Source organism: Netta rufina, assembly GCF_964035555.1.
Source record: "Netta rufina genome assembly, chromosome: 18".
Lineage (NCBI taxonomy): Eukaryota > Metazoa > Chordata > Aves > Anseriformes > Anatidae > Netta > Netta rufina.
The window spans coordinates 9,928,662-9,998,912 of NC_140142.1; the positions used below are offsets into that span (position 1 = coordinate 9,928,662).

The 70,251-nt window shown below is 52.5% G+C and overlaps 5 protein-coding genes across 5 annotated transcripts; 1 reads left to right on the plus strand and 4 right to left on the minus strand.

Annotated features, from left to right (window-relative positions):
- Nucleotides 1-2,173: 2,173 nt before the first annotated feature.
- Nucleotides 2,174-3,121, plus strand: LOC311216441 (olfactory receptor 14A16-like; the record flags this gene model as incomplete). The annotated part of the gene is made up of 1 exon (XM_084297976.1): nt 2,174-3,121. The coding sequence occupies one exon, from the start codon at nt 2,174-2,176 to the stop codon at nt 3,119-3,121; it is 948 nt and encodes a 315-aa protein (XP_084154102.1).
- An 892-nt stretch (nt 3,122-4,013) lies between these two features.
- LOC311216442 (antigen WC1.1-like) lies at nt 4,014-38,966 on the minus strand (the record flags this gene model as incomplete). Its single annotated transcript, XM_084297977.1, has 11 exons — nt 4,014-4,132; nt 21,173-21,325; nt 22,030-22,125; nt 22,796-22,936; nt 23,603-23,911; nt 24,528-24,842; nt 24,968-25,282; nt 25,363-25,680; nt 25,789-26,103; nt 27,883-28,197; nt 38,942-38,966. The coding sequence occupies 11 exons, from the start codon at nt 38,964-38,966 to the stop codon at nt 4,014-4,016; spliced, it is 2,421 nt and encodes an 806-aa protein (XP_084154103.1).
- A 920-nt stretch (nt 38,967-39,886) lies between these two features.
- Nucleotides 39,887-40,819, minus strand: LOC311216581 (olfactory receptor 14C36-like; the record flags this gene model as incomplete). The annotated part of the gene is made up of 1 exon (XM_084298114.1): nt 39,887-40,819. The coding sequence occupies one exon, from the start codon at nt 40,817-40,819 to the stop codon at nt 39,887-39,889; it is 933 nt and encodes a 310-aa protein (XP_084154240.1).
- Nucleotides 40,820-49,584: 8,765 nt separating this feature from the next.
- Nucleotides 49,585-50,520, minus strand: LOC311216443 (olfactory receptor 14C36-like; the record flags this gene model as incomplete). Its single annotated transcript, XM_084297978.1, has 1 exon — nt 49,585-50,520. One exon carries the CDS (start codon nt 50,518-50,520, stop codon nt 49,585-49,587), a length of 936 nt encoding a protein of 311 aa, XP_084154104.1.
- A 12,306-nt stretch (nt 50,521-62,826) lies between these two features.
- Nucleotides 62,827-68,076, minus strand: LOC311216444 (scavenger receptor cysteine-rich type 1 protein M130-like; the record flags this gene model as incomplete). The annotated part of the gene is made up of 9 exons (XM_084297979.1): nt 62,827-62,892; nt 63,512-63,705; nt 64,366-64,461; nt 65,117-65,257; nt 65,700-66,014; nt 66,341-66,655; nt 66,736-67,056; nt 67,171-67,485; nt 67,887-68,076. The coding sequence occupies 9 exons, from the start codon at nt 68,074-68,076 to the stop codon at nt 62,827-62,829; spliced, it is 1,953 nt and encodes a 650-aa protein (XP_084154105.1).
- Between the last annotated feature and the right edge of the window lie 2,175 nt (nt 68,077-70,251).

Here is a 70,251-nt window from a genome sequence, read left to right on the forward strand (position 1 = left end):
CACGGGGCATCAGCCAGGTCTCTAAGGAGCCTGTTCCACATTTAACCACCCTCACAGTACAAAATTTTTTCCTGATGTCCCATCTGAACGTCCTCTTGTGTAGCTTTGTGCCATTCCCATACCTTCTGTGGTCAGTTACCAAGGAGAAAAGATCATCACCTCCCTCACCACTTCCCCCACTCAGGAAGATGTTGAGGACAATGAGGTCACCCCTCAGCCTTCTTTTCTCCAGACTAGACAACCCAAGTGTCTTCAGCCTCTTCTCATACCCTTTAACCAGCATTCCCCCTTTTCTATTGGTTTCCAGACCAACAAGTCCCTGATCAGATAATCTCACAAGAATAAATATTTTCTCTCTCTCCCGTGCTATCTTCAGTCAGTGTGATTGACCATGTCTGGTTCCCTCACTGCCTCCTTTATCAATTGTCAGTCAGGTTTATGTCCTCAGATGTTTTGTGGTTTATCCACAGCTGTTAGCGAAGCACAACGCAGCCACTGTCTTCCTGACTCTCCTTAACAGAACCGGGGGAGAAAAATAGGAGAAAGATAGGGATAGAATCTTTATCAGGGATTGTAGCTCTAGGAAAGGGGCAATCCCTTTAAACTACAAGACAGTACATTTACATTAAATCTAAAGAAGAAAATCTTCACTGGGAGGTTGGTGAGGGACTGGAACAGGTTGCCGAGAGAAGTGTTGGATGCCCCCTCCCTGATAGTGTCCAGGGCCAGGATGGATGGGACCTTGAGCAACACTAGTAGGATTTGTTCCTGCCCATGGCAGGGGGGACTGGAACTTGATGGTCTTTGGGGTCCCTTTAACCCAAAGCATTGTATGTTTCTATGACTCTGTGGGCTGACAAGTGGTTTTGTAGCATATGTAGACAGAGAGATTTGAGTTTCTGTGGAAAAGTCGTGTCATCTCTTCCCCCACACACACTCCACAGCATCCCAGCAATATCTGCAAGTGCTTGGAAGAGGTGGTATTCACCCTGCCTTTCACGTTGAGGGTGTCTGATCACATAATGAGACAAGAACAGATGATTCTCCTGCCAACATCTTCTATGGAATTAGGAGCAAAGACAGCACTGGAAATAAATCCCGATCAAAACTTCAGAGAAGTGATTGTATCCCAAAAGACTGCTTGAGTGTGATTCAAAGTTGATTTCCCTGGAGGCCCACGGACTTGTCAAGAGCTCCCTGTGCTGCTGAGCTGGGCCGGGCTCCTGGGCCCAAGGGGAGCTCATAGCAAGCGGGCAGCACTGCAGAGAGACAGCTCTGCCCAGGAGCAGCTCCTCTGCACAGCACAGCAGGGCTGGGGACACTGCCTGCAGGGGACAAGGGCAGTGAGAGAAGGGAGGGAGATGTTAAAGGCAGTGTGGAGGGGGGATGCTGAGAGCTCACTGTGGGAGAAATCCTCACAGCCCTGAACAGGGTAAGTCTCTGGCTACAGGGCAATGCAGCTGTTGTTCCTGGTGCCATCTCCAGATTTGCTGGCAAATCCCACAGGCTATGGAAGCTTTCAGGAGGACTCAGGACTCAGGAGGAGTTTTTTTGGATAAGAGGAAAATGACAAATTCCAGAGCAGGGATTACCTTCCAAAGGTGTCAGAGGGGTAAAACATGAGGTTTCCTTCTTGTGGGGCCAGCTGCAAGTTGTGCAGCCGGGCGTTTAGATGGGGTGTCCAGGGCTGTGGTGCAGAGCAGGGTCCCTGCTGTGCCCCAGGGGCTGTGTGCCGGGGCAGGGCCTCTGCTGCCTGCCAGGCTCAGCACTCAGCCTGCCTGGGGATCTGCCCAGGACACTGCGGGGAGAAGCTGTGGGAGGAAGGAGGCCACCCAGAAGAGTAGGGGGGAGTCTTTCTGCTTCCCAGAGCCTGCTGCCTGGGGCAGGTACCTGTCTCAGAGACCACCACCAGTCCCTGGTGGTCTTTATCATGTACCTACAGGGCAGTACTGACCCTTCCAGAGAGCAAAGTTGACTAACCTGATCTCTTAGGCATTCTTAGGCAACCAAATCAAAGGCTCCAGGCAGAAGCATGTATTCTTCCCTGGAAAAGGCAGTGTGTCTTGTTGAGGATGTTTCAATGAGATATGGCTTAGGTTTTGCTCAGAAAACACTATCTAACTTGCCTCTTTAAATTCCTCCATAAATAGGCTGCTATGCCCAGAAGCAGCAAATGTCCAACAGCAGCTTCTCCACAGAGTTCCTCCTCCTGCCATTTGCAGACACACACGAGCTGCAGCTCCTGCACTTTGGGCTCTTCCTGGGCATCTACCTGGCTGCCCTCCTGGGCAACGACCTCATCCTCACAGCCATAGCCTGCGACCACCACCTCCACACCCCCATGTACTTCTTCCTCCTCAACCTCGCCCTCATTGACCTGGGGTCCATCTCCACCACTGTTCCCAAAGCTATGGCCAATTCCCTGTGGGACACCAGGGCCATTTCCTTCTTCAGTTGTGCTACCCAGGTCTTTATGTTTGTCACATTTGTCACAGCAGAGTTTTCTCTTCTCACCATCATGGCTTATGACCGCTACATTGCCATCTGCAAACCCCTGCACTACAGGACAATAATGGACAGCAGAGCTTGTGTCAACATGGCAGCAGCTGCCTGGGGCAGTACTTTTCTCTATGCTGTGCTGCACACTGCCAATACCTTTTCCCTTCCCCTCTGCCAAGGCAATGCCCTGGACCAGTTCTTCTGTGAAATTCCCCAGATCCTCAAGCTCTCCTGCACTGATGCCTGTATCAAAGAGGCTAGGCTTATTGTGGTTAGTGCCTCTTTATTATTTGTGTGTTTTGTTTTCCTTTTGCTGTCCTATGTGCAGATCTTCAGGGTTGTGCTGAGGATCCCCTCACAGCAGGGCCGACATAAAGCTTTTTCCACATGCCTCCCTCACCTGGCCGTTGTCTCCCTTTTCACCAGCACTGCCATATTTGCCTACCTGAAGCCCCCCTCCATGTCCTCCTCCTCCCTGAATCTTTTGCTGGCAGTTCTGTATTCGGTGGTGAGTCCAACAGTGAACCCCCTCATCTACAGCATGAGGAACCAGGAGCTGAAAGATGCGGTGTGGAAAGTGATGAATGAGTGTTTTTCAGAAGCAATAAACTGCCTGTCTTAGAATCATAGAAACATAGAACTGCCTGGTTTAGAAGAGACCTCAAAGATCATCTAGTTCCAACCCCCCCACCCTGGGCAAGTATGCCACCCACTAGATCAAGTTTGCCAGGGCCCCATCCACCCAGGCCTTGTAGACCTCCAAGGATGGGGCATCCAGAAGTTCTGTGGGCAACCTCTTACAGAGCCTCACCACCCTCTGAGTGAAGAATTTCCTTCTAACCTCTAATCAAAATCTCTGCTCTTTTAGTTTAAAACCATTCCCCCTTGTCCTGTCATTATTTGATTGAGCAAAGAGTTGTTCTCCATCTTTTATTATGCCCCCTTTAATTACTGAGAAGATGCAATCATCACAGACAGCCCCTCGTAACCACCGTTCCCTGCACTGGGCTTTTGCTCCAGCTCAGACAGGTGGTTTGTAGGCAATGAATTCACCCTAAAGCCTTCTCTTCTGCAGGCTAAACCAACCCAACTCTCTCAGCCTTCCTTCATAGGAGGGGTGCTCCAGCTCCTTGATCATCTTTGTGGCCCTCCTCTGGACCTGTTTTAACAGATCAACATCCTTCTTGTGCTGGGGCGCCAAACCTGGATTCAGTACTCCAAGTGGGGCCTCACAATAGCAGAGTAGAGGGGAACAATCACCTCCCTCGACCTTCTACCCACTCATCCTTTGATGAATCCCGGGATGCAGTTGGCCTTCTGGGATGCAAGCTCGCACTGATGTCTCATGTTGAACAGTTCATGTCCACGAGAACAAGAATCTTCTCTGCAGGGCTGCTCTCAATGCGTTCTTCTTCCAGTCTGTCCTCATGTCTGCGTTTGCCCTGAGACAGGTGTAACGCCTTGCACTTGGACTTGCTGAACATCTTCAGTTTCTCATGGACCCACTTCACAAGCTAGTCCAGGTCCCGTTGGATGGCATCCCTTCCTTCTATTGCATCAACTGCACCACTGAGTTTAGTGTCACCTGCAAACTTGCAGAGGATGCACTCGAACCCACTGTCTAGTTCTTTTTCTGCATATCATTCATAATGTAACACATTAAAGGCCCAGATGCAGGTTTGTTTGTTTTTTATTTTGTTTGAGGATATATTTTTCTTTATATTGCTTGTGAAATTATTGTCCACAAAAAAATATCTTTGTTCATATTCTTTCATTTAAGTATCTACATGTCCCATGTGACTCCCGGACTTGGTGTAAACAAGGAGGCAGGCTCTCTGTGTATTTAAATAAAAAAACTGACCCTGCAGTGATATGCTTGCCCGAGATCTTCCCTCAGAGACCTGCAGTGAAGCTGCAGGGGCACTTGGCTGTGTGCAGGGGTGGAGGGAAGAAGTGTCCTGGTACAGCAGCACTGCCAAGGAGCCCCAGAGCTTCGTCTTTCCCAAGTTGCTCTCCCTTTCACCTAGTACTCTCCTACAGAGCCCTTGTGTTGCTGCGAGGACTCATTGCTCTTGTCTCTTGCTCACCGTGCTGCTCTGGGGCAGTCCTGTGTCCACAGGCAGGGACAGGCCAGGGGCACTTCTCTAATACAGCTGGCTCCGTACCAGCATCTGCAGCATAAAAGGATCTGTTGAGGGCAGTGCCTGAAGGCTCAGATATTCTCCCAAAGCTACTCCCACGGATACTGCAAAGTAAAGATAACTTTTTGAAGTATAGATATAGTGCTAAATCTGGGTGGGAACAGGCAAAGGAGAGCTCTGCAACTGCAGGGAACACAGCAAGTACAGGGAAAGCAGTCTGCTGCATTGTCATACCTCAATTGACATTTTGTAGACTGAATACAGTGAATCACCCCAAAACATCTAATGACATTGGAAATAAGTTGGATGCAATGATCCTTGTGGGTCTCTTCCATCTTGGCTATTCCGTGAGTCTCTGACTCTGAAGGAGGCCAGCTATCTGTACGCACCCTCCATGGTCAAAGAACCACTTGTGTGGGAGGCAGTCAGTACCAGTGCCCCCCACCAGCTGGCTCTGCCTTCCCAGCCTGACCAGCACGGCCCTGCAGAGTGCCCCACAGCCCCGCGCACCACAGTCCCCTCACTCTGCAGAGCAGCACCACCAGCTCAGGGAATGTGGGCAGCATGGGCAGGGGCTGCAGGAATGGCTGCTCAGGCCAGCCCAGATGTGCTGGCCTGGGACAAGACTGTGTGGGACATGGGGTGTCCTGGGAGCAGAGCAGGGCTCTGTGTGTGTGCAATGGTGGTGCCTGAGGAGCCCCAGGGGCAGCAGTGTGGTGCTGTTCTGGGGAATAAGGCTGGCCTGGGTGGTTGCAGGCTTCCCTGGTGAGTAGTGTATGGGGGTATCTCCTGCAGATGGCAGCAGCAGGGACACTGCACTGACCCCCCACTTCTCCATTTGCTGCTTTGTTGCCATCCCAGCCTAGGCTGCTCTGCTGGGCCAGGCTGGGCTGGGCTGGGCTTAGCTGGGGACACTAGAGGCAGGTGTGGAGAGCTGGGGAGGGTCTGGGATGTGCTGGCCTCCTAGGAGGCACTGGGAGGACCAACAGGGTGGACACTGCCACTGTCCATTTCCACGTGCCTCCTTCACCTGGCTCTGGTCCCCCTGTTTGTGAGCACTGGCTCCTTTGCCTACCTGAAGTTCCCTTCATTCTCCACCCCATCCACGGACTTGCTGGTGGCAGTTCTATACTCATCCCTGAATCTTTTGCTGGTGGTTCAGTACTCAGTGGTGCCTCCAGCAGTGACCTCCCTTATCTACTTCATAAGGAACCAGGAGCTCAAGGGTGAAGTGAGGAAACTCTTTGAATACATGCTTCAAGCAAGTCTTTGCAGACATTCTTCTTCTACATTAATCATGTGCCTACAATCGTTTCAGGACACTGACGTTTTCTGAAATTAACTGTTAGGACAATTTTCTTTAATTTTTATTTATTTATTAATACAGTCTAAAGCTGGTGAATTTGACTTACTTTTATTCTTAGTGTCTGCTATGTTTGTTTTTTTTTTTGTTGGTTTGGTTGGTTTTTTAAGTTTTGACCCAATCCTCTAATGTACTTATAGAACTGGGCTTCTTGTGCAGATAATGCCAATAAAGAAGAGAGCAGAATTTTACTGGTCTCATGTCCCATCTCCTCCCATCTCTTCTGCACCTGGGGGAGCAGCCCCAGCATGCACGAAGAGCTCAGACCGAGAGCCCAGCTGCCACATGGAGGAGCAGCCCCAGTTGCCTTTGGGGCTGCCCCTCACTGCCCACTGGGCTCTGCCTCTCTGCTGCCTGCAGGTTGGGGCTGCTGCTTCCCTGGAGCCATGGCCATGGCCAGCAGCAGGAAATGGCTGTTTCCCTGCTGCTCTCTTTTGGCTTCCACTTTGTTCTCTTGTTCCTTTGCATTTCTCTTAGCCCTCAGATCTCGTGTACTTTGGTGACAGTCCTGATGTCCCCACAGTGGCATCTCTGCCACATCTCTGCACTCGTCTTCCAAAGATAGTGTCAGAAATACAACCCAGGACACTTTCCCTGGACAGGCCTGTTACTTTTCTGGGCTTCACCATGGATCAGAGTCCCCTAGAGATCACTGAAAGACTGTGAGATGTCCTCTTGCTTGCACATAGCCTAGCAAATAGCAGCTGGCCTTTCACTGGCCTGGGAGTGTCCCAGATGTGCTGGGACTGATGGCAAATGGTATCCTGGAGGGGAATCTGGAGCTGCACTGTGCCTGGGCCAGGTCTCTTGTGCTGGCCTGGGGACTGGGGCTGTACCTGTGGGACACAGGCACTCTGTGCTGGGGATCTCCCAGGCAAGAGACCAGGAGTCCTACATCTTCATGGACCTCCATTTCCAGAGCCATGGCTGGCCCCAAAGGATCTACATCCTTCAGGTGAATTTTCAGGATCTATATTCATCATAGGAGAAGAAATACTGATGTTCACCTGTACTTGCATTGTCATCGCTTTCTCCATCATGGTGTACACCCTCATCTTCCAGGTACTTCCACCCATCTCGAATAAACAATCCCTGTTGAATGTCCCCTTTCCAGATGCCTGTCTGGACCTATGCACTTCCCATGGTTCTCCTGCTTTGTCCTCCCGTTACTCTTTGATCATTCAGACCGCTCTCACTGACCCAGTTGCTGCTTTGAGCTTCACTGAGTTCAAGGTTGCCCATCGATTAGCAGTCTGCCTAATGGTTTCTGTAGCAAGCTCTTCATCATTTATCATTGAATTAAGATCATATGGAATCATACTAATCTGAATACCTATAAATCTGACTGGAGACATATAAGATGAGGTGCTTGCTTTGCTGTTTGGAAAATTGCTGCATGTTTTCTTGTTGTTTGTTTTAAAATAAGGAAAAACCCTTTTGTGTGTAGACAGGTCTCTAAGGAAAGCAGGTGGGAGCTGGTGCAAAGGGGCTGTAACAGCCAGCTGCAGACTTCAGTGCAGAAGTGTGGTGTAAGGAAAAGTGATGCAAACACCAGGTGGCCAATGAAAGAAGTGTCAGGGTTGGGGTGGTGAGGAGCAAGGTTGCCCATGCACTGTCAGGCCTCGAGAGTCTGATTTTCCTTCCTATGGGTGTCTGCATAGGAGAAGCCCTGGGTTAATATCAATTGAATAAAGATGCTCAATACTGAAATGCAACAAAATTCACCCTTTCAAATGATAAACGATTTGTATTAAGTGCTTTTTGAAATCTTCCTCCTCAACTACAGCATGAAAGCTCCCCAATTAGTTGTCAAAGTCTTGAAGACTCGAATAAAACTATGGAAGACATATGGTTCCTTAGGTGTTTCTGCCTTTTAATGAGTTCCATGGTGGATTTTGGTGCTCAGTCTGTGAACATCAGGTACTGAGAGGAGAATGATGCAACTACTTGAGAACATAAAGTCAGAAGGAAAAGTTGAAGTGACTTGGAGTATTAATGGGCCCCACTGAAGGCTGTTACCAAGAGATTCTCCTCAGGGACTTGTTAGGACAGATAATTGGAGACCATGATTACAGATAGGCAAAGCACTGTGCTGAGAAAAGTCTGGGTTTGTTGTGCTGAAGTAAAAGGGCCAGGTCCTGACTCCAGCCACTAGAAGGGAATTTCCTGCACTCCCGTGTCTGGCTCTGGGCTCTTTCTGGGGGTTTGTGGGGTGTGGTGGGCAGTGTGGTCAGGCTGCTGGGGCCTTCTCTTCTTGCCAGTGCCCACCTCTTTGTCCTCTCCAGACTTTCCTATGCTGCCCCACACTTTGCCCTATTTCCTTCAAGTCTGCTGACACCCATCTCTGTTAACCACCTTGCTCTCATCCTAGCATTTCCGTGGTTTCACCAATGTCTCATTAATCCTCACCAGCTGTTCCTTGAAACACAAAACTGATCAAAGTGTCTGATCAAAGACACTCTTTGGGTGACCTCTAGCCCCACAGCACAACTCTTTGAGGGACATTTTGTCTTCTTCATGGCCAATGCCAACCTTCCAAGGTGCATTTTCTGGCAGGTTTTTCTCTCCTGCTCTTTCCTACTAATAAAGAAAGTTCCATCAGGGTGGAAACCACTCCTAAAGTAGGCTTCCCAACCCATTGGCCTTCTTGTGGCCTGTCAGCCAACCAGACAGAAGTCACCTCACGAGCATCTTCCAAGCCATGGGCCTGCTGCTGGCCTTGCAGCTTCTTGTTTAGACACACCCAAGCCTTGTGCCTGCTGCTGTCCAGTTGTGTACTCAAACAGAAGGGACAGGACAACCCACATTCAGGCCTTCTTTCTCTCTGGGTCCTCCTGGGTATGTGGGCAGAGTGGATCCCACAGTAATATGCCAACCAGGTGCCTTCTGCTGACCTACCAGGACCATTGGCAGATGTCGGCTGAAAAGTACAGATCCCAGGTATAAGTGTGACCTGTCAGCTACTTCAGACGGAAGTGACCTCAGAGCCCCTTTCTGTGACATGTTCTTATTGCTGCCCTATCAACTGCAGAGACAGAAGTGACTTCACAGTCACTGGCACAGGCCAATTCCTCCTGCTGGTTCAGGAGATCCAGAGGCAGAACTGAGCTCATCAGAGCATTCCCACCCATCTCCTCCTTCTGGCCTACAAGCTGATCAAATCCATGGCCCCTCACATTCATTTTGAATGCAATGTGACTGCACAGCAATCTCATGGTTCCTGCCCTGCCACAAGGAAACAATAACCTAAAGTTAAGGGTTAGGAAAAGGGTTAAAGGTGAGAAGGTTAATGCACAGGAAGACAGGCTTTGGAAGTTAGTTGTTCATGAATGGCATTAGGGACTGTGGTAAACCTTTCTGGGTGAGAGATTAAGCAGATGTTTAGTGGGACGGTTTGGTGTTCTGCTTGGGGTGTCAGGTCTGTGGTTAGGGTATGGGCAAGCTCTTTGTTTGAAGGTTTTATTTAGGTCTGCAAGAAGGCTAGGGTTATATAGAGCATTTAATGCTAGTGTTAAGGGCAGGGATGAGGGTGAGCAAGAGAGGAAAGGGGTTATGGACTAATTTTGGCTTCAGGGGATATTGTGGTCAAAAATTAGAGCAGTGGATTCCTGTAAGGGTGTAGAGTGGCATTTAGATTTAAATATTAATGTAAGAGGTTCAAATAGGGTAAAGGCCTCACATTACTATTTTAAGTCAGCTTTAAGGTGGATTCGACTTTACGTGAATATACTTACCTCTCCAAAATTGTTAGCTTCTGCTATCCAAGCTCTTCTTTCCTCCCCCAGATCTCACACCTCTCCTGGCCAGGCTCCTCCTGCCTTCCCCGTAAAGAAGTTTTTGCCAATATCCAACCTAAACCTCTGGCACAACTTCAGTCTATTCCCCCTTGTCCTATAAAAGGGCACATGGGAGAATAGACCAATGCTCACCTTGCCACAGCCTCCTTTAAAGTACCTATAGAGGGAGATATGGTTGCCCCTGAGCCTCCTCTTCTCCAGGCTGAACAAGCCCAGCTCCCTCAGTAGCTCCTCGTAGGACTTGTTCTCCAGACCCCTCACCAGCTTCGTCAACCTTCTCTGGACTCCTTCGAGCACCTCGATGTCCTTCTTGTAGCGAGGGCCCAAAACTGAACACAGTACTCGAGGTGCGGCCTCAACAGAGCTGAGTACAAGCCAGGATGCCGTTGGCCTTCTTGGCCACCTGAGCACACTGATGGCTCATATTCAGCCGACTATCCACCAATACTCCCAGGTCCTTCTCTGCCAGGCAGCTTTCTAACCACTCATCTCCCAGCCTGTAGCTCTGCTTGGGGTTATTGCTCCCCAGGTGCAAGACCCGGCACATGGCCTTGTTGAACATCATACAGTTGGCCTTAGCCCATGCGTCCAGCCTATCCATCTACTCCTGCAGAGCCTTCCAAGTGCTGCATGATGACACTCAAGATAACCTGTTCCATGAGCTTCCCTGGTACTGAAGTCAAACTAACAGGTCCATCGTTTCCTGGGTCCACCCTCCAACCCTCATTGTAGATGTGTGTCACATTTGCTAGCCACCAGTTGACAGGGACCTTCCCGGGTAGCCAGGACTGTTGATAAATGATAGAAAGTGTCTTGGTCAGCTCTTCCACCAGTTCTCTGAGCATCCTCATGTGGATCCCATCTGACCCCATTGACTTGTGTACATCTAAGTGCTGTAGCGGGTCTCCAACCATGTCTTCATGGATTATGAAGGCCACATTCTGCTCCCCATCCCCTTCCACCAGATCAGGGGAATGGGTACCTGGAGAACAACTGGTCTTGCCGCTAAAGTCTCAGGCAAAAAAGGCATTAAGCACCTCAGCCTTTTCCTCATCTCTTGTCACTAAGTTTCCCCCCACATCCAGTAAAGGATGGAGATTCTCCTTAGTCCTCCTTTTTGTGTTGATGTATTTATAAAAACATTTTCTGTTATCTTTAACAGCAGTAGCCAGAGTGAGCTCCAGATGAGCTTTGGCCTTTCTAATTTTGTCCCTGGAGATCCTCACAAGGTCCTTATAGTCCTCCTGAGTGGCCTGCCCTCTTTTCCAAAGGTCATAAGCCCTTTTTTTCTTCCTAAGCTCTAGCCACAACTCTCTGTTCAGCTCTCTGTTCTTCCATACTGGCTGGACTTTGGGCACGTGGGGATGGACAGTCTGCTCCTGAGCCTTGAAGATTTCCTTCTTGAAGAGTGCTCTGCCTTTCTGGACTCCTCTGCCCTTCAGACCTGCCACCCAAGGGACTCTGCCAACCAGTGTCCTGAACAGCTCGAAGTCTGCTTGTAGAATGCCTCATCTGTCTCCTCATCCTGATTTGGCGGTCAATAAGATATCCCCACCAGGATGCCTGCCTCGTTGGCCTTCCCTCTGTCCCTGACCCATAGGGACTCAACAATATCATTCCGAGATTGAAGTTCTGCAACATCAAAACACTCCCTAATATAGAGAGCCACACCACCACCCCTTCTGTTCTGTCTGTCTTTTCTGAAGAGCCCATAACCATTCATTTAGAGACACATGAGGAGTTCTACAGGCAGCTGACAGAAGTTGCGAAATCTTCAGCGCTTGTACTCGTGGGGGACTTCAACTTCCCTGACATATCCTGGAAGCACAACACAGCCCTGAGAAAGCAGTCTAGGAGGTTTCTGGAGAGCATGGAAGGTAGCTTCCTGACGCAGCTGGTTAGTGAACCTACCAGGGGTGGTGCCCCGCTAGACCTTCTCTTCACAAACAGAGAAGGACTGGTGGAGGATGTGATTGTCGGGAGCTGTCTTGGGCAGAGTGACCACGAAATGGTGGAGTTCACTATTCTTGGTGAGGCCAGGAAGGGGACCAGTAAAACTGCTGTATTGGACTTTCGGAGGGCTGACATTGAGCTGCTCAGGACACTAGTTGGTGGAGTCCCTTGGGAGGCGGTTCTGAAGGGCAGAGGGGTCCAGGAAGGCTGGGCTCTCTTCAAGAGGGAAATCTTAATGGCGCAGGAACGGTCTGTTCCCACGTGCCCAAAGACGAGCTGGCGGGGAAGAAGACCAGCCTGGCTCAACAGAGAATTGTGGCTTGAGTTTAGGAGAAAAAAGAGGGTTTATAATCTTTGGAAAAGTGGGCAGGCCACTAGGGAGGACTATAAGGATGTAGCGAGGCTGTGCAGGGACAAAATTAGGAAAGCCAAAGCTCGTCTGGAGTTCAATCTGGCTACTGCTGTTAAAGATAACAAAAAATGTTTTTATAAATACATCAACACAAAAAGGAGGACTAAGGAGAATCTCCATCCTTTACTGGATGCGGGGGGAAACTTAGTGACAAGAGATGAGGAAAAGGCTGAGGTGCTCAATGCCTTCTTTGCCTCAGTCTTTAGTGGCAATACCGGTTGTTCTCTGGATACCGAGTACCCTGAGCTGGTGGAAGGGGATGGGGAGCAGGATGTGGCCCTCACTATCCACGAAGAACTGGTTGGTGACCTGCTACGGCACTTGGATGTGCAGAAGTCGATGGGGCCGGATGGGATCCACCCAAGGGTACTGAGAGAACTGGCAGAGGAGCTGGCCAAGCCCCTATCCATCATTTATCAGCAATCCTGGCTACCAGAAGGGCCGGAGGGCAGACCCGGGAAACTACAGGCCTGTCAGTGTGACCTCAGTGCCAGGGAAGCTCATGGAGCAGATTCTCTTGAGAGTCATCATGCAGCACTTGCAGGGCAAGCAGGCGATCAGGCCCAGTCAGCATGGGTTTATGAAAGGCAGATCCTGCTTGACGAACCTGATCTCTTTCTATGACAAAGTGGGTGGACGAGGGAAAGGCTGTGGATGTGGTCTACCTTGACTTCAGCAAGGCTTTTGACACCGTGTCCCACAGCATTCTCCTCAAGAAACTGGCTGCTCTTGGCTTGGACTGGCGCACACTTCGTTGGGTTAGAAACTGGCTGGATAGCCGGGCCCAAAGAGTCGTGGTGAATGGAGCCAAGTCCAGTTGGAGGCCAGTCACTAGTGGCGTCCCCCAGGGCTCGGTGCTGGGGCCAGTCCTCTTTAATATCTTCATCGATGATCTGGACGAGGGCATTGAGTGCACTTTCAGTAAGTTTGCAGACGACACCAAGTTAGGTGCCTGTGTCGATCTGCTTGAGTGCAGGAAGGCTCTGCAGGAGGATCTGGATAGGCTGCACCGATGGGCTGTGGTCAACTGCATGAAGTTTAACAAGGCCAAGTGCCGGGTCCTGCACCTGGGGCACAATAACCCCAAGCAGAGCTACAGGCTGGGAGATGAGTGGTTGGAGAGCTGCCAGGCACAGAAGGACCTGTGAGTATTGGTTGATAGTCGGCTGAATATGAGCCAGCAGTGTGCTCAGATGGCCAAAAAGCCCAAGAGCATAACAGGCTTACATAACAGGCTTACATAAGAAGCAGTGTGGCTATCAGGTCTAGGGAAGTGATTGTCCCCCTGTACTCGGCTCTGGTGAGGCCACACCTCAAGTACTGTGTTCAGTTTTGGGCCCCTCGCTACAAGAAGGACATCGAGGTGCTCAAGCGGGTCCAGAGAAAGGCGATGAAGCTGGTGAGGGGCCTGGAGAACAAGTCCTACGAGGAGCGGCTGAGGGAGCTGGGCTTGTTCAGCCTGGAGAAGAGGAGGCTCAGGGGCGACCTTATCGCTCTTTATAGGTACCTTAAAGGAGGCTGTAGCGAGGTGGAGGTTGGTCTGTTCTCCCACGTGCCTGGTGACAGGATGAGGGGGAATGGGCTAAAGTTGCGCCAGGGGAGTTTTAGGTTGGATGTTAGGAAGAACTTCTTTACCGAAAGGGTTGTTAGACATTGGAACAGGCTGCCCAGGGAAGTGGTGGAGTCACCATCCCTGGAAGTCTTTAAAAGACGTTTAGATGTCGAGATTAGGGATATGGTTTAGTGGAGACTGTTAGCGTTAGGTCAGAGGTTGGACTCGATGATCTTGAGGTCTCTTCCAACCTAGAAATTCTGTGATTCTGTGATTCTGTGATCATTTATCATTGAATTAAAATTATATGGAATAATACTAATCTTAATACCTATAATTTCTTATCAATCAGTATAAAATACTTAATTTACAGTCATGCTTTTGTGAGGATAAACCAGTGAGGTAAGCCTGACTGGAGACATACAAGATGAGGAGCTTGCTTTGCTGTTTGGAAAATTGCTGCATGTTTCCCTGTTGACTGTCTTAAAATAAGGAGAAACCTTTCTGTGTGCAGCCAGGTTTCTAAGGAAAGCAGGTGGGAGCTTGTGCAAAGGGGCTGTAACATCCAGCTGCAGACTTCAGTGCAGAAGTGTGGAGTAAAAAAAAGTGATGCAAGCACCAGGTGGCCAATGAAAGAAGTGTCAGGGTTGGGGTGGTGAGGAGCAAGGTTGTCCATGCACTGTCAGACCTCAAGAGTCTACTTTTCCTCTGTATGGATGTCTCCACAGGAGAAGTCCAGGATTAATATCAATTGAAGAAAGATGTTCAAAACTGAAATGCAACAACATTCACCCTTTCAAATGATAAACGATTTGTATTAAGTGCTTTTTGAAATCTTCCTCCTTAACTATACCATGAAAGCTCTCCAATTAGCTGTTCAAGTCTTGAGGATATGAGTAACACTATGGAAGACATATGGTTCCTTAGGTGTTTCTGCATTTTAATGAGTTCCATGGTGGATTTTGGTGCTCAATCTGTGAACATCAGGTACTGAGAGGAGAATGATGCAATTGCTCGAGCAAGTAAAGTCAGAAGGAGAAGTTGAAGTGACTTGGAGTATTAATGGGCCCCACTGAGGGCTGTTACCAAGAGATTCTCCTCAGGGACTTCTTAGGGCAGATAATTGGAGGCCATGATTACAGATAGGCAAAGCACTGTGCTGAGAAAAGTCTGGGTTTGTTGTGCTGCAGAAAAAGGGCCAGGTCCTGACTCCAGCTACTGGGTGGGGAGATCCTGCACCCCCACGACTTACTCAGGGCTCTTTCTGGGGGTTTGTGGGATGTGGTGGGCAGTGCGATGCCTCAAGAAGAACAATGGTATGACACCACCCTGCCTCTGAACAGGGTCTCAGGAAAGCAATGAGCTCCTTGCAATGACTGCATCTCATCTCCTCATAAGCTCTATCCAAGGGGACAAAAATGTCAGGGCTGCTGGTGCCTTCTCTTCTTGCCAGTGCCCAACTCTTTGTCCTCTTCAGACTTCCCTGTGCTGCCCCACACTTTGCCCTATTTCCCTGAAGGCTGCAGACACCCATCTCTGTTCACCACCTTGCTCTCATTCTGGCATTTCCATGGTTTAACCAATGTCTCATCAACCCTCACCAGCTGTTCCTTCAAACACAAAGCCATGGGCTGATCAAAGACACCCTTTGGGTGACCTCTAGCACCACAGCATAACCCTTTGAGGGACATTTCTTCCTCTTCATGGCCAGTGCCAACCTTCCAAGGTGCACTTTCTGGCAGGTTTTTCTCTCCTGCTCTTTCCTACTACCAAAGAAAGTTCCACCTGGGTGGAAACCAGTCCTAAAGTAGGCTTCCCAACCCATTGGCCTTCTTGCGGCCTGTCAACTAACCAGACAGCAGTCACCTCACCAGGATCTTCCAAGCCGTGGTCCGGCTGCTGACCTTACAGACTTTTTTGCAGACACACCCAAGCCTTGTGCCTGCTGCTGTCCAGTTATGGACTCAAACAGAAGGGACAGGACAACCCACATTCAGGCCTTCTTTCTGTCTGGGTCCTCCTGGGTATGGAGGCAGAGGGGATCCCACAGTCAGCATGCCAAACAGGTGCCTTCTGCTGGTCTACCAGGACCACTGGCAGTTATCAGATGAAAAGTACAGATCCAGGGTATAAGTGTGACCTGTCAGCTACTTCAGACAGAAGTGACCTCACAGTCCCTTTCTGTGACACGTTCCTGCTGCTGCCCTATCAACTGCAGAGACAGAAGTGACCTCACAGTCCCTTTCACAGGCCAGTTCCTCCTGCTATTTTGGGAGATCCTGAGGTAGAGCTGAGCTCATCAGAGCATTCCCACCCATCTCCTCCTTGTGGCCTACAAGCTGATCAAATCCATGGCCCCTTACGTTCATCTTTGAATGCCATGTGACTGCACAGCAATCTCATGGTTCCTGACCTGCCCCAAGAGAACAAGAACCTATGTTAAGGGTTAGGAAAAGGGTTAAAGTTGAGAAGGTTAATGCACAGGAAGACAGGCTTTGGAAGTTAGTTGTTCATGTATGGCATTAGGGACTATGGCAATCCTTTCTGGGTGAGAGATTAAGCAGATGTTTAGTGGGAGGGTTTGGTGTTCTGCTTGTGGTGTCAGGTCTGTGGTTAGGGTATGGGCAAGTTGTTTGGTTGAGGGTTTTGTTTAGGTCTGCAAGAAGACTAGGGATAAATAGAGCATTTTAATGCTATTGTTAAGGGCGGGGATGAGGGTGAGCAAGAGAGGAAAGGTAATGGAAAGGGGTTATGGACTAATTTTGGCTTCAGGGGATATTGTGGTCAAAAATTAGAGCGGTGGATTCCTGCCAGGGTGTGGAGTGGCATTTAGATTTAGGTATTAATGGAAGAGGTTAAAATAGGGTAAGGGCCTCACATGGCTGCTTCAAGTCAGCTTTATGGTGGGATCAACATTACCTGAATATTCTTACCTCTTCAAAATAGCTAGCTTCTGCTGTCCAAGCTCCTCTTTTCTCCCCCAAATCTTACATCTCTCCTGGCCAGGCTCCTCCTGCCTTCGTCGTAAAGAAGTGTTTACCAAAATCCAACCTAAACCTCCTCTGGAACAAGTTTAGCCTATTCCCCCTTGTCCTATAAAAGGGCACGTGGGAGAATAGACTACTGCCCACCTCTCTACTGGAGGATGAGGGTTGGGATCCCTCAGGTGGATCCCATCCAGCCCTACTGACTTGTGTACATCTAAGTGCTGTAGCAGGTCTCCAACCATGTCCTCATGGAATATGAGGGCCACATTCTGCTCCCCATCCCTTCCACCAATCAGGGGGATGGGTACCCAGAGAACAACTGGTCTTGCCGCTAAAGACTGAGGCAAAGATGGTATTAAGCACCTCAGCCTTTTCTTCATCTCTTGTCACTAAGTTTCCTCCTGTATCCAGTAAAGGATGAAGATTCTCTTTAGTCCTCCTTTTTGTGTTTCTGTATGTATAAAAACATTTTGTTATCTTTAACAGCAGCAGCGAGAGTGAGCGCCAGATGAGCTTTGGCCTTTCTAATTTTGTCCCTGCACAGCCTCATGACATCCTTATAGTCTTCCTGAGTGGCCTGCCCTCTTTTCCAAAGGTCCTAAACCCTCTTTTTCTTCCTAAGCTCTAGCCACAACTCTCTGTTCAGCCAGGCCAGTCTTCTTCCATGCTGGCTCATCTTTGGGCACGTGGGGATGGAAAGTCTGCTCCTGAGCCTTGAAGATTTCCTTCTTGAAGAGTGCTCAACCTTTCTGGACCCCTCTGCCCTTCAGACCTGCCTCCCAAGGCACTCTGCCAACCAGTGTCCTGACCAGCTCAAAGTCTGCTTGTAGAATGCCTCATCTGTCTCCTCATCCTGGTTTGGCGGTCAATAAGATATCCCCACCAGGATGCCTGCCTCGTTGGCCTTCCCGCTGACCCTAACCTATAGGTACCCAACAATATCATTCCAAGATTGAAGTTCTGCAACATCAAAACACTCCCTAATATAGAGAGCCACACCACCACCCCTTCTGTTCTGTCTGTCTCTTCTGAAGAGCCCATAACCAGTCATTGCAGCACTCCGGTCATGGGAGTGGTCCCACCACGTTCCAGTGATGGCAACCAGGTCACAGCATGCCTTTTATTTCTTTTATTTCTTTTTTATTTATTTTATTTATTTATTTATTATTTTATTTTTATTTTATTTATTCATTGCTATTGAGCAATGGCTACGTTTATATTATATTGTACATGCAATAATAAAATCTCTGTTTATGGCCCAGAAGAATTAGGCACTTCAAATATCACTCAGATGTCACTCTGCCATCTCCAATATCACCTGGTGTCTGCCTCTGAACAGCTTCCTCTTGGTCTCTTTCTCCATTCAAAGTGCTGAGAGCTGAGACAAGCAGCTTCCATGCTGCCTGGTTTGTGCCCACCTGAACCAAGGCAAGAGGAATCCCAACTCCAGTGGGATTCTGTGAGGCACGGGGAGGCAGCTAAGCCCCCTTCTAGCCTCTGAACTGCAAACAAAATATGAGATGCCTGGTTTGACTCAGCTGAAACTACGGGACAATAATGGACAGCAGAAATCGTGTGTACATGGCTGCAGCTACCTGGGGCAGTGGCTTTCTCTATGCTGTGTTGCACACTGCCAATAGCTTTTCCTTCCCCCTCTGCCAAGGCAATGTCTTGGATCACTTCTTCTGTGAAATTCCCCAGATCCTCAAGCTCTCCTACTCAAATGCCTGCCTCAGAGAAGTTGGGCTTCTTGTGCCTAGTGTGTGTTTAGCCTTTGGGTGTTTTGTTTTCCTTGTGCTTTCTTACGTGCAGATCTTCAGGGCCATGCTGAGGATCCCCTCACAGCAGGGACGATCCAAAGCCTTTTCCACATGCCTCCCTCACCTGGCTGTTGCCTCCCTGTTTCTCAGCACTGCCTTTTTTGCCTACCTGAAACCCCCCTCTATGTCCTTCTCCTCCCTTAATCTTTTGCTGGCAGCTCTGTACTCGGTGGTGCCTCCAGCAGTGAACCCCCTCATCTACAGCATGAGGAATCAGGAGCTCAAGGATGTAGTATGGAAAGTGATGACTGGATGTTTTTCAGAAGGAATAAATTGCATATGGTCTTAATGTTAACTGTATACAGACCCAGAAATCTTTTTATTTTTTTTCTATTTTTTTTCTTTTTTACTTTGCTTTACTCCTCATAGTGTTTCCCACAAAGAAATACCATTGTTCATACCTTCCTACACTGTATGTACCTGTCTCACATGACTCCAAGTCTTTGTATAAATTGTGGGTCAGGCTTTCTTTGTATTTCAATAAAAGAAAGGACCATGCATTGACTTACTTGCCTGATACCCTTCCTTGTAGACCTGTGGTGGAGTTTCAGGGACACATGGCAGAGGTGGAGGGGAGAAGGGTCCTGCCACAGCAGCACTGCCAGGCTGCACCTGTGATTGTTCCCTGTTCTTGGATAGCACCACAGAGACAGTGAATTCACCTGCCTCTGTACACAGTAGGTGAGAGGGATGATGGCAGGCAGGCGTCTTTCAGGAGGAAAGAGGGAGCTGCCAGGAGAGCCCAAGCACTCGGCAGGGACAGTGTGTGCCAGGGAGTCAGTAGCACGTGGAGCCCATAGAGCATGGGCACGTCCCAGGTGGAGCCACCCTGAGGTGCTAAATCTGGGTGGGAGCAGGAAAAGCAGAGCTCTGCTACTCCAGGGAACACAGCAGGCATAGGGAAAGCTCTCTGTTGAATTGGTTGTTATACCTCTGGTGAAATTTCATAGATTGAATACAGTGAATCACCCCAAAACATATCCTGACATTGGAAGTGAGCTGGACTCGATGATCCTTGTGGGTCCCTTCCAGCTCAGAATATTCCATGAGTCTCTGACTCTGAAGAAGGCCGGCTATCTGTGCCGGCTATCCATGGCCAAGGAACCACTTGTGTGGGAGGCAGTCAGTGGCAGTGCCCCCCACCAGCTGGCTCTGCCTTCCCAGCCTGACCAGCACGGCCCTGCAGAGTGCCCCCACAGCTCCACACACCACAGCCCCCTTGCTCTGCAGAGCAGCACCACCAGCTGGGGGGCTGTGGGCAGCATGGGCAGGGGCTGCAGGAATGGCTGCTCAGGCCATCATCTGCAAACTAACTGAGGGTACACTCAATCCCCTCATCTAGGACATTAATAAAGGTATTAAACAAGATAGGCCCCAGTACCAACCCCTGGGCGATGCCACTTGTAAAGGGACACCAACTGGACTTAACTCCATTAACCACAACCCTCTGGGCGTGGCCCTCCAGCCAGTTCTTCACCCAGAGAAGACTATACACAGCCATGAGAGATGACCCAAAGGGATTAAATAGATGCTCCAATAGGTGTTGCAGCCCACCATCCCACTACCAAAAGCACCTCCCAGCCTGCAGCAGAGGAGCCTGCTGGGGAAGACCTGGAGGGCTGTGGGGACCCACCAGCAGGAGCTGGTGCCAAGTCCTGCCCAAGGGTCCAAGACATCGCCCTGTTCAGCTCTTTTACCTGATCTTTCCCTGCCTGTGGGTGCTGGGAAGACATCCTTGGGCTTCATGGGGGCCCAAGGCAGCAGAAGGTGGGCACTGCAAGGGAGTGTCTCATGGGACTTCCCAGAGATCCACTTTGCCTGGAAACTGCCTGTGGCTGGCAGGACGGAAATGTCTCTGTCAGTAGGAATAGTGTCCAGGGACCAGGGGCTCTGTCAGCCCCAAACCAGACCCCGATCCTGCTGGCTCTAAGATGTGTCCCTTCCCAGCCATTGCATCTTTGAGCTCCTCTCCACTCCATCAGCCTCAGGGAGATGTCCAGAAACATGGTCAGGGAAGACTGGATCTGGGGCAAAGCCCCCAGAGGGTTTTAATATGAACAAATACCAACATGCAGCATAAAAACAGGGGAATACCAAGAAGGCAAATACCCATGTGCATCTGCTGACTGCTGGAAAAGGGAGACCAGACCATTCCCTGATGCTCAAGGCTCTCCCAGTGGCACTGAGCTCTCCTCCCTCCTGGCTGCACCCAGCTGCTCAGCAGGGCTGGGCTCTGCTGGCCTGGGGCTCTGGAACTCTTGTGCATGGGGCTCTGGTGTCACATCCTGGGTGTCCTCATGGGGACATGCCAGAGACACCTCTTCAACATCGTCATAGCCCGTGCTCCCCAGGAAAGGTGACGAGGTGTCTCCCTCAGCTCCAGGGACCCCAGCACTTCTCCGGGAGTGCAGGCTTCCCCCTATAAGCATCAAGGCAGGCTGCTGTGGTTGGGCCTGTGGGGTGCCCTTCGGGGCTGTTTATCACCTTCCTCGTCCTCACCAGCCTGAGACATTCAGCCCATTCTCCAAGCCCCCACAAAATATCCCAGGACAGGTTCTCCATGGATGGTCAGGCTTTCAATATGGCATGGATTCTCCTAGGCCTGGGGTTGGCACCTAGGAAGTGGCAGTGCTGCATTGCCCTCTCACCTGTGACTGCATTCCTGCGCCCGTCTCCTTCCTCTGGTGTCCTGGGCACTTCCCAGTCCCCCTGCCCAGGCACAGGATCCTCCCCAGGGTCAGAAACCTCCCCAGCATCATCATAGCCATCTGCTGGGTAACCTCCGGGCAGGACAGGGACATCTGAAAGGAGAGGGAAGGTGGTGGCAATGAGAAGAGATGTCCTGCAGAGCAGAGGATGGGAGGGTGTGTGGGGACACAGGGCTGACATGCTGCTGGTGTCAGGGTCACAGCAGAGCCTTCATGCTTCCAGCTCTGTTGATAATACTCGGTGGCACTGCTGTTCATCTGGTCTGTCTGCAGGGAGGAGAAATGGAGCCCTTCCTCCCCTCACCACCTCTTATACCTGGGTCTGGCCACAGACCATCCTCCTCCTCATGTGCCTGGGGTAGGGCTGCAGCTGGGTCAGGGACCCCTCTGAAAAGGAGGCTGCAGAGAGCTGCAGTGGGTGCTGTGGGATGAGCCCTGCTGCCCTGACTGGTGGTCAGCACTGCTGGGGATGGGCACCGACAGAGTTGGGGGTGCATGGGGAGGAGACCAGTTCCTTGGAAAGAGACAATTCTCAGAGGGACTCCAACAGCTGCCCCGGGAAAGCCCTTCACTTAGTCCTTGATTCAGGGACAAGCAAAGAGGGGCTATCCGCTCTGGGATGGGCAGAGCTGGTGGGGAAGAAGCTCCTTTTTGGGGCTCAGCACCTGCATGCTCTCCCAAAATCCCCACAGCCCAGCGATTTTGGGCACCATGGGCAGGAGCTGCAGGACACAGCCCTGGTCTGGGGCAGGGAGAAAGGGCCCCGCAGATGTGCCTCCACAGGGACCTGCACCCACCTGAGAGACTGAACCTCGGCTGCTTCTCCCACGCCAGGCTGTAAGCGATCTCCTCGTACACGGCCTCAGCGAAGGGCTCCCCAGCTCTCCCGGAGCCTGGGGACAGAGGCAGGGCTGGTCTGGGAATGGGCAGAGAGGGACAGGACCCCACTGGGCTCCCCCAGCCCCATTATTGGGGCCAGCACAGGGCTGTCCCCACAGCACAGCCCCGCTGTGTTGTGTTGGCACTGAGGCCACATCCCCATGGAGGGCAGCATTCCCATGGAGATGGTCTGGGGCAGAGTCAGCCTCGCACCATCCCTTTGGAGACAACCCTTGTGCCCCTTTGGTCCCCAGGTCATATCCCAGTGCAGACCCTGCACCAATTTCCCCATTTCTCCTCCCCATGGAGCTGCTCCATCTCTGCCCCACACATCAATAGCACAGCCCGTGCCCTGTTGGGGGGTGGCTGATACAACGGTGATGGACTCCACTGCCCCATGCTCCTCCTGCCAGTGCTGCCCAGAGCACTGCCAGCAGTGCATCCTCCCCTTCTCACCCAGCCCAGCTCTCACATTTCTCTTCTCACCCCAGAACTGATGCCTCAGGCTCTGGGCTCTCTCCACCCCTTGATGTTGGTGCCCCATGGTCTGTCAGTCAGTGGGGCTGCACATGGGGCAGGAGGCAGCACACGGCTCTGTTTCTGTGCCCCAGAACACCAACACCCCCAGCACCCCCAGCCCTGCCAGGAGGCATCTACCCCCAGGACCACTGGGGAAGGACCCACCTCTGCGCCGAGCCCTGGCGCTTCGCACCTGCCCAGCCAGGAGGGCCAGGAGAAGGCAGAGGAGGGCCCCCAGGATGATGCAGATGACGACAGGCACCGAGATTCTATCGCTGCTGGCGGTCGGACGGCCCCGTGAGGGATCTGCATGGGCAGGAACATGGCAGGGGCAGCATCAGACAAGGGAGAGGCTGGGGGCAGGACATGCCACTCCTGACCACACAAGGCAGCAGGGGTTGGGGGGCGGATAGGGCTGGGTGATGGGGCAGCTCCCACCCTGCTGGGTCCATCACAGACTTCTCCCAGCTGCTTCGGCTTTCTGGGAGTCTCACAGCCCAGCAAGGAGCCCCTTCCCCTGGCTGTGGGTCACAGCGTGGACATGGACAGCCCCAGCCCTGGGGAAGGACAGCTTACCTGCTTGCAAGGGGGGTGTTGCTGTCCTGGGTGCAGCTGCAGGGGAGCAGAGGAGCTGGGCTGAGAGGCTGGGGCTGTGGCACCAGGCAGCCTCCCTGGCAAATGACCCCAGCATGTGCCACCTGAATTGTCCCTCCTTTGGGGCTGGGCAGGGTGGCAAGGACAGGGCCCAGCACCACTGCTCTGGGCTGCTCACAGGACAGTGCAGGCAGCCCAGGGGATGTGCTGGCACATCCAGCCCCACAGAGGCTGCTCCCCACCCAACACCAGCCCCCCACTCTGCAGAAACACCCTTGCTCAGGCCAGCAGCGGGGCCATGCCAGGATCCAGAAGAGCAGATGCCCAAGACAGCTCCTTGCCAAGCCCCCAGCGATGTCTCCCAGCCCCACTGCTCACCTGAGCAATGCACAGCCGCATCTGCCTTATGCTGGCAGGCACCGCTGTCCCCTGGCTGGGCCCAGCAGTCCTGCAGAGACAGCTCCGTCCCCCTGCACTCCATCAGCCACATGGGGCCCGTCCCCTCTCCAGCAGCAGCCTGGCCCAGGGCATAGACCGCGGGGCCACAGCCCAGCTGCCTGCACGCCACCTCGGCATCCCGCATGTCCCAGGCATTGTCACACAGCGTCCCCCAGGTGCCGCGGTGCCAGATCTCCACTCTGCCCGAGCAGCCATCCTTGCCTCCCACAGCACGGATCTTCTCCCTGTCTGGGGAGGCAGAGACCTCCCATGGCACCAGGACAGCTGGGACAGCCCTGCCAGGTGAGGGGGGCATGTGCAGGGGCAGCTCCCTACCTGTGCAGCTGGTGGAGTTGGGGCATGCAGCCACCTGCGGCCTTTCTGTCCATGTCCCAAAGGAAAGAGAAGTTGGGCTGAAAAGGGCTGCTCTGGGGGTCATGCAGAAGAGAGCAGAGCTGACCTCTGCTCACACGTCCCCATGCTGCCTGGGTCAGGGCAGCAGCAGAACCCTGTTCACTCAGGGGACACACACGGCACTGCAGGGGGGAACCAAGTGCTCGGCCCCACAGGGTCCCTGGTTCACAGAGCAGCAGGAGGCTGTCCCAGGAGGGGGGACTCCTGAAAGCCCTGCATGGTCTCCTCTCAGACCTTGCCTGCAGTTGCCTCTGCATCCCCCAGGGAGCTACTGGCAGCCCGGCTGTTTGCTGCTGGTGGACATGGGTGGCTCTGAGAGCTGAAGTCACCTTTGTGCCACCAGCAGCAACAGGGTCTAAAGCAGGAAGTCAAAGCCTCTCTGGGTTCCTTCTCTGCATTTCACCATGCCCAGTGGGCAACAGGACCTGGTGCCTTGATGGCTCAGATTTACCATTGCAGGTGATGTTGGCCTCTTCTCGGCGGTCAGTACACGACTGCGGATGCCAAGAAGCAGAGGGACACTGCCAGAAGGAGCTGTTTCTCTTCCCACACTCCACGCGATCCAGCCACGCGGTGCCAGACAGCTCAGCATAGCTAGAATCTGTTACCAGTTCCCCTTCATTCCCACAGCCCAGCTCCTTGCACACCAGTGACACCGTCTCGGTGGTGATGGAGTTGGAGCAAACGCTGCCCCACGTCCCGTTGTAGAAAACCTGCAGGCGCCCAGAGCAGCCGTCGCTGTTCTCCAGCCTCAGGGCCATGAACTCTGGAAGGAGGAAAGGCCCCAGGGACGTCCTTGGTTGTCAGCCACTGAAGGCCTTGGCCCTAACTGGCTCTGCCCTCACCCTGGTCTCACTGGCCACAGCTCCCAGCCCCACTCCCAGCACACACCTGAGCAGATGACTCCCGCGTCCTCCTTGTGCCTGCAGTTGTGCTGCCCCCAGGCCTTGGCAGGGCAGTCCCAGAGAGCAGCTTCGGCCCCGGAGCAGTTGACGCCATCCAGCCAGATCTGCCCGGAGCCCTCCCCAAACCGAGCAGAGCCGGCTGCCTCCAGGGCCCCTCCGCAGCCCAGCTGGCGGCAAACGACGGTGGCGTCGGCCAGGTCCCAGGCGTCGTCGCAGACGGTGCCCCAGCGCCCCTGGTAGTAGATCTCCACTCTCCCAGCACAGCGCCCGGCCCCGTCCACCAGCCGGACCCGCCGGCTCCCTGCAGCGGGGAGAACCCCAACGCTCAGGGGCTGGCTGCCCTCCCAGCCTGACACCTGGGGGACGTGCAGCACCACTCACCCCGGCACACGACCCCCACATCCTCCTTGATTCCTGTTGCAGGGTGGCTCTGAGGCAGGGAGGTGTTGCAGAGGCTCAGGTTAGCCTCGTGCCCTGTACACCGCACCCCACGCAGCCCCACAGGTCCTGGTCCTCGCTCAGCCCTCACGGGGGTGTAGGCTGCCTCTGCCTCTCCGCACTGCAGCTGCCGGCACACCACGCTGGCCTCCTGCATGTCCCACTGCTCATCCAGGACTCTGTCCCACGTCCCGTGCTGGAAGACCTCCACGCGCCCGTCACACCGGCTCCCTCCGCCCACCAGCCGCAGGGACTTGGGGCCTGGCGAGAGGAGAAATTCAGCCTGCCACTGCCGTGGGGTCCCCAGCTGTGGGTGGCCGTGTCACACACCAGGGGCAAATGGACTTTGCAGCACTGCCCAGCACTCACCTGAGCAAATGACAGCAGCAGCGTTCTCCTGGGAGCACGGCGAGGCCCCCAGGGCAGTCACCGGGCACTGCCCCAGGTGGGCTTCAGTCCCGTCACAGTGGAACGAGTCTCTCCAGACGGGGCCGGTTCCTCTCCCAAAATGCCCTCCTCCAGGAATGGACTCAGCAAAGCCACAGCCGAGGTGCCGACAGAGAACGTGGGCGTCCGAGAGGTCCCAGCGGGAGGCACAGAGGGTCCCCCACGTCCCCAGCACCTCCACCTCCACCCTGCCCTCACACGCTGTGCTGCCGTTCACCAGCCTGAACCCTGTGTACTCTGGGGACAAAGGATGGTGAGAGAGGCCACATTTGTGCTCTTGTTCCCACAGGATCTGCAGGAGAGGCCAAAGGGACAGCGTGCCTTTCTCCTCCTGCAGCACTCTAATTTTAGGGCTGCAGACCACCACCTCACCCCACCTGTCCCCCACCCAGCACAGCCCAGTGCCCACCCTGCCCCCACCACAACCCCAGTGTCCATCATCCCACCCTCCCACCCCAAGTCCTTACGTGTGCAGGTGACATGAGTGCCATTGCTGTGGGTGCAGGCCTTGTCCTTGGAGGCCCCCCAGGGGCAGAAGAGGATGGTGGATTCATTCCCCACACACTGCAGCTCTCTGTCCCAGACAGGACCGGCCCCTTCTCCCAGCTGAGCTGCCCCATGGACAGACAGGGCTGTGCCACACTGCAGCTCCCTGCACACCACCTCGGCAGCTTTGGCACCAAAGTGGGAGTGACAGACAGCTTTCCACTGGTCCCTGTCGTGGACCTCCAGACTTCCTGAGCAGGGGCTGTCCCCTCCGACCAGCCGGACAAATCCTGGAGCAACCAAGGAGACCTGTGAGTTCTCAGAGCCCTCTGGCACTTCCATGCCCATTTCCCACCTTATCCCTGATGTGGCCACATGCAGAGCCCCACGGCCAGCCCAGCAGCTCTCAGTGGGTGCTGATGGCACAAAGAGGTCAGGACTACCCTTCTGATCCTCAGAATCCAGCCCAGCACCCATGGGCTGCCCTCTCTCCCAGCCCCCAGCCACAGGCACTGCTCAGACAAACTGCTGCTGCCCGGAGACCCTGGGCTGCCTGGCCCCAGACCCAGCACAGCAGCACCCGCAGCACGTGGGCCCAAGGAAACAGGCTCAGGAACTCGGGGCTACTTCAGCCTGCTGTTCCCCACAAGGCTCAAGCCAGTTACAAGAAATTCTTGGATCTGCCAAAACCTCCCCCTTTTCCCAGGGAATGTTGGGGCTCTTGTTAGATGGGGCACTTCGGGGGATCCTCCGCAAAGGGGGGTCCTCCGGCAGGGACAGTGTGGTGCTGGGCATGCACGTGCCCAGCCACCTACCATGCATGGGTCAGGAAAGCAGGCAGAGAGCAGCCCTGGGTTTACACGAGCTCCTGGTGTGAGGGCAGGCAGAGAGGAGAGCCAGGAGGTGCTGGCACAGCCCCTGGGGCACAGGGCACGCAGGAGAGGCTGAGCAGTGGGTCAGCACTGCCTGGAGGGGCCATGTCACTGGGGGCTGCCTCTCTTGGGGTGACCCTGGGACAGGAACAAGGTGCTGCTTGCCACCCTGCTCCTCTGCTCAAGCCCAGTGCTCCTGCACTCTGAGCAGCCCCTCTGCTTTGGCCGACGTTCTCTTGGCTGCTGGGGGTACAACCCAAAAGTCCTGGGCCATTGCACGCCCTTCCCTGAGGCTGCTGGTGGCTGGGGGAGCTGCTCTAGATTCCCCTGGCATAGGGACCAGCCTGCCAGACAGGGCCTGGGTGAGTGGGAGGAGAAAGATGGGAACCAGGCAACACAGTGGGGAAGGGTGAGGGCTTTCCTCTCCCAGCCCCAGGCACCTCCCTAGGCTTGGCTGCTCCAGCTTCAGGGCCAGGCTCAGTGTGCTCCCACTGGGCTTTCTCCAGGGACAAGGGACACCAGCAGTTACAGACCCAGCTCAGAGTGCAACTTGACACACAGAGCCATGTTCTGGTGTCCACTTGTTGCTTCCTGAGCTCACAGCCAGGTCCCTTTCACTGTCCTGGTCCCAGAGATAGGGAACAAGTTCAATCCTTACCTGAACATATCACTCCAGCGTCCTCACTGTGATCGCAGTATGTTGGACCCCATCCATCGTGTGTGCAGTCAGACAGGGCAGACTCCATGCCATTACATTTAACTTCAGCCATCCAAATGGAACCAGATCCTGGCCCAAAGTGTGCATTCCGAGGAGCTTCAAGGGCAACTCCACAGCCCAGCTGCCTACAAACCACTGCAGCATCGGACTTGTCCCAGGAGTCATCACACACGGTCCCCCACTGGTCCTGGTGTTTCACCTCCACTCTCCCAGCACAGCGACTGCCACCATCCGCCAGCCTCACCTCCGCAGCCCCTTCAAACACCAACACAGGAAGGGTCAGGAGACCTTCAAGCCCCACACTGGGGGTCTGTGAGAGACCCCTGCCCAGGAAGAGTCACAGGCCCCAGGGTGGGAGCCCTGCCCCACGTGCGGTCCCTGGGGCAGTGTGTGAGGGTGTCTCTCCACTCCCCATGGGCTATTCTGGCTGGGGGTACCCAGCTCTAGACCCCGGGCCATTCGCTGCCCCACAGCCCTCAACACCTCCTCCCACCCCAGCGGCACCCTGCCCCCGCTCACCCCCACACAGCCCCCAGCCCTGCTCAGGGCTCCCACTCCTCCCCAGTCCAGTGTCCCACAAACAGCCCCATGCCCCTGAGCAGCTTCCATTGCTCATTGCCTGCCACAGGCACCTCCCAATAACACTTTCCCACCCAGGATCTCTAGGGTGCCCACAGGGCACTGAGTTGATCACAAGGATACCAACAAACTGCGTCCCTTCTCCGTCCCTGCTGTCAGACCAGTCCCTGTGCTTAGCCAGGGCCCCAGGAAGGACACTTCTCTACCACTTCTGGGTGCAGATGCTCCAGTCCCTTCTGTTACTGGGACACAACCTGCACTCCTGGAGTCCGTATTTCCCCAGATCCCAGGGGCAGGGAACAGCACACAAGCCCTCTGGGGCATCCCAGACATTGGCTGTGTCCTGGAGATCACTGAGGGCCACTCTCACTGTCTGGGAGTCCTCCAGACCCAGGGTGACAGTGCCGGGAAAAAAGGGGTCCCAAAAGGGTACCCAAGGTCAAGGTTTCTAGAAATGAATCCAGGCATGGTCTGCCAAATACATGGGAGATGTGGAAATGGATTACCCTCTCCCACCCAGACATGCACAGATTAAAACACAGGGATGAGGGACCGAGCACCTTCTGCCTCTCATTTCAGTGGTGCCTGCAAAGAAACCCCACTCCCAGAGGGATCCCAATGACCGCACAGCTGCCCACTGGCCCCAATGTGTTGAAGAAAGCAGGTGCCACTTACCTCTGCAAGGCTGCACCCAGAGGAGCAGCCACAGCACCCAAGGGGACAGGAGTCCCTCTGTCCCCATCCTGAGGCTCCTGTCCTGACAGCAAGGCCCTGCTGCTGGAGTTCCTGGGGACCCACAAGGAAATGGAGATGATGGGAGGGCAATATATCTGTGCAGATGCTGTCCCAGCTGCAGGAGGAGCCAATCAAAGCAGTAAGCACCTTTTTAGACGTTATCGGCACTTATCTCCCCTCCGACGCAGCCCAGCTCTCCAATGAACTTCTCCAGCGCTCTTCATGACCATATATGAGGGACGGCTCCGCTGCGGCTCTCACATCACTGCGGTGGGAGATCATCATGGGGTAGGGCTGGGTGTGGGGGCAGATGGCTCTGACACCCCTTGCAGCCTGCTGTGGGAGCACGGAGCATCTCCTAAGCTGTAGCATCCAAGAGCCCAAGGTGCGATTGTCCGGCTGTTCCTGCTCCATGGGATCCAGGGGACTGGTCCTGCATCAGGGCTGTGTCAGTCTAGGAAAGGACCAGCCCCTGCCCCTGCTACAGCCCCCTCTGTGCTGGCAGCAGCAGCTGGGAAAGGCCCTTGGGCAGGGCCAGAGCTCCATTATGGGGGTGCTGCCTGTCCCGTCCCTCCCCAGGGAGCCTCCTGTGGGGTCCCGGCAGCAGCCAGAGCTGGTCCAGGGCCTGCCCTGGCAGCAGAGCTGCAGCCCAGAGCCTCAGGCGTCTCCCTGGCTCTCAGCGTGTCACCCAGGGGCCGTTATTCCCCGCGGCGGGTCGGGAGCTGGAGCCTGCCTGCCACTGCAGGTGCACAAACCGCAGCCCACGTGACATGGCGCCCGGGCAGGAAGACGGTGGTTTCCTCCTGGCCCCGTGCCCAGGCATGGCTTTGCGGTGCCTCTTCACAGCTCCAAGCCTGGCAGAGTCCAAGAAGTGTTGGACAATATATATATATACAAACACACATAAGTATATATATACATATTTTTTATTTTTAAAAGAATATATATTTTTTATAAATATATACAAAATATACAGTTTACATATACATTATTATATTATATTAGGATATATTACATTACATCATATATTAATATTAAATATTTGTTATTTTATATTGCATATTATATAATATATTATATATAATACATGCATTATATGATATTATTTTATGTGATATTTATATTCCATACAGTATGATATTATAGAGTATTATGCTATATTTTACGGTATATTTTATTATATTAATTATATTGTATTATATAATATTTTTTATTTTTATTTTTATTTTTTATTTTATTTTATATTACTATATTATTTTTATTATATTATTTTGTACATATTATGTATAAATTTTATTTTATAAATATGTATGTTAATATTTTTATTATATATTTATAGTTTTTACAGTTTTTTTAGATAAATATAAGTTTTTTTTTTGTCTGGTGGCTGGAGTTGGACTCACTGATCTTTGATTCTTTCCTACGTGAGATATTTCATTATTCTCTCCAACTCAGCTCCAGGTGATGCCATAGCATCTTCACCTGCCATGGGCCTGCTCCTGGCCTGTAGTCAGGCAGCAATGACCTCACAAACACCCACACAAGTTCTTGATGTGTTCCAGCCCTGCCAGCTCCTCAGGCACCAGTGACCTCACAGGTACCTGTACAATCCGTGGGCCTTGCCCTGACCTATCAGCTAATTGATCACCAGTGACCTCCCCACAGACCCACACCAGCCATGTGCTTATTCCTGGCCTCCTGGCTTCTCAGGCACCAGGGTCCTCCCAGCATCTAGCACAGGCCACCCTTGCTCTCAGCCAGTTACTTACACAGGCACCACTGGCATCCAAATGACATCCACAGGCCAGGGGACTGCTCCTGGCCTATCAACTCCTCAGCTGACCATGACCTCATAGGCACATGTTGCCTAATGGAAGGTGTCCCTGCCTGTAGCAGAGGGATGTGGACTAGATGGTCACTAGAATTCCTACAACCCAAACCATTCTATGACTGTGATTCTCTGATATCCTTGCAGCTGATGCATACTCGCCATGGAAGTAGTCAGGCTCCAGTGACTTCCCAAGAACTTATATGGCCATGCACCTGCTCCTGCCCTATCAGCTACTCAGCCAAGAGTAGCATCAGAAGTACATTCCCCAGGCATGGGTTTCCATCCTGTCTGTCATCTTCTCAGGCAACAGTGCCCTCACAAGCACTTATGAGAGCTGTGGGCCTGCTGCTGGTCTGTCAGCTCCACAGGCACCACTGACCTGAGCACCACATAGACACCTATTTGCTACCTGCTCACCTATGAACAAGTGTGATGCACCAGTAGACAGGTGCCTGGGGTTTTTGGTGGTGGATTCCAGGAGTAATCAAGCATGGGGTGCCATCGCTGACATGACATCATAAGCTCCAAAAGACCCACACGAGCCATGTGCTTATTCCTGGCCCACAATCTTCTCAGGCACCAGGGTCCTCACAGCGTCTAGCACAGGCCATCCTTGCTCTCAGCCTGTCAGCTATGCAGGCACCACTGGCATCACAGGAACATTCACCTGCCATGGGCCTGCTCGTGGCCTATCTTCAGCCAACAGTGACCTCGTAAGCACATATGATCTATTGGAACGTGTCCCTGCCTATTAGGAGGTGGTGTGTGGGTCTGTGGTGGAACTACATGATCGTTAAGGTCCCTTCCAACACAAAACATTCTATATTTCTGTGCCATGTAGAAAGGGAACAGTCACTTCCCTGGTCCTGCTGTCCACCCTGGTTCTGATGCAGGCCAGGATGCCATTGGCCTTCTTGGCCTCCTGGGTTCACCACTGGCTCACGTTCAGCTGGCTGTCAACCAACACTCCCAGGTGCTTTTTTGCTGGGCAGCTTTCCAGCCACTCTTCGCCAAGCCTATGCTGCCGCATGGAGTTGTTATAACTCAAGGGTAGGACCCAACACTTTGTTGAATGTCATGTGATTGGACTCAGTCCATCAATCCAGCCTTTCCAGATCCCTCTGCAAAGCTTTCCTATTCTCCAGAAGATCAACTGTCCCAGCTAACATGTTATCATATGCAAATATACTGAGGGTGCACTTGTTCTTCTCAGTCAGATCATTTATCAAAATAGTAAACAAAACTGGACCCAGTACAGAGGCCTGGAAAATGCCACCGGTAACATCCACCAACTGGACTGATCTCTCTTCACGCAGACTCTTTGAGCATGGACTTGAGACAGTTCTTCAAGCAGCAAACTGCACACTTGTCCAAGCTATCAGCGGCCAGATGGGTTGTCATTCTGCAGAGTTGCTGCTGCTGAGTCCACACTGAGATGTAACACTTTTTTATTTTATTTTATTTTATTTTATTTTATTTTATTTTATTTTATTTTATTTTATTTTATTTTATTTTATTTTATTTTATTTTATTTTATTTTATTTTATTTTATTTTATTTTATTTTATTATTTTTTTTTCTAATGCCCTGTGCTCAGTCCTTTCAAACCAACTAAGCATGAAGCTGGTGCTTGTGATGAGCTGGTGCTCAGCTCCTGTTCCAGTTACTTGCTAGCATGTATCATTGTCCCTGAGTTTGCACAACAGTGGCATTCTTGCACTTTCTTTTATCTCTGTGTGCTTGAGTCTTCAGCACCAATGGTAGTTCAGGAGGACTGTGAGGAGTGGCTGCAGGGAAAGCATGAGGTTGGATCTGTAATGGTGGGACCTAGGTCAGCATTCACAGTGCAGTGACTCAAGCTGTGACACAGCCAGGAGTTCCACACTTTGAGGGAATCCCAAAGGTAGCTCCTTCCTGAAGGGCTATGCCATCCTGAGTCCTGTTCTTGCAAGTGCAGCATCTGTCAAACAGTTGACATAAGTTTGTCTTCAGAAGAAAGGCCCCATCCCCAGAGGCTGTCTAGAGCTCTCCATAGTTCTGATGTGGAGTTTTCTCCCGAGGGGTCTCTCCAAGGGCGGCAGCCTCCTTCAGGCCACATCCACCTGCTCCAACAAGGGGTCTGCCATCAGCTGCAGCATGGAGATCTGCTCCAACATGGTGCACCACAGGGGAACTTCTTCTCCAGCACCTGTAGCACCACCACACCCTCTTTCTTCACTGACCTTGGTTGTTTCTCTCACATTTTCTCACATTTCTCTCCCAGCTATTCTTTCATGTCATTTTTTCCCCTTCCTTGAAAATGCTCAGCATCACTCATTGGCTGAGCATTGGCCAGCAGTGTGTCCATTTTGGAGCCATGTGGAACTTGCACTTCCCTAACAAGGGGCAAATTATGGTCACCTCACAGAGACCACCCTTGCAGCCCCCCCCGCTACAAAACCCTTTCCATGTAAGCCCAATACAACCTCCCACCTGCAAGGTAAAAGCAGAGCCCAGACAAGCACCAGCAGACCCATGAGCCGGCAAGGGCAAGACACTGCTGTTGCTTTGGGGCTGCTAGCAGACGAAAACCCTGGGAAAATTGCTCAGAGATATTTTTTTTTGGCTCTTCCCTCCATGGATGAGATAAAACAAGGAGGGTTTTGGCAGGGGGTGAGTTATTCCACACTTGTGTTTAGGGGGGAGGTTAGAAACCAGCCCAGGTGTTTGCACCAAACCCAACACACACACATCGCAGAGCAACAGGGACCACACTATCATGGCCCAGCTCTGCACACCCATGCATTTCCTGACAGGACACATGGGGTGACACACACACTGGTGATTCCAGGACGAATGGGACTCCTCAGAGATATTGCAGCTTGGCTCAGGGCATGTGCTAAACCTGCTCTGGGCTGGAAAGCTCCCCAAAGTGCTCAGTGCAGTATTTCCAGCCTATGGAGTTCAAGTAATAGTCAAACAAGCTTTGAGAATGTGCCCCAACACCCACCTGCACAACCATGGGCCTCCTGCTGCCACCTGAGAGCCTGAGGCACAGCTAACCTCAGCAGAGCATCCCCACCCATCTCCTCTTTGAGTCCTGTGACCTGACCACATCCATGTTACCTCACCTGCCTCCTCCAAGACCAAGGGATTGCTGTAGGACCTCTCAAGCCCTGCTCAGCTTCATGAGGCCAAACTGCTTCAGTTAGGTGACTAGACCACAGGAATGCAGGATTTGGGGATTAGGTGTTCAGGTTAGGGTTTAGGGATTAGATCTTGCCTTCCAGGGTTAGTGGTTGGGCAGAGTATTAGAGGGAGGCCTGTGTTTACTGCGTTGGCTTCTAGTCTGTGTCTAGTGTAGAGACTATGTTATGTTATGTTGGCATTTTCTTCAGGGCTCTGTTGAGGAATCATGTTAAGGCTGGAATTCAATGCTAGGGATGAAAGGCCGAGGAATAGGGTGAGAAATGAGCTAAGAGTGTACGGTAAGGCCTTATGGATTTGGGACTTGGCTAACCCACGCCAGGTGAGATTTGGGGTTAGGAGTAAGAGTAGTGGATTCCTTACGGAGAGAGGGATAGCATTTAGGTGTTAGGGTAGGGCTTACGGTTACTGCTTAGAAATATTGCCAGGGCTGGACATGGATGTTTTCCTAGTAAGTGTTGCAGCAGCACAGCCTTGCCTGATCCCCTCTCACCTCTTCCGGATCTTTCCTTTCTGTTAGCCAAGTCCCTCTTCTCTCCCCCAAATCTCCCACCTTTATTTTCTCAGCTTTCCTCTGGCCTCCCCAAATGTGTCATCCTGTTGGGGGCAGCTTCCTGAAGGCCTTAGTGACCTCAGAGGCTCTGCCTTCCTGCTGTTGTCCAGACAGGGGATGGGAGCGAAGTGACCTCACAGCCAGCATCCACAGGGTCACAAGGAGCTGTTGTGCTCAGGAAGCCTCTTTCTAGCCCACCCAGTAGCACCAGATGCATGCCCTTCACAGTCCCTCGGGTACTCTGCCTGCTAACCAACTCATGCTTCAGAAGGTCTTCTACATGCCCAGACTCACGTTTCCTCATGCAGCCTTTAGCAACTCCATTGCATCCTAAAGGAAATGCCCACCCATGTGTGGAAAAGTGATTCAAGAACTTTATATATACTTTGGGAAAACATATATTTTAGGCAAATTCTGTAGAGAAGGAGTTGATGTGACAGTTATGATGACTAGGATTGCTTTATTCAGATGGTATTCTAGGGAACCGTACCTCCAATGGGAAGCGAACTTTAGACTCTCTCTGTCCCACTGGAATTTATGGCACCCTTAGGGAACAGCTTATGGCACTTGGTCTCATTCAGGTTCATCTCACCACACCCACACCGGGTGCAGTCTCATATGGACAAGGGAAATATGGACTCCTGATGTAGTCATTTAGTGTCCATATCCAGAGGAAGAAACCATCTGTGTGAGCTGCAGCGAGGGCCCAGTGCTGGGAACGGTGATTGCAAGGGGCTGCTCTTGGACCATTGGCCTGAGGCAGCATCTGCCAGGGTGTCCAGAGAACAAGGTCCAAGCCCAGCCCCTGCTCTGCTGGTCCTCCCTGACTCTCCCAGGAAGACAGCTTTTCATGCTGTGGATACAGGCCAGTGAAGTCAAAATCTCATGGGTGCTGGGCACCAACAGGCAGGAATGGAATCATCTCTTCCTGCCTAAAATATGATCCTGGGACTCCTATCTTATCTGCCTGAGCCCACAGAGAAACAAGCAAAGCCAGGAGCCTCTTTCAAGTCCATTCCTTTGAAATATCCATGAGAGCATCTTTGGGAGAAGAGCTGGGCTTTCAGGCACTGCCCTGAGCAGATCCCCTTTTATACTGGAGATGCTGGTATGGAGCAAGCTGTGTTAGAGAAGTGCCTCTGGCCTCTCTCTGCCTGTAGACACAGGACTCCCTGCAGCAGCACAATGAGCAAGTAACAAGTGCAATCAGTCCTTGCAGCAACACAAGAACTCCATAGGAGAGTGTGGGAGGTGAAATGGAGAGCTGATTTGGACAAACCAAGCCCTGGGGCTCCCTGGCATTGCTGCTGTGCCAGGACTCTTTTCCCCTCAATTTGCACACAGCCAAGTGCCGCCACCTTTCTCTGAGGAAGCATCTCAGGCAAGCAAGACACTGCAGGAACCATCTTTTTATTTAAATACACATTAAACATTTAATTGCCTATTAAATACACCTCTTTTATACCAAGTCTCAGAGTCACATGAGACATTCAGTAGTGAATTGGAAGAAGAAATAAAAGGATTTTTTTATTTTTTAAAATATATCACCACGTAAGTAAAGCGAAAAGCAAAAAAGCCAAAAAAAAAAAAAAAAAAAAAAAGAGATAAGAGAAAAAAATGATAAAAGAAAAAAAAAAAAGAAAAACAAAAATAAGAAAACAACAAGATCTTCCTTGGCCTTTCTTGGCCTTCAGTTTACATTAAGAGTGATATGAAATGGACATGCAGTTATTTGCTGCTCAGAAACCTCCAGTCATCACTTTCCACACTGCATCCTTCAGCTCCAGGTTCCTCATGCTGTAGATTGGAGGGTTCACTGCTGGAGGCACCACCGAGTACAGGACTGCCAGCAAAAGGTTGAGGGAGGAAGAGGACATGGAGGGGGGCTTCAGGTAAGCAAATGTGAGGTCACTTGGCCTGTTCAGCCTGGAAAAGAGGAGGCTGAGGGGAGACCTCATCGTGGTCTACAGCTTCCTCACGAGGGAGAGTGGAGGGGCAGGCGCTGAATTATTTTCTTTGTTTATTATTTTATTATTTTCAGTGGTCGCCCACTGGAACAGGCTCCCCACGGACATAGTCACGGCACCAAGCCTGCTGAAGTTTAAGAAGGGTTTGGACAGTGCTCTCAGTCATATGGTCTGAATTTTTGGGTAGACTTGTGTGGTGCCAGTAGTTGAGCTTGATGATCCTTATGGGTCCCTTCCAACTCAGGATATTCTGTGATTCTATGATACACCAGCCATGTGCCTGAAGGCGGCCTATCAGGCCCTTAGGCACAATACTCCAACACCCACCTGCCCAGCCATGGGCCTCCTCTTGAGATCCTGAGGCACAGGTGACCTACCTCAGAAGAACATCCCCACCCATCTCCTTGAGCCCTCTGACCTGGCCAGATCTATATCAGCCTCTTGGGGCCAACCTGATTTGATTACATGATCAGAGTGCAGGGATTTGGGAGTTAGGTCTTCAGGTTAGGGTCTAGGGATTAGATCTTGCTTTCCAGGTTTATGGATTTGGCAGAGTCTTAGAGGGAGGCTTTGGTGTTCCGCTTTGGGTAGCCAGTCACTGTTCAAGGTATGGGCTAGATTTTTGGTTACGGTTTTATTATCTGCTTTGTTCGGGGATGAGGGCTGCTATTAAAACTGTGAATTTAATAATAGAAATTAAAGGCCTGAGATTAGGGTGATCAATAGGTTAAGACTAATGGTAACAGGAGATGTGTTTGGACTTTGAGTTCAAGGTAGGATTTGATGTTGGGGATTAGAGCAGTGGATTTGTTCAGGGTGAGGGATGGCATTTCGGGTAGGACTACATGTATGTCCTAAGGTTGCAAGTTAGAAATATTGCTAACTTGAATATTTTCCAGCATCAGCACCCTTACCTGAAACCCTTTTCTCTCTTCCAAATCTTTCCTTTCTCTTAGCCACTTCAGTCTTCTCTCCACCAAATCTGCCACTTTATTTTCCTGGCTTTCCCCTGGCCTCCCATACGTGTCATCCTGCCGGGGGCAGCTTTCTAATGGCCTTTATGACCCCAGAAGCTCTGCCTCCCTGCTGTTGGTCAGCCAGGGGCTGGGACAGAAGTGACCTCACAGCCAGCATCCACAGGGCTACAAGGAGTAGTTGTGCTCAGGAGGTCTCTTCCCAGCCTACGTCCTCCCCCCCCAGGAGCAGTGGGTGCAGGGGATACCCTGCACAGTCCCTCATGTTTCCCCATGTAGCATTTAGCAACACCAGTGCATCCTGAAGGAAATGCCCATCTCTGTGTGGAAAAGTGAATCAAGAAATGAATTTTAGGAAAATGGTGAGAACTCTACAGAGAAGGAGTTGGTGTGAAAGTCATGATGTCTAATTTTGCTTTATTTAGCTGGTTTCCCAGGAGACCATACCTCTAAAGAGAAGGGACCTTGAGACTCTGTCTGTCCCACTGCACATGATAGCAACCTTAGGGAGTAGTTTCTGGCACTTGTGTTCACTCAGGGTCATCTCACTGCACCAATACTATGGGCAGTGTCATATGGACAAGGCAAACGTGGATTCCTGATGTAGTCATTTGGTGTCCTTCCATGTAGAAACAAACCACCTGTGTGAGCTGGGTCAAGAGCCCAGTGCTGGGAATGGTCTTTGTGAGGAGCTGCTCTGGGACCATTGTCCTGGGGCAGCATCTGCCAGGGTGTCCAGAGAACAAGGGCTCATTCCAGCCCCTGCTCTGCTGCTCCTCCCTGTCTTTGCCAGGAGACCAGCACAGCCCAGACCCTCCCCAGCTCTACACACCTCCCGGTCCTCTCCCCAGCCCAGCCCAGCAGCCAGCCCAGGCTGAAATGACCCCAAAGCAGCAAGTGGAAAAGTGGAGAGCAGTGGCAGTGTCCCTGCTGCTGACATCTGCAAATTACCTCACCTCCTCGCCTTCCCCTTGTAGAAGAGACACACAAAGCTCATTGAGTCCAACTCATTTCCAATGGCAGAGACATTTTGGGGTGATTCATTCAATCTAGTCTTTGAAATTTCACCAGAGGTTTAACAACTAATTCAGCAGACTGCCTTCTCTGTGCTTGCTGTGTTCCCTGGAGTTGCAGAGCTCTCCTTTGCCTGTTCCAGCCCAGATTTAGCACCTTACCTCTGGGTGGCTCCACCTTGGACATGCTCATGCTCTGTGGGCTCCATGCCCTGTTGACTCCCTGGCACACACTGTCCCTGCCAATCCCCTGGGCTCTCCTGGTGACTTGCACTTCCCTGACACCTGCCCACTTTCACACCTATTGCATGCTGTGGATACAGGCAAGTGAAGTCACCATCTCTATGGGTGCCAGACACCAGCTGGCAATTCTGAAATCAGCCCTTCCTGCCTAATAGCTGATCCTTGGTGATCAGCTGATCTCGTCGCCCTGAGCCCACAGAGAAACAAGCAAAGCAAGGAGCCTCCTTTAAGTTGGTTCCTTTGCAATATCCATGAGAAGAGATGTGGGAGAAGAGCTGAGCTTTCAGGAACTGCCCTCAGTGCCAGATCCCCTTTCATGCTGGCTGTGCTGGTACGGAGCCAGCTGTGTTAGAGACCCTGGCCTGTGGACAAAGGACTTCCCCACAGCAGCACAATGAGCAAGCAACAAGAGCAATCAGAACTCACAGCATGAGAAGGGCTCTGAAGGAGAGTGTGGGAGGTGAAAGAGAGCACCTCAGGACAGACCAAACCGTCAGGCTCCCTGGTAATGCTGCTGTGCCAGGACTCTTCTCCCCTCCACCTCTGCACACAGCCAAGTGCCCCTGCAGTTCCCCCACAGGTGTCTGAGGAAGGATCTCAGGCAAGAAAGTAACTACAGGGTCCTTTCTTTTATTTAAACATACAGAGAGCCTGGCTCATTGTTTCCACCAAGTCTTGGAGTCACTCAAGCAGGCAAATATGAAAATGAAGGGGAGGAAAAATGTTATGTCTTTTCCATAAGTAAGGAAAAAGAAAAAAAAAAAAAAGAAAAAGGAAAAAACAGCAAGGCACACTCATAGAAAACAAACATTTGGGAATATAATGAGTTATATTATGAGTGATATGCAGAAGTAAATAGGCCATTTATTGTTTCTGACACACTCCAGTCATCACTTTCCACACTGCATCCTTCAGCTCCTGGTTCCTCATGCTGTAGATGAGGGGGTTCACTGCTGGAGGCACCACTGAGTACAGAACTGCCAGCAAAAGATTCAGGGAGGAGGAGGACATAGAAGGAGGCTTCAGGTAGGCAAATGTGCCACTGCTGATGAATAGGGAGACCACGGCCAGGTGAGGAAGGCATGTGGAAAAGGCTTTGTGCCGTCCCTGTTGTGAGGGGATCTTCAGCACAGCCCTGAAGATCTGCACATAGGACAGCACAAGGAAAACAAAACAGCCAGATGCTACAGTGACACTAAGCATAAGAAGCCCAACTTCCCTGAGGTAGGCATCTGAGCAGGAGAGCTTGAGGATCTGGGGAATTTCACAAAAGAACTGGTCCAGGGCATTGCCTTGGCAGAGGGGAAGGGAAAATGTATTGGCTGTGTGCAGCACAGCATAGAGAAAAGTACTGCCCCAGGCAGCTGCTGCCATGTTGGCACAAGTTCTGTTGGTCATTATTGTCCCGTAGTGCAGGGGTTTGCAGATGGCAACGTAGCGGTCATAGGACATGATTGTGAGTAGGTAAAATTCCGCTGTGACAAAGACAGCAAAGAAAAAGACCTGGGTAGCACAGCCTGCATAGGAAATGGCCCTGGTGTCCCAGAGGGAATTGGCCATGGCTTTGGGAACAGTGGTGGTAATAGTGCCCAGGTCGAGGAGGGCGAGGTTGAGGAGGAAGATGTACATGGGGGTGTGGAGGTGTTGGTCGCAGGCTATGGCTGTGAGGATGAGGCCGTTGCCCAGGAGGGCAGCCAGGTAGATGCCCAGGAAGAGCCCGAAGTGCAGGAGCTGCAGCTTGCGTGTGTCTGCGAATGGCAGAAGGAGGAACTCAGTGGGGAAGCTGCTGTTGGACATTTGCTGCCTCAGAGCAAGGATGGCTGTCAGTGGTGGAAAAGACACGGAACAAGTTAGAGATATTTTTCTGTGCAATACCTATAGTTATATGTTATGTTTCATCGAAACCTCCTCAGCAAGGCAGACTATTCCTTCCCTTTGAGGAAGACGTGCTCCTGCATCTAGCTCTCAGTTTTATTTCCTAGGGGTGTAGAGGGACCAGACAGATCCTGTGTGGGCTCAGCCAGAGTCAGTACTGCCCTACAGCGTCTGCTGAAAACCAGTGGGGATGGATTTCAGGTGCCCACTGGACACAGGTGTCTCAGTGTTTTAGGTGCTGAGAAGGACATCTAAAAATCTGTCACAAAACAATGAACTATGTAGGGTTATAGAGTGTGGAGGAAAACTGTGAGATTCCTCACAGACCTACAGATCTCTTTCAGTGGAATAATCTAACAGCCTCACTGACTGACACAACCAGACAACTCCATTAGCGTTCTCCTGACTGCTCTTCAGGGCAGGAAAATGAGAGCAGAAACTCTAGAGAGTGCCTTCCATGCAGGTAGTGCATGAGTTGGTCCATCTTGTCAAGAATCACCGCCAGAGTTGCCCTGGGGGTGCTGTAGAGCTGAGAGCTGCCTACCCCAGGAAGCAGCGTCTGGGCAACAGCAGGACCCTGCCCTGCCTGCCAGGGGAATGTGTGCTCCTTCCACCCACAGCTTCTCCCTGCAGTGCCCTGGGCAGCTCCCCAGTCAGGCTGAGTGCTGAGGCTGGCAGGCAGCAGAGGCTCTCCCCCAGCACACAGCTCCTGGGGCACAGTAGGGACCCTGTTCTGCACCACAGCCCTGGACACCCCTGACTGCAACCTGGCTGCAGCCAGCCCTGTGAGAAAGAAACATCATGTCCTGTCCTTCAGTTATTTATGGCAGATAATCACTGTTCCGGAGCTTGTTGTTCTCCTCTTATCCAAACACTGAGAGTCCTCCCAAAAGCTCCCATAGGTTGAGGGATTTGCCATCAAATCTGCAGATGGCACCAGGAACAACAGCTGTGTTGCCCTGCAGCCACAGACTTACCCTGTTCAGGACTGTGAAGATTTCTCCTGCAGTGAGCTCTCAGCATCCCCCCTCCACACTGCCTTTAACATCTCCCTCCCATCTCTCAGCTGCCCTTGTCCCCTGCAGGCAGTGCCCCCAGCCCTGCTGTGCTGTGCAGAGGAGCTGCTCCTGGGCAGAGCTGTCTCTCTGCAGTGCTGCCCACTTGCCAGGAGCTGCCCTTGGACCCAGGAGCCCGGCCCAGCTCAGCAGCACTGGGAGCTCTTGACAAGTCCCTGGGCCTCCAGGGGAATCAACTGAAGTAATCACTGATGTTCCCTCCCACTACTTCAGAAGGAAACTATTCCAGCACTGTTATTCCTCATACAGAAAAACTATGAGGTCCAAGAATCACTTTTCCCTGTCCTGGTTTTAGGCAGAACACCCATGCAAGGACAGGGAGGGACCTGCCTTCCCCCTGCTGAGAAAAGTGTTTCAACTGAGTAAAACAAGGCATCTACTTCTTTATTTGCTGTCCAGAGGCTAGAATGGGGCTCAGCTGCCTCTCCCGTGCCTCACACAACCCACACGAGTTGGGATTCCTCTTGACCTGGTTCAGGTGGGCACAAACAAGGCAGCTGCATATCAGCTGCCTGTCTCAGCTCCCAGGATATTGAATGGAGACAGAGGCCAGGAGGGAGCTGTTCAGATGCAGACACCAGGTGATATTGGAGATATCAGAGTGACCTCTGAGTGACATTTGAAGTGCCTAATTCCTCTGGGCCATAAACAGAGATTTTATTATTGCATGTATAATATAATATAACTGTAGCCATTACTCAATAGCAAAGAAATAAAAGAAATAAAAGGCACTCTGTGACCTGGTTCCCATCACTGGAATGCGGTGGGACCACTTCCATGACTGGAGTGCTGCAATGACTGGTTATGGGCTCTTCAGAAGAGACACACAGAACAGAAGGGGTGGTGGTGTGGCTCTCTATATTAGAGAGCATTTTGATGTTGCAGAACTTCAATCTGGGAATGATAATATTGAGTCCCTATGGGTCAGGGTCAGTAGGAAGGCCAACGAGGCAGGCATCCTGGTGGGGATATCTTATTGACCGCCAAATCAGGATGAGGAGACAGATGAGGCATTCTACAAGCAGACTTTGAGCTGTTCAGGACACTGGTTGGCAGAGTCCCTTGGGTGGCAGGTCTGAAGGGCAGACGAGTCCAGAAAGGCTGAACACTCTTCAAGAAGGAAATCTTCAAGGCTCAGGAGCAGACTGTCCATCCCCACGTGCCCAAAGTCCAGCCAGTGTGGAAGAACACAGAGCTGAACAGACAGTTGTGGCTAGAGCTTAGGAAGAAAAAAGGGGGTTTAGGACCTTTGGAAAGGCCATTCAGGCCTAAACCCTTTGGCAGGCCACTCAGGAGGACTAAAAGGATCTTTTGAGGATGTGCAAGAACAAAATTAGAAAGGCCAAAGCTCATCTGGAGCTCACTCTCGCTACTGATGTTAAAGATAACAGAATGGTTTTTTATAAATACAAAAACACAAAAAGGAGGACTAAGGAGAATCTCCATCCTTTACTGGATACAGGAGGAAACTTAGTGACAAGAGATGAGGAAAAGGCTGAGGTGCTTAATGCCTTCTTTGCCTCAGTCTTTAGCAGCAAGACCAGTTGTTCTCCAGGTACCCATCCCCCTGATCTGGTGGAAGGGGATGGGGAGCAGAATGTGGGCCTCATAATCCATGAGGACATGGTTGGAGACCTGCTACAGCACTTAGATGTACACAAGTCAGTGGGGTCAGATGGGATCCACATGAGGATACTGGTGGAAGAGCTGACCAAGACACTTTCCATCATTTATCAACAGTCCTGGCTACCCGTGGAGGTCCCAGTCAACTGGTGGCTAGCAAATGTGACACCCATCTACAATGAGGGTTGGAGGGTGGACCCAGGAAACGATGGGCCTGTTAGTTTGACTTCAGTACCAGGGAAGCTCATGGAACAGGTTATCTTGAGTGTCATCATGCAGCACTTGGAAGGCTCTGCAGGAGTATCTGGATAGGCTGGATGCATGGGCTAAGGCCAACTGTATGATGTTCAACAAGGCCATGTGCCGGGTCTTGCACCTGGGGAGCAATAACCCCAAGCAGAGCTACAGGCTGGGAGATGAGTGGTTGGAAAGCTTTCTGGCAGAGAAGGACCTGGGAGTATTGGTGGGTAGTCGGCTGAATATGAGCCAGCAGTGTGCTCAGGTAGCCAAGAACACCAACAGCATCCTGGCTTGTATAAGAAGCAGTATGGCCAGCAGGGCTAGGGAAGTGATTGTCCCCCTGTACTCAGCTCTGGTGAGGCCGCACCTCGAGTACTGTGTTCAGTTTTGGGTCCCTCGCTACAAGAAGGACAACGAGGTGATTGAGCGAGTCCAGAGAAGGGCTATGAAGCTGGTGAGGGGTCTGGAGAACAAGTCCTACAAGGAGCGGTTGAGGGAGCTGGGATTGTTCAGCCTGGAGAAGAGGAAGCTCAGGGGCGACCATATGTCTCTCTATAGATACCTTAAAGGAGGCTGTGACAAGGTGGACATTGGTCTATTCTCCAACATGGCCTTTTATAGGACAAGGGGGAATAGGTTAAAGTTGCACCAGAGGAGGTTTCGGTTGAATATTGGGAAAAACTTCTTTACAAGAAAGGCAGAAGGAGACTGGCCAGGAGAGATGTGAGATCTGGGGAAGGAAAGAGGAGCTTGGACAGCAGACGCTAACAATTTTGAAGAGGCAAGAATATTCAGGTAATGTTGATCCCACCATAAAGCTGACTTAAAGCAGTCATGTAAGGGCCTTACCCTGTTTTAACCTGTTACATTAATACCTAAATCTAAATGCCACTCCACACCTTGACAGGAATCCAACGCTCTAATTTTTTACAACAATATCCCTTGAAGCCAAGATTAGTCCACAACCCTTTCCATTACCTTTCCTCTATTACAGAATCACAGAATCACATGGGAGTGCAGGACATTCCCTTCCAGTGGCTGGAGTCAGGACCTGGCCCTTTTACTTCAGCACAACAAACCCAGACTTTTTTCAGCACAGTGCTTTGCCTATCTGTAATCATGGCCTCCAATTATCTGCCCTAACAAGTCTCTGAGGAGAATCTCTTGGTAACGGCCCTCAGTGGGGCCCATTAATACTCCAAGTCACTTCAACTTCTCCTTCTGACTTTAGTTTCTCAAGCAGTTGCATCATTCTTCTCTCAGTATCTGACATTCACGGACTGAGCACCAAAATCCACCATGGAACTCACTAAAATGCAGAAACACCTAAGCAAACATATGTCTTCCATAGTTTTATTTAAGTCTTCAAGACTTGGAGAACTAATTGGAGAGCTTTCATAGTGTAGTTAAGGAGGAAGATTTCAAAAAGCACCTAATACAAATCTTTTCTCATTTTAAAGGGTGAATTTTATGGCATTTCAGTTTTGAGCATCTTTCTTCAATTGATATTAATCCAGCGCTTAACCTATGGAGACGTCCATAGGGAGGGAAAGCAGACTCTTGAGGTCTGACAGTGCATGGACAACCTTGCTCCTCACCACCCCAACCCTGACATTTCTCTCATTGGCCACCTGGCGTTTTCATCACTTTTCCTTACACCACACTTCTGCACTGAAGTCTGCAGCTGGATGTTACAGCCCCTTTGCACCAGCTCCCACCTGTTTTCCTTAGAAACCTGGCTGCACACAGAAGGTTTTTTCCTTATTTTAAAACAATCAACAGGAAAATATGCAGCAATTTTCCAAACAGCAAAGCAAGCTCCTCATCTTGTATGTCTCCAGTCAGGTTTACCTCACTGGCTTATCCTCACAAAAGGATGACTGTAGATTAAGTTCTTTATACTCATTGATAAGAAATTATAGGTATTAAGATTACTATTATTCCATATGATCTTAATTCAATGATAAATGATGAGGAGCTTGCTACAGAAACAACTAGGCAGAACTGCTAATCGATGGGCAAGCTTGAACTCAATGAAGCTCAAAGCAGCAACTGGGTCAGTGAGAGTGGTCTGAATGATCAAAGAGTAAGGGGAGGGCAAAGCAGGAGAACCATGGGAAGTGCATAGGTCCAGACAGGCAGCTGGAAAGGGGACATTCAACAGGGATTGTTTATTCAAGATGGGTGGAAGTGCCTGGAAGATGAGGGAGTACACCATGATGGAGAAAGAAATGAAATGCAAGTGCTCATGACCATCAGTATTTCTTCTCCTGTGATGAATATAGATCCTGAAAATTCACCTGAAGAAGGATGTAGATCACTGGTGAAGGAACTGTGGTTTTGTGCCATCACGAATTAGGATTACATAAACACTTCCACATGTAACAGTAACATGTCCCACCCCATATATACCATCCTGTGGGGCAGGACAGATGGAGCCAACAACCAAGGGACAAATTTGGGTGTCAATGAGGGGGCCCAGCAGAGACAAGGAGTCAAGGCAGTGGGGTGGGGGAGGCCAGGAGAAGCAGCCCAAGGGGTTGCGAGGAATGTTTTAACAATTTGTGTCCATAAAGAACAACTCTGTTTGAATCCTGTCTGCCTCTGGGCCCTGCACTGGCAATTTAATTCTTGAACCACAGATGCAGTGTGTCCCAGTCTCCCCCTCATTCTAGTCAATTTATCACGTCTTCAGAAAACACTCCTCAAATTTATGAACCTGTTTGCTTTTGTTATTCCGGACTTCTATTTCTAACAGTTACAGCCTTTTTTCCTGTCTTCTTCGAGATTAATTTAACACTGCTGTAGATGTGTCCGTGAATGGCTGGGGAAGAATGTTTTAATTACTCGTGAAGCGTCAAATAAGAAAGCTGTTTGTGTTTGACGTCTGGGAGTTTCAGAACAACTGATAACAACTAGTGACTGTTATGGGATACTATGCGGATCTTTGGTATCTGGTTAGGGGGACCGAGAGATTAAGAGGAAGGAAAAAGAAGCTGAAGGACGGCTGGGAGACAAGACCTGCAGAGAATGTTCTATAAACTTGGCATAGTGCCAAGTAAGTACAAAGGGGGAGAGGAAGACTACGAGCCTTCAGCATGAAAGACCCCTAGAGACCCCCAGAAGAGACCCCCAGAGGAGACTGCGCATGCTCCAGTAGGAGGGACTGGACCCCGGAAGCTAATTATAATAATCTATTTTTTTTGAAGTAGTAATGAATATGTATTAGTCTAGAAGCATAAAAATCAGCTGCTTGATGTAACTGGTGTGCGTCCTGGTGGAGCGGAGACTCCCGGTGCACCCAGCGCTGTTTGCTTACCTCTATTCCTTTATATTCTTTTAATAAATCCTATTTTTTTTATTTAATCCTAATTTGAATCCTGAGCCATTTATAACAGGGTGGTGCTGCTTGTGAGGACATGTTTGTGCCAGCAGCCTGAGTGGGCAGCAGCTGTGTGCAGGTGAGGGGAGGCCAGGAAGTGCATGCCAAGAGAGCTCCTGCCAGCAGAGACAAGGCTGGGGCTGAGGCCAAGGGGAGAGGCAGGCCCAGGCCCAGGTGACTGCATGTGCCATGCTGAGCTTCCTGCCCCTGCAGCAGCTGCACTGGCCCTCAGCAGATGTGCTGGCTGGCATGCACTGGGAGGTCCTGGTGTGCATCAGAGAGCAGCAAGGATGCTGCTGGAGAGGGCTGGGGCAAAGCGGGGGGCAGAGGCTCATGCAGGGACTGGCTAGGGGTCTCCTCTGCTACAGCCAGCGCACGGAGTGTGTCAGGACGAGGACAGGCAGGACTCACTGCCACAGTGCAGAGCCTGGCCCTGGACGCTCCATGACCACCTTGCAGGTTCTGGCAGGCCATGGTGAGGGGACGAATGCCCTGGGCCCCCTTCCTGCTCTGCCCAGGCCAGCAAAGGCCTAGAGCGGCCTCTTCTCCCCTGCCCCTCCAGCTCTGGGCTCCCTTTGCACATCCCTGGCTCTGCAGCACCAAGCCCTGCTGGGAGCCCTCCCCTGCATGCTCCCACCACTCCCTGATGCTGCTGTTGCCCTCTGCCGGGCACTGCCTATCGCAGCCTAGCCCCTGCCCACCTCCCCCTACCACCCTGCCATCTTCCCAGCCCACCCCAGCATCCCAGCCTATCAGCCCAGTATGGGCTAGCCCCAGGGCAGTTCCCACCGCAGCCTGCTGTAGGGCTCTGGGCATGGCCACCACAGCCCCAGCCCTTTGCAAGGCACCACAGCTGCTGGGACAAAGGCGGCTCTGGGCCTCCCCAGCAGCCCCCGGGCTGGGACCAGCCATGGCTCAGGAAATGGAGCGTCCTGAGCTGGTGATTCTGCTCTGCAGATCCAGGGGGCTGTGGTGCCCAGGGTCTTCCAGAAGACTCTGCCGCACCCATTCTGCTCCAGGTGGTCAGCAGCCCCAACTCCATGGGGATCTCTGCTGCTGAGCCCCTTTCCACCTGCCCTGATGGCTCAGAACTATAGGGCCATGCTTGGTAAGGCCATGGGATGTCTCTAAGGGCACAAAGGGCAGGGGAGTGCTGTACCAGACCTGGCCCATGAGTCTTCAAGGAGGGTGTCCTCAATTACTCTTATGGGCCTTCACCTGCTGGCTCTTCACCACCTCAGCAGGAATTGCAGAGTCTTCCTTAGCCCCTGGACACTTCACATTTTCCTTTTCCTTTCCCAGACACTTCCTGGTCACTCCTTTTATGAGATTCTAATCACTATCCAATAAGCACATTTTCCCTGGGTTCCCCTTCCATCTGGCAGCTCCAGATTCCTCTCCAGGAAGGCATTGGCTATCTGCCCCACTGCAGGGACACATTCCAATGTAGATGATTCCAAGACCAGTTGTTGTCTGCTTGGGCATGTGCCACCACAAAGGGAGCTCTTGGTCCAGCCCTTGGTTCCTCACAGACCATGCTGGGACTTTCAGCCTGTGTCCTTCATTCTGGGAAAAATCACAGAAAACAGGGAAGCAGGGAGTAACTCCCTGGCTGTATGTCTTACAGCAACTTTGGAAGAGGTGTCCAGGCTTCTGGGTTTGCCCTAAGCCCTTTTGTTACTGTGGTGCTAGCAGGGAGGCCAGCTGTGGCTGCACATTGCCTGCTGCTGCCTGCAGCCACAGGGATGCCACTGCAGAGACAATAGGACTGTCACCAAGGTGCATGAGATCTGAGGGCTAAGAGAAATGCAAGAGCACAGAGGAACAATGTGGAAGCCAAAAGAGAGCAGCAGTGAAAAGGCCACATCCTGCTGCTGGCCATGGCCATGGCTCCAGGGAAGCAGCAGCCCTGACCTGAATGCAGCAGGGAGGCAGAGCCCAGCGGGCAGTGAGGGGTAGCCCCAAGGGCCAGCGGGGCTGCTCCTTCGTGTGGCAGCTGGGCTCTTGGCCCTGAGCCCCTCCTGTGTACTGGGGCTGCTCTCCCAGCTCCAGAGGGGATGGGAAGAGACAGCAGCTGAGATCGATGAATTTCTGATGGATTCTTTATTGTCTTTATGTACACTGGAAACCTAGTTTTATAGGTAAATTAGAAGATTTAGTCAAATTAATTAAGAGGAAGTATACATATAAATAATAAGGCCGCTTAAACCAATATCAAAATTTATGAAACTAATAATGCAGAAAATAATATGAAAATTGGCACGTCAGTTTCTCAAATATCTTGACAGGGTTATTATTAATGGTTATATTATGGTAATGTTGCTAATGAGAAAAATGATATGATACTAATCACAATTATGGTATCATTACTTATGCTTGAGAAGCACATATAGAAACAGTTTTCTCACTGCATCTTTGAGCTCCTGGTTCCTCATGCTGTAGATGAGGGGGTTCACTGCTGGAGGTACCACCGAGTACAGAAGTGACACCATGAGGTCCAGGGATGGGGAAGAGATGGAGGGTGGCTTCAGGTAGGCAAAAAAGGCCGTGCTGACAAAGAGGGAGACCACGGCCAGGTGAGGGAGGCACGTGGAAAAGGCTTTGTGCCGGCCCTGCTCAGAGGGCATCCTCAGCACAGCCCTGAAGATCTGAACGTAGGACACCACAAGGAAAACAAAACACCCAAACGCTAAAGAAAAACTAAATGCAAGAGCCCCAACTTCTCTGAGGTAGGCATCTGAGCAGGAGAGCTTGAGGATCTGGGGGATTTCACAGAAGAACTGGTCTACAACATTGCCTTGGCAGAGGGGCAGGGAAAATGTACTGGCCATGTGCAGGACAGCATTGAGAAAGCCACTGCCCCAGGCAGCTGCTGTCATCTGGGCACAAGCTCTGCTGCCCACGAGGCTCCCGTAGTGCAGGGGCTTGCAGATGGCAATGTAGCGGTCATAGGCCATGACGGTAAGCATGGAATACTCTGCTGTGAGAAAGAAAAGAAACAGCAAGACCTGTGCAGCACATCCTTCATAGGAGATGGCCCTGGTGTCCCAGAGAGAATTGGCCATGGCTTTGGGGACAGTGGTGGTAATAGTGCCCAGGTCGAGGAGGGCGAGGTTGAAGAGGAAGAAGTACATGGCGGTGTGGAGGTGGTGGTCACAGGCTACAGCGGTGAGGATGAGGCCGTTGCCCAGGAGGGCAGCCAGGTAGATGCCCAGGAAGAGCCCGAAGTGCAGGAGCTGCAGCTCGCTCGTGTCTGCAAATGCAAGCAGGAGGAACTCACTCACAGAGCTGATGTTGGGCATTTGCTGACATTGGACCCAGTTGTCTGTTGAAGAGGAGAAGAAGGGAAAAAAAAAATAAAGCAGAATTAAATGAGAAAAACTGGAAATGAAAGAGGAGAGTAAGGGAAACTCATGTTCAGTCCACAAATAAGACATGAGCTTTGCAGTGCTGTTGCAAACACCTCATCTGAATGATGAGCAGAGCTGCAGATATTTTATTGGTTTGTGTTGCCCTTATAATGCTTAGGAGATGTATGAGAGGGTTGAATGCCCTGACAGGTCATGTACACTCTTAGTGAAACGCTGTGTGTGCCAGGACTGTGCCTTGGTGAAGACTGAGCAGAGCAGACCTGCCAACCAGTCCTGCTCTCAGCTGCCCTGTATTACCCCTCTGTAAGCTGGAACACAATCCCACTCGGGTGTTTTCCTGAGAAGAAACTGGAGACAGCTTAGAGCAGAGAAGCCCCAGTCCGAGTGCAGCTGGACCAAATCCTCACCTTGTCTCCAGGAGAAGCTCTCAGCTAGAAGGAGCGTGGGGGCTTCTCCTCATCTGAGCTCTGCATGGCCAGCCAGGGCAGGGTGTTCTGGGCTGACTGGGGGCACCTGGCTTAGGGCACTCCAAGGGGCTTCTGCCAGACTTCCTCCCCTTGCAGTAAAACCCAGCAGGACTCTCAAAGCCTACTGCATTGCCCACTGCTCTCCCAGAAACAAGACCCAGCAGGAGATCCTTCCAGGACCTGCAGGAGACCCTTCCAGGACCTGCAGCTGCATGGCCCTGCAGCCAGAGACTTACCTTGCGGAGATTTCTCCTGCAGTCAGCATTCAGCATTCTCCCACTCCCAACTGCCTTCAGCCCCTCTCTCCTTCTGTCCTCTCCCCGTGCCACCTGTGGTGAGAGCCCCCAGCCCTGCTGCGCTGTGCAGAGGAGGCGCTCCTGGGCAGAGCTGTCTCTCTGCACCAGGGCCCTCTTGCCGGGAGCTCTCTCTGTCCCAGGAGCCTGGCCCAGCTCAGCAGCACAGGCCCAGAGCAAGGCATTGGAATCACCCCTCTGGTGGCTTTGCTGATGAACCTCAGGCACTGAGTGGAAAGTGAAGAACTCTCTCAAGAAGTCCAAGTCAGATGCAAGTTTTCTGGAGTTTCCCCCTGAGGGCCAGGATTGACATAGCCTCCCTTGGAGCTCGTTAGAGCCAAACTTTGGAGGCGGTGAGGCCAAGGAGACAAAGGCAATGTGAAATTGACACTGATCTTTGGAAAAAAACTGGATATGTTTCACCAAGCATAAAAGCTGAGCCTTGATCCCTGGCCTCTGGGAAGGGAGATCCTTTCCCTTAAGACATTGCTCAGGGCTCTTCCCAGGACAGCAGGAGATGGGGATGTGCATTGCCAAGTGCAGGACAGTGGTACGACCTCTGCCTGGTTCATGGCTGGGTGTGAGGAGGCAATGAGGCCCTGGCACTTTAGCGATAAGCTGTCTCCCCATAGGCTTCAGTGACACTGACAACAGCCATAGGCATCGACACAAAGAACTTGGTCGTCTTTGGACTTTCAGCCTTGCTACAGCCCTTGTTCCTCTCCACCCCATGCAGTCCTTGGGACTCTCACACCTGCACCTCTTTCCCTGCTGGCTGTAGACCCTCTTCCATGCGGTGTCTCACCAGATCTGAGATGAGTCTGGTACTTGAGATTTTCTTGGTGGCTGTGCTCCTCGTAAGGCATCTCTGTAGGAATCTGGCCTGGTTCATGGTGAGCAGGCAACATTGCTCGTATGGCATCCATGGTGGTGCCCAGGTCCTCCTCTTCCTCCTGGGCACTGCTCACTCAGCAGGGTCCCAGGCTGCCCTGATGTGTGGGGCTCCTCTTCCACGGGTGCAGGACTAGACTCTTCTTGTAAATGTCAAGAGATTTCTGTAGGCATATTCATGCAGTTTCTCACGGCTCTCCCACACTGATGCTTCATTCTGTCAGCTGTTAATGTCTGCAGGCAGACGGTACAACCTTCGCGTGATTGTGCTATCTCTGACAAGAGATCAGCATCAGGAGTTGCAGGCAAGTTTGGATAATACAGAGGTAACCAGCTGAATGGAATTGCAACAGTCTCAGAAGGGTAAGGGACTGCAGGCTGCCAGGTTCCACCTTTTCTGTGCTTCCTTGTCATGCGTGTTGTCATTTTGTCCAGAGCTGTGTCCTAAATGTTATGATACAGAGCAGGGACAAAAATTAGAAGTGTCAAAGCCCAGCTGGAGCTCAATCCATCTATTACTGTCAAAGACAATCAAAACTGTTTATAGAAATACTTTAAAGGAGGATTAAGGAAAATCTTTATCCTTTATTGTAGGTGGGGTAAACATAGTGACAAGAGATGAGGGAAAGGCTGAGGTATTTAATGCTTTCTTTCCCTCAGTCTTTAGCAGCAGCACCAGTTGTTCTCCTGATACTCAGCCCCCAGAACTGGTAGACTGGGACATGGAGAGGACAAGAGGGGGACGCTTTTCCCCACTTGTTAACTCTCCCTGTCTCCTTCATCTCCCCCTTCTCCTCCAGGATATTCCCAATTGCTCTGCAGAGCTTTGAGTTTCCTTGGGACGGTCAAACTAGCATGTTCCTCTTGTTATGTCTCATTAATGTGTTTCAGCTTTTGTTTAACATCAGACAATTATTTAAGAATGCCATCCAGAGATCTGTCCAGAGGCAGGAGAGTTTGGAGTGGCAGGGATTGAGGGAGGATATGGGCAGGTACCTATAGCAGTGAACACTTCCAATGCTTTGGAAATTCACCCCTGAACAAGTGCAGAATCCAAAAAATCTAGAGAAACCCTTGAAAAAGTAATGTGATCACCACGGCCATTCCAAAGAGACACAAACCAACATGCTGGGAGTTAACCTCTGCTTACTGAGCCTCAATTAATGCCACTTCAACCCCTGTGTTATGCCCTGCAACCACTCCAACACATGCCAAAGGTCCTGCAGCCACTCCAACTATTGTGACAGTCCCCGCAGCCACTACAACTCCTTTGAAAGGCACTTCAGCCACAGCAACTCCTGCGATGGGTTCTGCAGGCACTACAACACCTGCAACAGGCCCTGTAGCCACAACAACTCTTGTGACAGGCCCATCAGCGACTCCAACCCTGTAACAAGCCCTGCAGCCACTCTGGCTCCTGTGACACTCCATCTGTGACAGGCCCTGCAGCTAATCCAACCAATGTGATGGCCCCATGTCTGGGCCAGAGAACCAGCCTATGCCAGTATCAGTTGCTCCTCTAAACAAGAGAAAACATTGCTGAAAGTCAGGTGAAACCTACGGTGGATGAATTGGCTAGTCAACTCCAGCAGTATGAAGAAAGTCTGTCTTCTTTTCTATGGGCTTCTGTCTTGTCTGTGGAGAAACTTTCTCAAGAGGCTCACCAACTCCAAGGGAAGGCAAGGGAGAAACTTTTCCAAGAGGTCCTACATCGTAAAGAGAACATATCTCCTTTCCCTTGTAGTATGCCACAATGGATATCACTAATGCATTCTTACCCATCCCTTTGAGAGCACTGTGAAGGCCACAGTTCGCTTTCACTTCAGGGGTGTCCAATACACCTGGAATCAACTGCCCCACGGGTGGAAACACAGTCCTGCCATTTGCCATGGACTGATACAGACTGCATTGGTAAAGATATTAAAGAGAACTGGCCCGAATACTGAGCCTCCTCCTGAGTGGCCTGTCCTCTTTTCCAAATGTCATAAACCCTCTTTTTCTCCCTGAGCTCTAGCCACAACTCTCTGTTCAGCCAAGCCAGTCTTCTTCCACACCGGCTTCTCTTTGGGCATGTGCTGACGGACTGCTCCTGAGCCATTAAGGTTTCCTTCTTGAAGAGTGCCCAGTCTTCCTGTACTCCTCTGCCCTTCAGAACAGCCTCCCAACAGACTCTGCCAACCAGTGTCCTGAAGAGCTCAAGGTCTGCCCTCCGGAAGTCCAAGAAAACAGTTTTACTGATCCCCCTTCTAACTTTGCCAAGAATAGAGAACTCTACCATTTCATGGTCACCCTGCCCAAGACAGCTCCTGACCACACATCTCCCACCAGTCCTTCTCTTGTTTGTGAAGAGAAGGTCTAGCAGGGCACCTCCCCTGTTAGGCTCACTAACCAGATGAGTCAGGAAGCTATCTTCCATGCTCTCCAGGAACCTCCTAGACTGCTTACTCTTTTTGTATTTGTATTTGTATTTGTATTTGTATTTGTATTTGTATTTGTATTTGTATTTGTATTTGTATTTGTATTTGTATTTTGTATTGTATTTCCAGGATATGTCTGTGAAGTTGAAGTCCCCCACAAGAACAAGTGCTGGTGATTGTGCAACTTTTGCCAGCTGTTTTTAGAATGCCTCATCCATCTCCTCATCCTGGTTTGGCGATCTATAAGAGACCCCCAGCAGGATGGCCTTCCCACTGACCCTATCCCACTGGGGCTCAACGTTACCATTCTTAGTCTTGAGTTCTACAACACCAAAACCCTCTCTAATACAGAGAGTGTCCTGGTTTCAGTTAGAACAGAATTAATTTTCTTCCTAGTAGCTGGTGGAATGCTGTGTTTTGGCTTAGGATGAGAAGAGTGCTGATAACACCCCGATGTTTTAATTGTTGCAGAGCAGTGCTTATACCAAGCCAAGGACACCTCAGACTTTTGCTCTGTCCTGCCAACAGGCAGACTGGGGGTGCAGTAAGAGCTGGGAGGGGACAGACCCAGGACAGGTGACCCGAACTAGCCAAAGGGGTATTCCATACCATCTGACGTCATGCTAAACAATATATAGGGGTGGCTAGCCGGGGGGAGGGGGCCGGACTGCTCGGGGTTAAGCTGGGCATCGGTCAGCGGGTGGTGAGCAATTGCATTGTGCATCACTTGTTTGTACATATTATTATTATTTTCCTATTATCACCATTGTATTATTATTATTATTATTATTGTTATTATTATTTTGTTATTATTATTTTCCTGTCTTATTAAACTGTCTTTATCTCAACTCACGGGCTTCACTTTCCATTTCTCTCCCCCGTCCCAGAGAGGGAGGGGGGAGGGTGAGCAAACGGCTGCGTGGTGTTTAGCTGCCAGCCGGGTTAAACCACGACAGAGAGCCATGCCACAACTCATTCTGTGTTGCCTGTCCCTTCTGACGAGCCTGAAGCCAGTCATTGCAGCACACTAGTCATGGGAGTGGTCCCAGCACCTTTCAGTGATGGCAGCCAAGTCATAGCTTGCCTTTTATTTCTTTGCTGTTGAGCAGTGGCTAGAGCTATATTATGTTAGACATACATCAATAAAATCTTTGTTTATGGCCCGGAGGAATTTGACACTTGAAGCATCACTCAAATGTCACCACGGCACCTCCAATGTCACCCGGTGTCTGCATCTGAACAGCTCCCTCCTGGTCTCTGTCTCCATTCAATATGCTGGGAACTGAGACAAGCAGCTTACATAGAGCTGCCTGGTTTGTGCCCACCTGAACCTAGGCAAGAGGAATCCCAACTCCTGTGGTCTTCTGTAAGGCATGGGAGAGTCAGCTAAGCCCCCTTCTAGCCTCTGAACTGCAAACAAGGTGTGAGTCGCTTAGTTTGACTCAGCTGAAACCCTTTCCTCAACAGGGGGAAGGCAGATAACTCCCTGTCCTTGCCTGGGTGTTCTGCCTAAAAACAGGATATGGAAAAGTGATTCTTGGACATCATACCTCTTCTGAAATGAAGAAGGACAGTGCTCCCTCTCCACTGGAGGGAAGCAACATAAATGTTTACTTCAGTGTGTTTCCATGTCGATTCCCCTGGAGGCCCAGGGACTTGTCAAGAGCTCCCTGTGCTGCAGAGAGACAGCTCTGCCGAGGAGCAGCTCCTCTGCACAGCACAGCAGGGCTGGGGGCACTGCCTGCAGGGGACAAGGGTGGCTGAGAGAAGGGAGGGAGATGTTAAAGGCAGTGTGGAGGGGGGATGCTGAGAGCTCAGTGCGGGAGAAATCTTCACAGCCCTGAACAGGGTAAGTCTCTGGCTGCGAGGCAGCACAGCTGTTGTTCCTGGTGCCATCTCCAGATTTGCTGTCAAATCCCACAGCCTATGGGAGCTTTAAGAAGGATTCTCAGAGTTTCTTTGTGTAAGAGGGGAGTGAAAACTTTCAGAGCAGGGATTACGTCCCTAAACTGTCAGAGGGACAGGGCATGAGGGTTCCTTCTCACAGGGCTGGCTGCCGGCTGTGCAGCCAGGGTGCAGGCAGGGGTGGCCAGGGCTGTGGTGCAGAGCAGTGTCCCTGCTGTGCCCCAGGGACTGTGTGGCAGGTCAGGGTCTCTGCCACCTGCCAGCCTCAGCACTCAGCCTGCCCAGGGAACTGCCCAGGGTGCTGCGGGGAGAAGCTGTGGGTGGAAGGAACCCCCAAGGCAGGGCAGAACAGGTCAGGGTCCTGCTGATGCCCAGAGGCTGCTGTCTGGAGCAGGCTGCTCAGAGATCCACAGCACCCACAGGACATCTTCAGGGGAGATTCTTGAAAGGGAAGAACAACACCTCCTCTGCCTGAAGGAAAGGCACTATCTGACGTCTCTGCTTTACTCTTCCTGCATTTGGAGGGAAGTCGGGATGATAATGGTGTTGTCAGGTTTGTAGAAAGGACTGAAACTCATAGAGCATTACAATGAAAGGAACCTCTAGGTCTTTGAGGAACCTCACAATTTCACTCCACACTCTTTAGCCTACAGACAGCACCAACACAACCTTCATTGTTTCTTGTGGCATTGTTGGATGTCCTTCTCAGCACCTGTAAATAGGGAGATGCCTCTGGGTAGTGGACACCTGAGATCCATCCCTGGTACTCTTTACCATGTTCTGTATGGCACTACTGACTCCTGCTGAGTCTACAGAGGATCTGCATGGTCTCTATGGCACCCTTAGTCAGAGAAACCTAGGGCTCAAGACAGGAGCAAATCTTCTTCTGATGAAGATATGTTGAGGATGCAGTTTTGGTGAGGAGGGTTCTGTGAAATACGGATTGGGTTTTGCTCAGAAAACTCTCTCTAACTTGTCACTGTCTATTTCTCCATGGGCAGGCAACCATGCCCAGACGCAACAAATGTCCAACAGCAGCTTCCCCACAGAGTTCCTCCTCCTGCCATTCGCAGACACACGCCAGCTGCAGCTCCTGCACTTCGGGCTCTTCCTGGGCATCCACCTGGCTGCCCTCCTGGGCAACGGCCTCATCCTCACAGCCGTAGCCTGTGACCACCACCTCCACACCCCCATGTACTTCTTCCTCCTCAACCTTGCCCTCATTGACATGGGATCCATCTCCATCACTGTCCCCAAAGCCATGGCCAACTCCCTCTGGGACACCAATACCATCTCCTTATCGGGATGTGCTGCACAGGTCTTTATGTTTGCTGTCTTTATTCCAGCAGAGTTTTATCTTCTCACCATCATGGCCTATGACCGCTATGTTGCCATCTGCAAACCCCTGCACTACGGGACCATCATAAACGGCAAAACTTGTGTCAACATGGCAGTAGCTGCCTGGGGCAGTGGCTTTCTCCATGCTGTGCTGCACACTGCCAATACATTTTTGTTACCATTCTGCCAAGGCAATGCTGTGGACCAGTTCTTCTGTGAAATTCCCCAGATCCTCAAGCTCTCCTGCTCAGATGTGTACCTCAGAGAAGCTGGGCTTATTGTTTTCACTGCATGTTCACTTTTAGTGTGTTTTCCTTTCATTCTTTACTCCTATGTGCAGATCTTCAGGGCTGTGCTGAGGATATCTTCTGAACCTGGATGGCATAAAGCCTTTTTCACTTGCCTCCCTCACCTGACTGTGGTCTCCCTGTACATCAGCACTGGCACATTTGCCTACTTGAGACCCCCATCCATGTCCTCCTCATCCCTGAATATTTTACTGGCAGTTCTGTACTCAGTGTTGACTCCAGCAGTTAACCCCCTCATCTACAGCATGAGGAATCAGATGCTGAAGGATGCCGTGTGGAAAGTGATGTCTGGGTGTTTTTCAGAAGCAATATAGTTACTGTCCTCTGCATATCACTGCTAATGCGACTCGTTACAGACTGAGATACAGTTTTCATTTTGTTTTCCTTTTATTTTTACTCTTACTTTGCTTTACTGATGATAAGGTAGTCCAGAGAGAAATATGATCATTATTTGTGTTCCACAGACAAAGAAGAGCTCTGCAACACAAGGAAATGGGAAAGGGGCTGGGAAAATTATTAATTATTCAACCAGTGAAATTTCATAGTCTGGATCAAGTGAATCACCCCAAAACTTCTCCTGACATTGGAAATGAGTTGGACTCGATAATCCTTGTGGGTCCCTTCAATGAATCTATTCAATGAATCTCTGACTGAAGAAGGCCGGCTATCTGTGCGCACCCTCCATGGCCAAAGAACCACTTGTGTGGGAAGCAGTCAGTTGCAGTGCCCCCCACACCAGTTAGCTCTGCCTTCACAGCCTGACCAGCACGGCCCTGCAGAGTGCCCCCACGGCCCCACTCACCACAGCCCTCTCACTTTGCAGAGCAGCACCGCCAGCTCAGGGAATGCGGGCAGCATGGGCAGGGGCTGCAGGAATGGCTGCTCAGGCCAGCCCAGAGGTGCTGGGCTGGGGCAAGGCTGTGTGGGACATGGGGTGTCCTGGGAGAAGAGCAGGGTGCTGTGTGTGTGCAGTGGTGCTACCTGAGGAACCCCAGGGCCAGCAGTGTGGTGCTGTGCTGTGCTGGGAAGTGGCACTGGCCTGGGGGACTGCAGGCTGTCTGGGAAGGTGGATTGGTAGGATTTATCTCCTGCACATTGCAGCAGCAGAGAAACTGCTGGTGACCTCCCCTGCTTCATTTGCTGCTTTGGGGCCAGCCCAGTCTGGACTTCTCTGCTGGGCTGGGTTGGGGAGAGGAGAGGCAGGTGTGGAGAGCTGGGGAGGGAGTGGGCTGGGCTGGCCTCCTGGGAGCGACAAGGGGGAACCACAGAGCAGTCTTGGCTGGGCCTTTGTTCACTGCATATGGATATGACCAATGCTAGTCATCATGACTTTCACAGCAACTCCTCTGAAGAGTTCTCAACATTTTTCTAAAATATATAGTCAGTTCTTGAATCACTTTCCTACAGAGAGGTGGCCATTTCCTTCAGGATTCTCTGGACTTGCAAAGGCTACATGGGGAAATGTGAGTCTGGATTTGTGCGAGGTCTTCTAAGCATGAGCTGGTTGGCAGACAGAGTACCCAAAGGATTGTGCAGGGCATCCCCTGCACCCACTGCTCCTGGGGGACCTGGAAAGAGGCCTCCTGATCACAACAGATCCTTGCAGCCCTGTGGATCCTGGCTGTGAGGTCACTTGTGTCCCAGCACCTGGCTGGCTAACAGCAAGGAGGCAGAGCCTCTGAGGTCACAAAGACCTTCAGAAAGCTGGCCCCAAGACGGTGACACGTATGGAAGGCCAAGGGAAATCCAGGAGAGTAAAGGTGCAAGACCTTGGTGAGAGAAGAGGGACTTGGCTAAGAGAAAGGAAAAATTTCAAAGAGGTGATAGGGGTTCAGGTAAGGCTGATGCTTCTGCAACACTCACTGGGAAAGCATTCGTGTTAGGCCTTGGCAAAATTTCCAACCAGCAACCTGAAAACGTAGTGCTAACCTAGTACTGAATGCTCTCCCTCACCCTGAAAGGAATCCACTGCTCTAAACCCCAACCTCATTTCCTACCTTGAAGTCAAACCCCAAACAAATTACTTTTTACCTTTAGTCTTAACATATTGCTCTTGCTAATCCCTAGTTCTTAATTCTTTGAATTATATTGCCAGATATCATCCCGTAACAAGGTACATAATAAAACCCTAACCAAAAATCTAGCTTGTACCCTAAACACTGACTGTCTACCCAAAGCAGAACTCACAAGCCTCCCTTTAAGACCTTGCCCAGTTCCTAAACTTGGAAGGTAAAATACAATCCCTAAACTCTAAACGGAACAAACAAACCTCAAATCCCTCATTCCTGCACTCTTATGATGTAAATGAAGGGATTTGGCCCCACGAGGCTGGGCAGGGCTTGAGAGGTTCTGCAGCAATCACTTGGTCTTGGAGGAGGCAGGGGAGGTGACATAGGTCTGGTCAGGTCACAGGAATCAATGAAGAGATGGGTGGGGATGCTCTGCGGAGGTCAGCTGTGCCTCAGGACATCAGGAGGCAGCAGGAGGCCCATGGCTGTGCAGGTGGGTGTCAGGGCACTTCTGCCTGAGGAGCTGATGTGCCACCTTCAGGCTGATGGCTGGTATAAACGTGTGTCATTTTAGCTGTGCAGAAGAAATTGAGAAAGCAGTTCTGGGATCACTTTTCTACAGAGAGGCGTCCATTTTCTTCAGGATGCCCTGGAGCTGATAAAGGCTACATGAGGAAAAATTACTCTGGACATGTGGGAGGCCTTCTGAAGCATGAGCTGGTTGGCAGGCAGAGTATCTGAGGGATTGTGCAGGGCACTCCCTGCAACCCGTGCTCGTTGGTGGGCTGAGAAGAGGCCTCCTGAGCACAACAGCTCCTTGCAGCCCTGTGGATGCTGGCTGTGAGGTCACGTCTGTCCCAGCATCTGGCTGGCCAACAGCACAGAGGCAGAGCCTCTGAGGTCATAAAGGTAATCAGAAAGCTGCCCCCAACAGGGTGACACATTTGATGAGGCCAGGGGAAAGCTGGGAGAATAAAGGTGGGAGATTTAGGGGAAAGAAGAGGGGTTTGGCTAAGAGAAAGGAAGGATTAGGAGGCAGTGATAGGGGTTCAGGTAAGGCTGATGCTTCTGCAACACTCACTTGAAAAATATTCATGTTATGTCCAGTAACCTTAACGCCTACAGCTACTCTAAATCCCGCACCCTGGAAGGAATTCATTGCTCTAATCCCCATCCTCAAATCCTACCTTGAAGTCAAACCCCAGACATGTTACCTTTTAGCATTAGTCTTAACTCTCAATAAAGCCTAGCTTTTAATCATTAGCATTAGATTGCCAGCCTTAACACCAGCCCTCACCCAGTAAAACACCATAAAAACAAATAAACAAACAAAAACCTAATCAAATATCTAGTCCTTACACTAAACTCTGACTGGCTCCCCAAAGCAGAACATGAAAACCTCCCTCTAAGACTCTGTCCTATCTCTAAACATGGAAAGCAAAAAGAACTCCTAAACCTCATCTACCAGTCTGGTCATACGATCATATAACAGACCCCCACCAAGATGTCACCCCTACAGGCCTTTCCCCTGATTCCTATCCATAGACACTCTACCATTCCCAACCCCAAGCTCTTCAACATCAAAACACTCTTTAATATAAAGAGCCGCCACACCACCACCCTTCCCTCCTTGTTAATCTCTTCTGAAGAGCTTGTAGCCATCCATCACAGTACTCCAGTAGTGGGAGTGATCCCAGCATGCTTCCTTACAGCAACTAGGTCAGAGTTAGCCTGTTGTACAATCGCTTCCAGCTCCTCCTGTTTGTTGGCCATGCTGCATTCATTGGTGTAGATGCACTTCAGATGAGACATCTGCCTCACCCTCAGCTTCAGCATTGTTCCCCCAGGCACTTCTCTGGTGATCCCTGTTTTATCCCCTTCCCCGTCATAGTTAACGCTCTCTCGATGAGTCCTGCTAGCTCCTGTGCTAGGATTCATTTCCCCCTTGAAACTCTTTCAGTCTCTATGGTTCTACTTAGAGAAGCTCATATGGAGCTGAGTTTTGCATTTGAGACCTAAGCAGTGTTGTTAACAGACCAGTGTTTCACTTACTGCTGAACCGTATCAATGGGTTCTCCATCTCTCATACTGTCCCCACAACATGTAGGTTGGGGGTATGCAGGACAATGCCATGGCACACAGCCAGGACAGCTGACCCAAACGGATTAAATAGATGCTCCAATAGGTGTTCCAGCCCACCATCCCACTACCAAAAGCACCTCCCAGCCTGCAGCAGAGAAGCCTACTGGGAAAGAGCTGGAAGGCTGTGGGACCCACCAGCAGGAGCTGGGAGGGCAGTCTGGGTTCCAAGCCCTGCCCAAGGGTCCCACTTTTCTATCTATTCAACTCCTGCAAGAGAGGTATCCCTGCCCGTGGGTGCTGGGCAGGCGACCTTGGGCTCCATGGGGGCCCAAGGCAGCAGAGGGTGGGCACTGCCAGTGAGTGCCTCACGGGGCTTCACGGAGATCCACTTTGCCTGGAAACTGCCTGTGGCTGGCAGGACAGAAATGTCTCTGTCAGTAGGAATAGTGTCAAGGGACCAGGGGCTCTGTCAGCACCACAGCCAGACACTGACCCTATGACGAGACCCTCCCCGACTGCTGTGTTTCTCAGCTCTGCTCCCCTTGATCAGCCTCAGGAAGATACCTGGATACATGGTCAGGGAAGCACAGGATCTGGGACAAAGCCCCCAGAGGGTTTTAATATGAGGAAATACCAACACACAGCATAAAAACAGGGGAATACCAAGAGGGGAAATACCCATGTGTATCTGCTGACTGCTGGAAAAAGGAGACCATTTCCTGGCACTCACGGCTCTCCCAGTGGCACTGAGCTCTCCTCCCTCCTGGCTGCACCCAGCTGCTCAGCAGGGCTGGGCTCTGCTGGCCTGGGGCTCTGGAACTCTTGTGCAGGGGGCTGCGGTGTCACATCCTGGGTGTCCTCATGGGGACATGCCAGAGACACCTCTTCAACATCGTCATAGCCCGTGCTCCCCAGGAAAGGTGACAAGGTGTCTCCCTCAGCTCCAGGGACCCCAGCACTTCTCCGGGAGTGCAGGCTTCCCCCTGTAAGCATCAAGGCAGGCTGCTGTGGTTGGGCCTGTGGGGTGCCCCTTGGGGCTGTTTATCACCTTCCTCGTCCTCACCAGCCTGAGACATTCAGCCCATTCTCCCAGCCCCCACAAAATATCCCAGGACAGGTTCTCCATGGATGGTCAGGCTTTCAATATGCCATGGATTCTCCTAGGCCTGGGGTTGGCACCTAGGAAGTGGCAGTGCTGCATTGCCCTCTCACCTGTGGCTGCATCCCTGTGCCCAGCTCCTTCCTCTGGTGTCCTGGGCACTTCCCAGTCCCCCTGCCCAGGGACAGGATCCTCTCCAGGGTCAGAAACCTCCCCAGCATCATCATAGCCATCTGCTGGGTAACCTCCGGGCAGGACAGGGACATCTGAAAGGAGAGGGAAGGTGGTGGCAATGAGAAGAGATGTCCTGCAGAGCAGAGGATGGGAGGGTGTGTGGGGACACAGGGCTGACATGCTGGTGTGAGGGTCACAGCAGAGCCTTCATGCTTCCAGCTCTGTTGATAACACTTGGTGGCACTGCTGTTCATCTGGTCTGTCTGCAGGGAGGAGAAATGGAGCCCTTCCTCCCCTCACCACCTCTTATACCTGGGTCTGGCCCCAGACCATCCTCCTCCTCATGTGCCTGGGGTAGGGCTGCAGCTGGGTCAGGGACCCCTCTGAAAAGGAGCCTGCAGAGAGCTGCAGTGGGTGCTGTGGGATGAGCCCTGCTGCCCTGACTGGTGGTCAGCACTGCTGGGGATGGGCACCCACAGAGCTGGGGGTGCATGGGGAGGAGACCAGTTCCTTGGAAAGAGACAATTCTCAGAGGGACTCCAACAGCTGCCCTGGGAAAGCCCTTCACTTAGTCCTTGGTTCAGGGCCAGGCAGAGAGGAGCTATCCCCTCTGGGATGGGCAGAGCCGGTGTGGAAGAAGCTCCTCTTTGGGGCTCAGCACCTGCATGCTCTCCCAAAATCCCCACAGCCCAGTGATTTTGGGCACCATGGGCAGGAGCTGCAGGACACAGCCCTGGTCTGGGGCAGGGAGAAAGGGCCCCGCAGATGTGCCTCCACAGGGACCTGCACCCACCTGAGAGACTGAACCTCGGCTGCTTCTCCCACGCCAGGCTGTAAGCGATCTCCTCGTACACGGCCTCAGCGAAGGGCTCCCCAGCTCTCCCAGAGCCTGGGGACAGAGGCAGGGCTGGTCTGGGAATGGGCAGAGAGGGACAGGACCCCACTGGGTTCCCTCAGCCCCATTCCCTAGGCCAGCACAGGGCTGTCCCCACAGCACAGCCCCGCTGTGTTGTGTTGGCACTGCAACCACATCCCCAGGGAGGGCAGCATTCCCATGGAGATGGTCTGGGGCAGAGTCAGTCTCACATTTGGAGACAGCCTTTATGCCCCTTTGGTCCCTGGGTCACATCCCACTGCAGACCCTACACCAGTTCCCTCATTCCTCCTCCCCATGGAGCTGCTCCATCTCTGCCCCACACATCAATAGCACAGCCCGTGCCCTGTTGGGGGGTGGCTGACACCACAGTGATGGATTCTGCTGCCCCATGCTCCTCCTGCCAGTGCTGCCCAGAGCACTGCCAGCAGTGCATCCTCCCCGTCTCACCCAGCCCAGCTCTCACATTTCTCTTCTCACCCCAGAACTGATGCCTCAGGCTCTGGGCTCTCTCCACCCCTTGATGTTGGTGCCCCATGGTCTGTCAGTCAGTGGGGCTGCACATGGGGCAGGAGGCAGCACACGGCTCTGTTTCTGTGCCCCAGAACACCAACACCCCCAGCCGTGCCAGGAGGCATCTCCCCCCCAGGACCACTGGGGAAGGACCCACCTCTGCTCCGAGCCCTGGCGCTTCGCACCTGCCCAGCCAGGAGGGCCAGGAGCAGGCAGAGGAGGGCCCCCAGGATGATGCAGATGATGACAGGCACCGAGAGTCTCTCGCTGATGGTGGTTGGACGACCCCGTGGGGGATCTGCATGAACAGGAACATGGCAGAGGCAGCGTCAGACAGAGGTTGGGGGCAGGACATGCCACTCCTGACCACACAAGGCAACAGGGGCTGGGGACGACATGGCTGGGTGATGGGGCAGCTCCCACCCTGCTGGGTACATCACAGACTTCCACCAGCTCCCACATATTCCCTCGAGTCTCACAGCCCAGCATGTAGCCCCCTCCTCCCGACTGGTCTTCTCTGAGACCCCGCCTGGAGGTGCCTCTGCATCCCCCAGAGGCTGCTGGCAGCCTGACCAGGTACTGCTGGTGGGCATGGGTAGCTTTGAAAGCTGAAGTCACCTTTGTTCCTCCAGCAGCTACAAGGTCTAATGCAGAAAGTCAAAGCTTCTCTGGGTTCCTTCTCTGCATTTCACCTTGTCCAGTGGGGAACAGGACCTGGTGCCTTGATGGCTCAGATTTACCATTGCAGGTGATGTGGGTCTCTTCTTGGAGGTCATCACACGACTGTGGATGCCAGGGAGCAGAGGGACACTGCCAGAAGGAGCTGTTGCTCTTCCCACACTCCACATGATCCAGCCACGCAGTGCCAGACAGCTTGGCATAGTTAGAATCTGTTTTCAGTTCCCCTTCATTCCCACAGCCCAGCTCCTTGCACACCAGTGACACCGTCTCGGTGGTCATGGAGTTGGAGCAAATGCTGCCCCACTTCCCATTGTAGAAAATCTGCAGGCGCCCAGAGCAGCCATCGCTGTTCTCCAGCCTCAGGGCCATGAACTCTGGAAGGAGGAAAGGCCCCAGACAGAACAGGCTGGTCTGGGACTGATGGAACAGAGGCTCCTCTGCACCCCAGGTGCTCAGGAATTCGGAGGCACAGCCAGCAAATCTCTTTTGCATCTGGGGGCAGAGAGGTCTCTGAAATACTCCTTTGCCCTCCCCACTCACTGTCAGGGTGGATGGGCTCCCAAGAGTCTGTGTGAGGTTTTCCCCAGGATGGGCTTGGGCAGGGGACCCAAGGCAGCCAGGGACATCACCGGCCTTGCCCAGCTCTGCCCTCACCCTAGTCTCTGAGGCTCCAGCTCCCAGCCCCACTCCCAGCACAGACCTGAACAGATGACTCCCGCGTCCTCCTTGTGCCCGCAGTCGTGCTGCCCCCAGGCCTCGGCAGGGCAGTCCCAGAGAGCAGCTTCGGCCCCGGAGCAGTTGACGCCATCCAGCCAGATCTGCCCGGAGCCCTCCCCAAACCGAGCAGAGCCGGCTGCCTCCAGGGCCCCTCCGCAGCCCAGCTGGCGGCAAACGACGGTGGCGTCGGCCAGGTCCCAGGCGTCATCGCAGACGGTGCCCCAGTGCCCCTGGTAGTAGATCTCCACTCTCCCTGCACAGCGCCCGGCCCCGTCCACCAGCCGGACCCACCGGCTCCCTGCAGCAGGGAGAACCCCGACGCTCAGGGGCTGGCTGCCCTCCCAGCCCCACACCTGGGGGACGTGCAGCACCACTCACCCTGGCATACGACCCCCACGTCCTCCATGATTCCTGTTGCAGGGTGGCTCTGAGGCAGGGAGGTGTTGCAGAGGCTCAGGTCAGCCTCGTGCCCTGCACACTGCACCCCACGCAGCCCCACAGGTCCTGGTCCTCGCTCGGCCCTCACGGGGGTGTAGGCTGCCTCTGCCTCTCCGCACTGCAGCTGCCGGCACACCACGCTGGCCTCCTGCATGTCCCACTGCTCATCCAGGACTCTGCCCCATGTCCCGTGCTGGAAGACCTCCACGCGGCCGTCGCACCGGCTCTCTCCGCCCACCAACCGTACAGACATGTGGTGAGCTGGGCCTGGTGAGAGCAAAAATTCAGCCTGGTGCTGCCATGGGGTCCCCAGCTGTGGGTGGCCGTGTCACACACCAGGGGCAAATGGACTTTGCAGCACTGCCCAGCACTCACCTGAGCAAATGACAGCAGCAGCGTTCTCCTGGGAGCACGGCGAGGCCCCCAGGGCAGTCACCGGGCACTGCCCCAGGTGGGCTTCAGTCCCGTCACAGTGGAACGAGTCTCTCCAGATGGGGCCGGTTCCTCTCCCAAAATGCCCTCCTCCAGGAATGGACTCAGCAAAGCCACAGCCGAGGTGCCGACAGAGAACGTGGGCGTCCGAGAGGTCCCAGCGGGAGGCACAGAGGGTCCCCCACGTCCCCAGCACGTCGACCTCCACCCTGCCCTCACACGCTTTGCTGCCGTTCACCAGCCTGAACCCTGTGTACTCTGGGGACAAAGGATGGTGAGAGAGGCCACATTTGTGCTCTTGCTCCCACAGGAGCTGCAGGAGAGGCCAAAGGGACAGCGTGCCTTTCTCCTCCTGCAGCACTCTAATTTTAGGGCTGCAGACCACCACCTCACCCCACCTGTCCCCCACCCAGCACAGCCCAGTGCCCACCCTGCCCCCACCACAACCCCAGTGTCCATCATCCCACCCTCCCACCCCAAGTCCTTACGTGTGCAGGTGACATGAGTGCCATTGCTGTTGGTGCAGGGCTGGTCCCTGGTGGCCGCCGTGGGACAGAAGGAGAGGACGGATTCATTCCCCACACACTGCAGCTCTCTGTCCCAGACAGGACCGGCCCCTTCTCCCAGCTGAGCTGCCCCATGGACAGACAGAGCTGTGCCACACTGCAGCTCCCTGCACACCACCTCGGCAGCTTTGGCACCAAAGTGGGAGTGACAGACAGCTTTCCACTGGTCCCTGTCGTAGATCTCCAGACTTCCTGAGCAGGGGCTGTCCCCTCCGACCAGCCGGACAAATCCTGGAGCAACCAAGGAGACCTGTGAGTTCCCAGAGCCCTCTGGCACTTCCATGCCCACCTCCCACCTCATCCCTGAGGTGGCCACATGCAGAGCCCCACGGCCAGCCCAGCAGCTCTCAGGGGGTGCTGATGGCACAAACACGTCAGGGTCCCCCTTCTGATCCTCAGAATCCAGCCCAGCACCCATGGGCTGCCCTCTCTCCCAGCCCCCAGCCACAGGCACTGCTCAGACAAACTGCTGCTGCCCGGAGCCCCTGGGCTGCCCCAGACCCAGCACTGCAGCACCCGCAGCACATGGGCCCAGGGAAACAGGCTCAGGAACTCGGGGCTACTTCAGCCTGCTGTGCCCCACAAGGCTCAAGCCAGTTACAAGAAATTCTTGGATCTGCCAAAAACTCCCCCTGTTCCCAGGGAATGCTGGGGCTCTTGTTAGATGGGGCACTTCGGGGGATCCTCCGCAAAGGGGGGTCCTCCGGCAGGGACAGTGTGGTGCTGGGCATGCACGTCCCCAGCCACCTACCATGCATGGGTCAGGAAAGCAGGCAGAGAGCAGCCCTGGGTTTACACGAGCTCCTGGTGTGAGGGCAGGCAGAGAGGAGAGCCAGGAGGTGCTGGCACAGCCCCTGGGGCACAGGGCAGGCAGGAGAGGCTGAGCAGTGGGTCAGCACTGCCTGGAGGGGCCATGTCACTGGGGGCTGCCTCTCTTGGGGTGACCCTGGGACAGGAACAAGGTGCCACTTGCCACCCTGCTCCTCTGCTCAAGCCCAGTGCTCCTGCCCTCTGAGCAGCCCCTCTGCTTTGGCCAACACTCTCTTGGCTGCTGGGGGTACAACCCCAAAAGTCCTGGGCCATTGCACGCCCTTCCCTGAGGCTGCTGGTGGCTGGGGGAGCTGCTCTAGATTCCCCTGGCATAGGGACCAGCCTCCCAGACAGGGCCTGGGTGAGTGGGAGGAGAAAGATGGGAACCAGGCAGCACAATGGGGAAGGGTGGGGGCTTTCCTCTCCCAGCCCTGGGCACCTCCCCAGGCTTGGCTGCTCCAGCTTCAAGTCCAGGCTCAGTGTGCTCCCACTGGGCTTTCCCCAGGGACAAGGGACACCAGCAGTGACAGACCCAGCTCAGAGTGCAACTTGACACACAGAGCCATGTTCTGGTGTCCACTTGTTGCTTCCTGAGGTCACAGCCAGGTCTCTTAGAAGTGTCCTCGTCCCAGAGGTAGGGAACAAGTTCAGTCCTTACCTGAGCATGTCACTCCAGCATCCTCACCGTGATAGCAGTATGCTTTACCCCATCCTGCATGTGTGCAGTCAGACAGGGCAGACTCGGTGCCACGACATTCAACATCATCCATCCAAATGGGCCCAGAGCCTGGCCCAAAGTGTGCATATCCAGGAGCTTTGAGAGCAACCCCACAGCCCAGCTGCCTACAAACCACTGCAGCATCAGTCATGTCCCAGGAGTCATCACACACGGTCCCCCACTGGTCCTGGTGTTTCACCTCCACTCTCCCAGCACAGCGACTGCCGCCATCCGCCAGCCTCACCTCCGCAGCCCCTTCAAACACCAACACAGGAAGGGTCAGGAGAGTTTTAAGCCCCACATTGCATGTCCGTGAGGAACCCCTCCCCAGGCAGACTCCCAGTTCCCAGGGTGGGATCCCTGTCTCCATAGGCTGTCTCAGGGGCAGTGGGGGGTTCCTCCTCTCCCCATGGGCTATGCTGGACTGGGGGTACCCAGCTCTAGCCCTCCTGGGCCATTTGCTGCCCCACAGCCCTCAACACCTCCTCCCACCCCAGCGGACCCCTGCCCCCACCCATGCCCACCCCCACACAACCCCCAGCCCTGCACAGGTCTCCCGCTCCTCCCCATCCCAGTGTCCCCCAAACAGACCCATGCCCCTGAGCAGCTTCCATTGCCCATTGTCTGCCACAGGCACCTCCCAAACCTACTGTCTGGGTTGACCACAAGGATACCAACTGCCCACGTCCCTTCCCCATCCCTGCTGTCAGACTGGCCCCTGTGCTTGACCAGGGCCCCCAAGAACAGCACCTCTCGGTGCAGATGCCCCAGTCCCCTTCTGTTAATGGGACACAACCTGCCCTCCTGGAGTCAGTGCTTCCCCAGATCCCAGGGGCAGGGAAAAGCACACAACCCCCCTGGGGCATCCCAGACATTGGCTGTGCCCTGGAGCTCACTGAGGGCTGCTCTCACTGTCTGAGACTCTTCCAG